A 56,091-nucleotide genomic window follows, 5' to 3' on the forward strand; every position below is an offset into this window, starting at 1 on the left:
TTTATTCTGTATGAGAACCAAAGTACTGAGTGTCTGAAGTTACACTTTGTTTCCTGAATCTACTGTAAAGCCCAGATAAGTGTTCTTGGTCTTTGAATGTGCTGGAGAAGATAGGAAGAATAGACTGGGGCCAGAGAACGTCACCTTGAATTTTTCTAAGCTGTAAGATGAAGGCATTTAACAAAATCAATAGAATAAAAATAATAAGGGCTCGGCAGCCAGAGGTTAGCTTCAACATCCACTTCCTGTGGTTTAATAAACCTTTCCCATTCTTGGGCTCTCGAATTTTTAGGCCGAGAAGATACAGTATATATGGTACTGTCTACAAACCAACGATTTATATTGAAGCTACAATCACAATCATTGTTATTGCTGCAAAACAGGTAATGCCTTGTTGCTGTTGAATGACAGTCCCTAAACTTGGGCTAACCAAACACTTTATACACAGTAGGCAAAATCTTCACACCCCAGACAGGCAACTTAGACTTATCTACAAAGAAAACTCGATGGAGTCTGACTTCAATTCTCAGAGCTTGTAGGTGAGGAAAAGAGAATTGCCTTCCTCAAATCAGGATTAACGTTAGGTGGTGTTGACACCACAATAGATTCTCTCTTACTCGAGACACGGTTGTCTCGGATGTCGGAGGAGGAGGAAGGTAATGGACTCAGAGAAAGATGTAAACTATAAAGCAGGGTTAAGAATGATGATGACAACTAGAATGCAGAGTACAACGTAGTGTTACCAAAGGAGATGGCACAACTATAATCCAGGAGACTCAGTTGTCTTTGGGGTGTAATTAGAAGGAAACTATTTGGACGAAGTCAGGGTAAAACCGTAGCCGGCAGGATTCGAACCTGCGCGGGGAAACCCCAATGGATTTCAAGTCCATCGCCTTAACCACTCGGCCACGACTACGCAACACCGAGAGAAGCCCCTTGGTTTAAGTTTTTCAAGATGTGAGCAGTGTGCCATTCTTGGGTAGTGTGCTAAATAGATACCACAGTAAAAGATGTTTTGGTGCCTGGTTACTAAGTCTAATAACAAAGAATTTTCTAGGTGCATTAAGAGCTTCCAGCTTTTAGATGAAGTAAGTCATCCATAGTGAATTGGAATTCACTTGAGAAAAGTGGAGTTCAAAGGAGCATTCCGAGACAACAGACTTGGATTTTCTCTCCCGCTAGAACTCCACTTGCTAGTCATGGTTGATGCACCTGTTCACAGGTATTTGTGAGAAACCAGCAGAAAGGGAGTTTGGAGCTGAGGGTCTGATCCTAGTAGCTTCACACCCTCAAATGACAATGGCACAGGAAACCTGCTAGAGGAAATTTGAAAGAATTATGACCTTGGAGTCATTTTCTTTTGCTTTCAGTATTGAATACTAAACCAGAAATATCTTCAACAGCTTTAAACTGCTTTGTCCTTTCTCTGGCTTAAAGAATTCGTTGAAACCCAATTTGAGCAGGGGTGCAGGATGAGAAGGGGCAGGGAAGACCTAGCCCTCGTGGACCCTCTGAAGAAAAAGTTGATGGGAAGGTCTCCATCCTCTCAGGAAAAGCTAACTCCTTTTCACCTTCCCCAGGAAGGGAAGCAGTCAGTCCCAGGAGCCAGGGGAACATGGAGAAGCTTAGATAACATGTTTTCCAAAATTTTCCAGCTTGAGAACATTCTCTGTCCCTCCTAACGTAAAAGAGCTTGTGAATGCCACATTAAATCTAGCTATATTAATACCTTTTTCCCCCCTAGGATTAAAGACTGTTGGTTCAGGGAAACACTACAGAACCAGGCTTTTATTGTTTATTCTTTAATGGGGAATCTCAGGGATTACAGCTTTGAGTTCTGGGAATTGAAATGCTTGGCCAAAGTGCCACCAAGTAGATTCAGACAGACTTTCAGATACAAACGGGAGAATCCCTTTTACATCTGAGACCTTCGAACTCTCTTGCAGATATAGTTTTCCCACATTCATTTTCGTTTAGGGCAGACAAAAAGACAGTTGCTCCTGAAGTGAACTACATTGTGTTGCCCAGAAAGATACGCTGAAATCCTAACCTGTGGTACCTGTGAGCGTGACCTATTTGAAAACAGTCTTTGCTGATTTAATCAAGTTAAGAGAAGGTCATGCTGGATTCAGGTAGGCTCTAAATCCAGTAATCGAGTGACTGCTGTCCTTATAGGAAATGGGAAATTTAGAGACACAGACATATCAGACATATAGTCACCAGTTCAAAAGCTATGTTGAGAGGGAAGCAGAGACTGGAGTGATGCAATTACAAACCAAGAATGCCAAGGATTTTCTTCAATCATCAGGAGCAAGGAAAGAGGTCTCAGATTCTCCCTCAGAGCATCTAGAAAACAACCAACCTGGCCAAAATCTTGATTTTAGATTTCTGGCTTCTAGAGCTATGAGAGAATAAATCTGTCTTTTTAAGTTACCCAGTTTATGGTAATTTGTTAGGGCAGTCTTAGGAAACTAATCAGCTCCCTTACCCATGTTCTTGGAACAAGATCCTTGCTGTTGCTGCCTTAGCACTTCTCCATTCCACCAGGAAGCTCGTGCAAATGGTGACTCACTTCTTTTTTTTTTTTTTTCCTTGAGATGGAGTCTTGCTCTGTCACCAGGCTTGGAGTGCAGTGGAAGGACCTTGGCTCACTGCAACCTCCAACTCCCTGGTTCAAGCGATTCTCCTGCCTCAGCCTCTTGAGTAGCTGGGATTACAGGTATGCACCATCATGTCCAGCTAATTTTTTTTTCTGTATTTTTAGTATTTTTAGTTTCACCATGTTGGCCAGATGGTCTTGAACTCCTGACCTCATGATCCGCCTGCCTCGGCCTCTCAAAGTGCTGGGATAACAGGCGTGAGCCACCGCGCCCAGCTGATTCACTTCATTTTGAAGAAATCTCACTTAGCGAAACAATCCAAACTAAAAGAAATCATTTATGTTCAAAGATACATGATATTTTGTTATAATAATGAAATAATTAAAATAACAAACATTTCCAGTAATGGGAGGGAAGATGATTATGTAATATAGGTTATATCTACCTGAAAAAATACTACAAAGCCAATAAAAATGATATTTTGCAACTCTTACTAGTGGATAGCAAAAATAAATAAATAAATAAACTAACAGTATTTTCGAAAAGATTGTGATAGTTCAGGCAAGAAGCATGTGATAAAATGTTAAATGAAAAGAGGAGAATTTTTAAAATGCATATATTGTATAACCTCATGTAAAATTTTTGCATTATACATATTTGGGAGGTGTGAGAGAATACACCAATGCATTACTAGCTGTGGGTTGTAGGATCATAGTGGGTTTTTTCTTTGTTTTTCTACGATGTGAAGCAAACATCATTATTCAGGTTTAAAAACGAAAGGGCAGAAATAGTATTTTATTGCTGGAACAGGGAAAAAGTAGTCCTTAGATACAAGCACTTTGAAGTTACTCAGTAGTCAAACATTTGGCTCAAGTGGTCACATTGTTCAAGGGGACTTCTGGTTAAAATGGTAGTGAAACCCAGGACTTTATTATTTTTGCTTTCTTAAGATGTCCATAAGTTGACAATAAAAGCAATTCAAAAATGTGTAAACCTACAATGATGAAGAGAGCATGAGAGCAAATAACAGACAGTAAAAAACATTGTTTGCTTCCCAAATTAAAGTAGCTTGATGCAATGGAAATTTATGTCTTTTTTTTTTTTTTTTTTTTTTTGAGACGGAGTTTCGCTCTTGTTGCCCAGGCTGGAGTGCAATGGCTCCATCTCGGCTCACCGCAACCTCCGCCTCCCGAGTTCTAGCGATTCTCCTGCCTCAGCCTCCAGAGTAGCTGGGATTACAGGCATGCACCACCACGCCCGGCTAATTTTTTGTAATTTTAGTAGAGACGGGGGTTTCTCCATGTTGGTCAGGCTGGTCTCAAACTCCCGACCTCAGGTGATCCGCCCGCCTCAGCCTGAGATTTATGTCTTACTCATGTAACAGTAGATTGCAGATTTTTGTGTCAGCAAAGAAAGAGGAACCTGTTTTTTGTCCTGTGGTGATTCAAGGTTCCAGACCCATTCCATCTTATGAATCCATTATCCCCTAAAGCTTGAGAAAGTGCACATTTCTTAAAGGCCTGGAGAAAAACATGCTACTTGCATTCATGATTTATTGATTATAACGAATCATATGGCCTCACTGAGGTGTAAGAAGACTTGGTAAGTACAGACTTTGGCTGGGTAGCTTATTCCCACAGACAACACTGTACTATGGAGGAGGAAACATTAATTTAGGTGGATACCACAGTTATCAACAAAATTTGGGAGACAGAAGGGAATTGGATAAATAGTAATTGAGTTAGAGTGGACAAAGCTGAAACCTGTTTGCAAGGTGGGAAGCCCACAATAATGAAGTTGATATCACAGATTCTTGGAAAGGCTTAAGATTTGGAAGAACTGGCCGGTCACGGTGGCTCATTCCTGTAATCCCAGCCCCTTGGGAGGCCGAGGTGGGTGAATCACGAGGTCGGGAGTTCGAGACCAGCCTGACCAACATGGTGAAACCCCGTCTCTACTAAAAATACAAACATTAGTCGGGCGTGGTGATGTGCGCTTGTGATCCCAGCTACTTGGGAGGCTGACGCACGAGAATCGCTTCAACCTGGGAGGCGGAGTTTGCAGTGAGCCGAGATCGTGCCATTGCACTCCAGCCTGGGGAACAGAGCAAGACTCCATCTCAAAGACAAACAAACAAACAAACAAAAAAGGAGTTGTTAGAATCATGTAACCTTAGGCTCATTAGTCTGTACTGCCCCTCCTTCATAGAGGGTTTATTTTGGGAAAACAAGCTCCAGAGATGCTCTTGACTTAAAGATACCAGGTATAATTGAAATTGGGAGTGAAGCGCATATTGAAAATTGGGAGATGAAATGAAAGTCTCTATAGGACACCTGAAGCTCCTTTTCTGTTTCAGAAAGTATGGACAGCTGAGCTTTCTCTACCTCTAGCCCTAAACATGCAGAAGATTGAAAGACTCTGCTCCCCGAGAAAATGGACCATCATAAGAAAACTGACCCGTAGATATGGACATATCAAGGGTCTGGATTGAAATGGCCTATCATACACAATCATTCTAGAATGAGGCCTATTTATTGGCATACCATGCCGATAGTACCAATTAGGTTTTGGGGTCTACCTCCTAATTATGACTGAACTGGTATGTGCCACCAGAAATTGGAGAAAAGATAGGTACCAAATGAAAGAAAGAGAGCCTGGTGGAAATAGAGGTAAATAGGTAACAGAAGCAAAAAACAAAAACATCCTCAGGGAAATAAGATAGCATTCTGTATATATGAGAATGATAAGATACTATTCTATTATTATTATTATCATTTCAAGACAGGGTCTCACTCTGTGGCCCAGGCTGGAGTGCAGTGCTGCTGTCATAGCTCACTAAGATGCTATGACTTTTTAAAGAGCATTAAGGGGAACAAGAACCCTTGAAAATAACAAATATGGGCAGGGGGCAGGAGTATGTCAGCCAAGAAAACTATGTAGTGTTAGGGAAGCTCTGAGAGTATGGCTGTGGAAGCATGCCACTGTGGTTTGAATCTACAGGGTATATTGATCACCCTGTCAATGCTGAAGGTATTAAACTGCAAATTGAAGGTGAAGGTGTAAAATCTCAATTCATTAAAAACAAAAATTTCCAGAAGGTATCTGACCAGAAAGGAACCCCCAAGTTGCTACAGGCAGAAGCTGAGACCACTAAGTTATTTCCAAGACTGTCAGCAGCCTTTTTCTCATGTTTCCGTCATTCCCCTCCTTGGCAATCTCCATGAAGATAACAACTGGATCTTTATCTCCAGGCCCGACTTCTCTCCTGAGTCCTCCTAGTGGACAGGTCCACTTGAATGTACTACAGTTACATCAAAGGGCAACATCTAAAGGAGCAAAAGAAATGTGCTTTTCCCTTTGGCCACCATTCTAATTTTTAAAAAAATCCTTCCTTTTAATCCTAAATAAATATCTCCAAAGAATAATATTAAAAAAAAAAAAAAAGGAAAAGAAGCCTGGGCCACATGGCAAAACCACATATCCACGAAAAATACCAAAAAATTAGCCAGGCGTGGTGGTGCACACCTGTAGTCCCAGCTACTTGAGGGGCTGAAGCAGGAGGATCGCTTGAGCCTGGGAGGCTGAGGCTACAGTGAGCTGAGATCACTCTGGCCTGGGTGACAAAATAAGACCCTATCTCATAAGAGAAAAGAAAATAACAAATATGATGATAGAAAAAAGTTTAACAGAAGGGTTAGAAGACAAAGTTGAGAACATTTCCCACAAAAAGGGACAAAAAAGAAAAATGGAAAAATAGAATAAAAGATAAGAAAATTAGAAGACAAGTCTAGAAGTTTCAACAACATGATTGAAAGTTTCATGGGAAGACAGCAAATAAAATAGATAGGGAAAACTATTAATGAATGCAATAAAATTTTCTTTTCTCTTTGTTTTTTGTTTTGTTTTTTGTTTTTGTTTTTGTTTTTTTGAGATGGAGTTTTGCTCTTGTTGTCCAGGCTGGAGTGCAATGGTGCGATGTTGGCTCACTGCAACCTCCAACTCCCGGATTCAAGCAATTCTTGTGCCTCATCCTTCCAAGTAGCTGGGATTACAGGCATACACTACCACACCTGGCTAATTTTGTATTTGTAGTAGAGACAGGGTTTCTCCATGTTGGTGAGGCTGGTCTCAAACTCCTGACCTCTGGTGATCCACCCACCTTGGCCTCCCAAAATGCTGGGATTACAGGTATGAGCTACCGCGCCTGGCCTTTTAAATTTTCTAAATCTAAAAAGGATCCAAAGGATCCACCTACTGCCCAGCACAAGGGACCAAAACAAACAAAAAACAAAAACAAAACAAAACAAAAAGAACACGAATTATCCAGAGCGTCTATTTTAGAATGGCATTTAAATTCATTACCACACTGATAACAAGAAGACAACAGAGTAATGCTCACAGAATTCTAAGATAAAATTATTTTCACACTAGAAATCCCTACCTGACCAAACTAAAATCACTTATGAAGTCTGAATAAATATATTTTCAGAAATGCATCATATTTTTTAGGTCATAAGCAGGAAACAGAGACCTCATGAAGACTTAAACTCCAGTGTCTTTCATGCAGGGAATTGGTTACAGAGGTGGTGGAAGATCAAAGAAGCCAATTGGGGAGGGAGGTAGAAATCTGAACCCAAAGAGTGGGATCTCCCTCTGGAGCAGGCAGGTATGGCAGGATCTGGAGCCATGGAGGAGACACAACTGCTGCCAGAAATGCTGCAAGAAACAAGGAGGGAAAGCAAGAAATATCCTGACTTCCTTCATCCCTCTATCTCTCAATATTCCTTCATTGTCTTCTATTGGCTGAACTCAGGCAGAAGTCAGCGGCCATTAGTGGAAATGCAGCGGCAGGGGCCAGCCACTGGCACTACAGAGCTGACCAAGGGAGTGGCTAGGAATGCACCTGAGCACAAACAGGCTTGAGATTGCCAAATGCAAAATCTCAAAAAATTTATCTTTTCTCAGAAAGCTGTTGGAGGATCTTCTCCACCAAAAATAGGGAGTAAACCAAGAGATTTGTGACTTAACAAAAAAACGATTCAACACAGGTGAGCGGTAAAGGGGCTGGCTCTTCGGCAGGTGGAGAAGCATCAGCATGATCTCTATAAAGCAGACCTAGAGATTAACCAGTTCGGATTGGACAAGTTTTTAAAAAAGGAACTGAAAAATGACCAAATTCAGAAGTATTTTGCAGCATTGGAAGAGAGTTGGGGGACAAATTAGTATTAGAAACACAGAAAGGAGGCAAACAAACAAAAGAGGCAGTATTCAAATCAGGAAAAACAAGAGAATGTAGTTATAGTATACAAGTGATCCTGCAGTGAACAATATTTCCATGGACATAATAAGGAAAACACTTAATATTATTTAGCCACAATACTATGATAGAAATACATTGAAAGATGAGGGTAGATAAGTGTATTTGTGTTTTAGGCTATATGGAAGAACTATATCTATTTTCTTTCAGAGTGGGAAGTCTTTAGATATCTGTATCAATCAGGACATGAGCAGGAAGTGGAATGTTTACTTGAACTAGAAAAGTTGAGGATAATTTATTTAAATTATTATTTACAAATAAATGGGCAGCATGTAGGGCAATAACAAGGGTTTTACGGATTACCGCACTACCCTTGAGCTTGATGGGCATAAGATGGAGCCAGGGACCTGCAGCTCTTTGGAGAGGGCTGTGTAGAGAGGCTTCCTGGCAGATGTTGGGACATTTCCTGGGGGATTCAGACTGCAGCCAACAGAACCAGACGATCAATATACCAGCCTCACTCTTCACCCTCCCTCTGGATCTCTCGTAGGTATTCTCTTGGCCAAACTCAAGCAGGAGTCAGAGGATAAAGAAGCCCATTGAAAATGTCCATACTGATCAGCACCAGGGCAGACAAGATGCAGAATGGGGCCAGCGTACCTGGATGATATGCAGCATGAGGTCTAAAATTGAGGAACCAAGAAATAGCAGGGCGGCCAGGTGTGGTGGCTCATGCCTGTAATCCCAGCACTTTAGGAGGCTGAGGTGGGTGAATCAGCTAAGGTCAGGAGTCTGAGACCACCCTGGCCAACATGGTGAAACCCCGTCTCTACCAAAAATACAAAATTAGCCAGGAGTGGTAGTGCGTGCCTGTAATCCCAGCTACTCTATAGGCTGAGGCAGGAGAAAGGCTTAGAATCCAGGAGGCAAAGGTTGCAGTGAGCCGAGATCACACCAGCCTGGGTGACACAGCGACACTCTGTCTTGAAAGAAAGAAAGAAAGAAAGAAAGAAAGAAAGAAAGAAAGAAAGAAAGAGAGAGAGAGAAAGAAAGAAAGAAAAAAGAAAGGAAGGAAGGAGGAAGGAAGGAAGGAAGAGAGAAAGAAAGAAAGAAAGAAAGAAAGAAAGAAAGAAAGAAAGAAAAAGAAAGAAGAAAGAAAGAAAGAAAGAAAGAAAGAAAGAAAGAAAGAAAGAAAGAAAGAAAGAAAGAAAGAAAGAGCGAGCAGGGCAACAATAACCACCACAGTCAGTTGTGCTTATGAAGTGTCAGGCACTGTTCAAAGTTCTCGCTGAATTCTCTCAATAACCCGTAAGTGTACTTCTTATTCCAGTTTTACAGTTGAGGAAACTAAAACACAAAGAGATGAAGTTCCTTGCCCAAGGTCATAGAACTAGGAGTGAAAAGCAACTGGACAGTTGCCACTAGGAAATCTAAATTCAGTTTAGAGAGTTTGGAACAGGAAAATGCTGTGCTTCTTTGTTTTTCTTATGATTGTATTTATACGAAAGATCCAGAATAGGTCAGGCCATTGAGAGCACGCAGACTGGGGTGGTTGCCAGGGGTTATGAGGGAGGGAGGAATGGGGAGAAACTGCTTAATGAGTAAGGGGTTTTACCCTGGAGGGATAGAAATGTTTTGGAACTAGATAAAGGTGGTGGTTACACAACACTGCGAATGTAGTGAAGGGTATTGAATTGTTCACTTTAAAATGATTAATTGTGAAAAAACAAACAAACAAAAAAAGGCTGTCTTCCTTAGCACTCCTGAACAAATGCAGTGTTAATCCACTGAGTACAAGTACTGAGGTGTCAGCCTAAATCAGTGGTTCCCAATCAGAGGTGATTTTGCTTCCCAGAGGACATCTGACAGTGTCTAGAGACATTTTTGATTGTCATAACAAGAGATGGGGAGAATACTACTGAGATCTAGTACATAGGGGCCAGGGATGCTACTGAACTTCCTACAATGCACAGAACAGCCCCCACCACAAAGAATGACCTGGTCTAACGTGCCAGTAGTGCCAAGGTTAAAAAACCCTGGAGTAGACGATCAGGGGCTGAGGGTGAGAGGGGAATAAGGGCACCGAGGTATAAACCGACTAAAAGAGTTCCCTTCTATCACCCAGGAAAGAGGTTGAGAGTGGAAAGGCAGGAGACTGTCTCTCCCTTTCTCTTTCAGAATAGCCCTGAAAATCAGTGCACCCTCGGACATCCATGGTTAAAAGTCAGACCCTGTTTTGGAAATGGCTGGGAAGGGCGGCTTTCTGTTCCTTCTCAAGCCGACAAAGTTGCTCTTCTTTCTTTGCTCAGACGCTTTCCTTCTGCAGACTGCCTTTCCTGACAAGAACAGACTCAGTCTATAGAGTGGTCCTCTGAAGCTGCAAAATAGTGTACAAAGCTGTCACGAGGTTTCCACTGCACAGCTCCAATGTTCCATTTGCTCTGGCGACAGATCTTTCGGTGACCTTCGAAAGCGGCATCGAGATTGACGATGTATAACAATCTGCCGTCAGAAAGCACTGCACGTTGCCCAAGACAGTCACAGACGTCGCAGTTGCCTGGTAGTCACGAAACTCTACTACCACGTTCTCGCTGCTCCATCGCGCCGCCATCTCCCACTCTCGGCCGCCGCGGCCCCAGGACGGCGCCCTCCCATCCACCAGACCCGGGTCCCCCGGCCCCCTGAGCCCTACACAGCCCGCGAGTCAGCCATGACACATCCAGTCCCCTGCTTCTTTGTGTTTTGATAGAAAAACAAACAAACAAAAAAACACCTTGCCAATCCAATCCATTTGGCTTATAAAATAATGTATTGTGCACATTTATTATAATGATAATAATTATATAAGAAATAATTTGAGAAAATGAGGTCCAAAATCAGCTATAGTCATATCCATTTGGCTTATAAAATAATGTGTTGGGCACATTTATTATAATGATAATAATTATATAAGAAATAATTTGGGAGAATGGGGTCCAAAATCAGCTATAGTCATGAGGGTTGCACCTGGAAGAGACTGCCTCTCTGATGTTCAAAGTTTGAGAATTAGTCCTTAATGAATAAGTGTATATAGTGCAATTTTGAAGTGTATACTTTCCTTATTTGAACAGGATAGAATCAGCACTAAACAGAAACCAGTACAATTCTCTATAACAAATTATCTCAGTAGAGGTCAAATTACCCTGTGATAAATATGCACCTGTTCTTCTCCACTGTCTGACCTACTTAGGTCTGCATCAAGTATCCCCAAACTGCTCTGTCAGGAATATATACCCCAGGAGCCCTCTTAGAACTGGTTTAACTAGTATTTTGGCTTGTTATGGGTGCACCTGTGACCTAATTTACAAGACCAAGATTAATTAAATGTTCATGCACAATTAAAAGACAATTTTAGTTCAGTAGTATGATGCTTAATTTCTGCTTATAAAATTCATTTTTTATTAGTTAAAAATTACGCTAGATGACATAGAGAGGAATATCAAGTGCAGAGGATTCTTAGCCTGAGATCCATGGACCTCAAGTGTTTCATGAACACCTTGAGATAGTTTTCAAAATGGTATATGTGTGTATCTAGGGGCATCTTTCTGAGAAAGGGGTTTCCTAGATTTTATTCAATATGATCTGGAGTCCAGAGCAAAAAAATATTGTACAAATCTTTACTAACTTCTTGACATTGGGAATTTGAGGGAGAGGAATTTTCCATCAGCATTTTATTTTTTGGGAAATAAATAAAATGAGTATGAGCAAACATGAAGACCAATTCCCAAACCAATTCCCAAAGACTGGTACCAGTAGCTCCTGGTGCAGAACCAACTTCAGCATGGCAGGGAACAAAGAAATTTTCGGTTATACTGAGGGCAAAAGGACAATGGGAATCTCGTAAGTTCCCCAAAGTCACTTCTGTTGCTCCCTGATGTTTACAGTTCAAAGCAGATACTTGGGCTCCTAAAACAAACAACTTTGAAGCCCTGGCCTGATCCATGGTCTCAGTCTATCCTTCCACTTTTTCTCAGCTCTTCTTTTACTTCCACTATGGTATGGCCGCCCAGACAACCAGTCCACAGACTACATCCCTGTCTTGTATCTCATAGTATGTGAAAAGGTTTGGGCCAACACTGTCTTCTAAATACCATCTTCAATCCCTGCCTAAACTCAACTATCCAGCTTATTTGAGCTTCTCAGTTTATCTAGGCTGTTAGTTTCCAGTCACCTGCAGTTTTCCCTAACTTTCTCTGTGTGGGTGTTACTTTATTCACAGTTTTTAGCCAATATCCCACCACTACAAACTGAAATTTCCACAGGCAGGGCCAATGCTTAGTGTCCTGCTCAATTCTGTGTCCACAGCACTAAGGGCAGCAGTGGGCATGGCACAAAAATTTGTCCTTCCTATTTTCAAGTCCGTATACTCTCAGGTCAGTTGTAGGCTGTGCAAGCTGTGTCACTAGGTCTGATAACGTGGCTCATTAAGCAAAAAGAGGAGAATTGCAATTGATGCACATTGCAAGCCAGAGTTCTGAATTCATTTTGAAGAAATAACTTCATTTGGTCACATTTTTGTTCTTATTCCCATGAGCAATAATTTCCATTTAATTGGGAAGATAGAAAGGAGAGTTCCCACATATGCCCATACTCAGTTTTCCTAATTATTGAAATCTTACATTGGTATGGTACATTTGTTACAAACAATTAACAAATATGTATACATTATTATTAACTAAAATGAATATGTTAGATTTCCTTCATTTTTACCTAATTTCCTTTCTCTGTTCCAGGATCCTATTCAGAATTCTATGTTATTTTTAGTCATCATGACTCCCTAAGCTCTCTTGGCTGTGGCAGTTCTTAGACTTTCCTTGATTTTGACGATCTTGACAGTTTTGAAGAGTATTGAGCAGGTATATTGTAGAATGTCCTTCAACTGGGATTTGTCTGATATTTTTCTAATCTATTATTAGATTGGAGTTAGGGGTTGAAGGGAGCAAGACCGCAGAGGTAAAGTGGAGGTTTTTTGTTTGTTTGTTTGTCTTGACACAAGGTCTCCCTCTGTCACTCAGCCTGGAATGCAGTGGCACCATCTCGGCTCTCTGCAACCTCCGCCTCCCAGGTTCGAGCGATTCTCCTGCCTCAGCCTCCTGAGCAGCTGGGACTACATGCATCGGCCACCACGCCTGGCTAATTTTTGTATTTTTAGTAGAGACACGGTTTCACCATGTTGGCCTGGCTGGTCTTGAACTCCTGGCCTCAAGTGATCCAGCTGCCTCGGCCTCCCAAAGTGCTGGGATTACAGGCATAAACCACCATGCTTGCCCTAAAGTGCCATTTTTATCACATTATATCAAGACTATATACTATCAACATGGCTTATCACTGCTGGTGTAGTGCTTTTGGGATTTATTCACTGGTTACTTTCCTACCCTTTTTCATACTGTATTCTGTAGAGCAATCACTATGCAGAGCCCACAATGAACGGGTGGAGTTATTTGGAATTCTGCTCAGGAGATTCCTTGAAAAACTGAGATTTGTTGCACATCAGGGAAGCTGTAGGGATTGGTTTGAGGTCTCGTATTTATTGTTGCTCAAATTGTTTCAGCTTTGACCATTACAGGCATATATTTTTAATATTTTTTTTCAGAGAGCACAGAACTTGGTGCAAGCCCTAGCCCTTAGAAATGCTCATCTTAAATTCGTTACATGGGCCTTCAGTCTTTCAAAAGCCTCCAGTGGGCTAGATTTTTATTGAAAATACTTAGGATCCTCATGCTTCTTGTTCCAGAGGCTGCTGGAAACTACTTTTAGTTATCCCGTTTGGTAAGAGGGTTTCATTCTGTCTTGCTTTCTGGTAGTGAGCGAATCAGAAAGTCACAGGGCTGGGAGAAGATGGATTGGATGAGATATGTACGGATATTCTCTTTGCCACTGTACAGCGGCCATTGCAGCTCATGCCGCAGAGCATACGGCCCTACGGGCGGGGCCAATTTTAACCTCGTAGTGACAGTGCCGCCTCATTTAAGCAGGAAGGATTTTTGTCCATGATACTAGACGTCTCTAGGCAATAAAGTCATTTTGGCAAATGCCGATACCTCTCATGTGATCTTGTTGGGAAGGTTCAGATCCTATCACCTGCGATTATTTACTCTGAAAGACCCTCTGCCTCCTTCCTCAGCCTTTCTGTTTGGCAATATAAGATCGCTTTTATCTCCTGCAATGAACAGTCCTAGACAAGTCACGTCCAGGTCTTGGCACCAGTAAATTTTTACTGCTGAGTATTTTGGGAGAGGCTCACAGTTAATCCCATTGAAAAAGACCAAGTCAAAGCTTTATCAGTGAGAAATCAATTACAAAATCCTGCTTTGCAAATATTCGAGCTTTTAACAGTGCTTTACCCTTTGGTATCCACGAGGTGGAGACTTCCCGGGAAACAGAAAGCGTCTTTTGGTGTCCTGTTTTTTGTTTTTTACCCTCGGCAACGCCCCAGCCAGGACTAGTTGACACTCCGCCTCAATTGAAGTCATCCATAATTTATATGTTACGAAATTGAACTTTCAAAAGTGTTCCTAGCGTTAGGAGCAAAGAACGCCGGACAAACGCTCGGGTGGCGGCGAGCATCGCGGTTCTTCCGACAATGCAATCTGTCAGCGCGGCTAGGTTGGTGCCCTCTCCCCCTGCGTCGGGGCAGCCGGGCTGAGGGCCGCCGAACCGAGGCTGGGGAGCCCCGCAGGCTGTTGCTAAGAGTCTAGGGGAGGCACGGACTTACCTTATCTGCCCCTGGAAACAGTTTCGCTCTCGGATCTTGCACGAAGAGCCCTGTGCGAAACGAAAAGGGAACTTGTGTGATAGCGGCAGATAAGGAACTTGAGGGTAGAAACTTAGGTTCTTAAAGGGAAGACAGCTTGAATTCAGAAATGAAGATATGTTCCTTCAGGAAGGAGGGTTAGAATGGGTAGCCATCGCGAGGTTCCATGGTGTAATGGTTAGCACTCTGGACTCTGAATCCAGCGATCCGAGTTCAAATCTCGGTGGAACCTGCGGATTTTTTTTCTCTTGCTTCCTCACTATTTTTTTCTTTCTAAAATAAATTTCCCTCTTAGATATGATTGGCAGGAATCTCCAGTTCATATGAACCCAAAGTATGACGCGGGCTCTGTACGGGGCCCACTGACTTTCTGCTCTATCTTCAGAGCAGGAAACCCTTCTTCATACCTCCTTCCTTTTACTACCCTCCTCATCACCACCTAACAGATATTCTAATGCCTAAAATAATTGGAGTTGAGTTAAACTTTTTATTTGATTTATTGCTTTATGAAATGCGGTTAATTCACTTCAGAGGACAAAAAGGACTCAACAGACTTGAGGGAGAGGAAAGATTCTTGTACGTATCTTTTTCCCAAGAGAAGGAGGCTTTATAATGCCTTTTAGGTGCAATCACTAGAATTTATAAGTGTTTCATTTGCCACTGAGAAACAAGGATTCATGAAAATAAATCTGTACTTTAAATAAAAATTGCTTAAACTCTCTTAGGTATTTGAACACTATTGGATCCTCACATGGTAACTTCAATCACTGTCAACATGGTAAGTAAATATCCAGATACACCTTCTAAGTGCTTCCGTGGTGCTCTGTTGGTCATTTCTATGACATTAACCCACTACACAGAATTGCTGAATATGTCAGTGCTGAATATGTCCCATAGAATGATAGAGCTTTAAAATTGTGTCCTAGGATGTCTCTGTGATTATTTTGTCTTCATAAAACTAAACGTCTCTTGTTGCAAGTTAGTTTATTTTCTGGTAAATGTTTGGATTTGCTACAACTTAAGGAAAGACAAAGAAGTTACTGGGTCTCTGAAGAAGTCAGGCCGAAGTGCTTTCCTTAGTTTGATCTTATCTATTAGTATTTATAAAATTGTGTATTTTAATTGCGGATACAGGGTATCAGGCTATATATTATAATCTTTTTCCATTTAATCTTGTATTGCTAAAAGTAGTCATCTCTTTTGTTGTATGTAGCTACCATTCATTCATTGATTTCATGTTAGCTGCTGTGTAATATGAACGTGCCACAGCTCATTCATTCATCTTTCCATTAATGGGAAACCTGGAGTTGTTTATAATATAAATTTGATTTTGAATTATGGCAGTTCTTGAGTCACAAAAATTAAAAATTATTTTACTGCAGAGGAAATTCCTGATTCTGCAACCATACATTTAATGGAGAATTTATAACTTTGAGTTGTCATTTTCATTTTCCAAATGCTTCCACACATAATGATTATTTGCCCTTTTATATTGTACTACCCATTCCTTCTGATTCCTCATGCATTTTCTAGTGTTAACTGCTAGCAGCATTATGTTCCCCAGCATGGAATGCCTTTGCTAGGACTTATGCCACCACTGCCTCTAAAAGCTTAACTATCTACCTGCACTTAGCAGATATCTATTCATTACCCTTACCAACGCAAATGTTGCAAGAAAATAGATGCTTACCTTTAATTTAGATGGACCTAATTTGTTTCTAAACATTTCTTCATAGACTTTATTATACTTGCATAAAGATTTATCATGATAAAATACATAATTTTGGAGTTTTTCTCCCTTGTTTATATACATGTTTCTTCTGAAAGAAGAAATACATCTGACTGGCAAAACTTAGGGCACATGCCTGCCATCCTAGCTACGTAGAAGCCTAGGAAATTGTTTTAGACAGTTTGGACTGCTATAACTATATAATGTCGGTTGACTTAAACAACAAACATTTATTTCTCACAATTCTGAAGGCTGGGAAACCCAAAATCAAGGTTCCAGCTGATTCAATGTCTGGTGAGCCCTCCCTTCTTCATTTGCAGCTTACTGTCCTCTTGCTCTATCCTCACATAGTGGGGGCAGAGACAGAGAGAGAAAGAGAGAGAGAAGGAAAGAGAGAGAGAGGCTTCCACATATGAATTTGAGGGGGACACAAACATTCAGTCCATAGCAGGAATTTAGTTATGACAGTACCATTGAGGATGCACAGTTCATTGGTAGAGAATTCTCCCTAGTCATATGAAGTCTTAGGCATATTAGACCACCATGTTCATCAATATGATTATCTATAATTTCTTTTCTTCCTAAACTTTTCTTTTTCCATCAATTTTCTCTTTCATTATGATTCAGCCACAGAATCTGTTAAAATAGGCCGTGCACAGTGTTTCATGCCTATAATTTCCAGTTTCAGAGGGTGAGGTGGGTGGGTCACTTAAGGCCAGGAGTTGGTGACCAGCCTGAGCAACATGGTGAGTCCCTGTCTCTACAAAACTAATATTTGTTAAATAATCTGTTAAAATATTAGTTAATAATTACTAAATTTTGAGATGTAGAAACAAAATGGAACTAAAATGATGAATAGCAGTAATACACAAAATGGGATGTTGTAATAAGGATCAAATTATACTGGAGAAATTTATCATAATAAAAGATAACTTTTAGAACTGTTTACTAAAGTTATAATTCATGCAAATGCTGAATGAATGACTATGAAATTCGTACTTGTCTGAGGTCATGGCCAAAGCTACATAGTAGTGCCCCTTTGCTGTGAATAAAATGCCAGGATGTAAAAATTTAAGAATTTTATTGAAAAACTAATTATTATTAGCATTATATTTAATGTATTATATTTTATATTAATATATTACTATAAGAATTGTATTATAATCAAAACTTTACTGGTCAAAATTTCAAAGGTTGATATCATTGTATATCAATATCATTTACTAGATTTTTCTTCAGTCACCCTACAGCACAGCTGGGCCAAAAAATAGATGCCCACTTTTAACTTAGATGGACTTCATTGCTTCTAAACATTTCCTCTTTTCTTCAAAGACTTTATTATACTTGCATAAACAAAGATTTATCATGATATAATACAAAATTTTGGAACGTTTCCCCCTTGTGAAAGTTTAATGTGACAAAATAGACATTTTGCTTTTAAATTATTTTGATGAAATGAAAAAAATTGTCAAATAGAACTTTTGTTTAAAGACTCAAGGCTGATACAGAAAATAGTTTTTGAAGGTATTTTTAAATATTCTAGAAATGAAGAATTAAGATATAATCACAACTTTATTATTCTTCATTTTATTCTAATGTGAATATTTATAATATTGGTTGAGAATAAAAGTATATGATGTTCTTCCTATACAGCAATCTAAAGAACTCCTATATTTGTATTAACTTCTTTATATTAATTTCAATTTTATTAATTCTTAATATTACATAAAATATAAAGTTTTTCACAAATTATTAATTATTGAAGCATTTTATCCCTAAAATAGTAAAAATCCATTCATATTTCAATGATTGACAGTATCTTAACAAATAAAGCTCACAAGGAGATTTTCACTCAATGCTTAATAGCTAAAATTCTTATTCTTGTACTAAACAATAACAGTACTAATAAATAAATAAATAAATAAAATAAGACAACTATACTATTCAGATAATAAAACTAAACCTGGCCTTTTCTACCTGTGGACGCTGCTGAGGAAGCACTGTTAAATGCCTTTCTTCCCACTGCCATCATATTCTAAGTCAGTGTCTCCTAAAGAGCCTGAACAGCTGCTGAAGCTTTTCATTGTCATTGGAGGGTTGAGTTTTGTGTTTTTTGTTTTTTGGTTTTTTTTTTTTTGAGACAGTCTCCTTCAGTCTCCAAGCTGGAGGAGTGCAGTGGTGCAATCTGGGATCGCTGCAACCTCCGCCTCTTGAGTTCAAGTGATTCTCCTGCCTCAGCCTCCCCAGTAGCTGAGACTACAGGAGGGCACCACCACGCCCGGCTAATTGTGTGTGTGTGTGTGTGTGTGTGTGTGTGTGTGTCTGTGTATAGTACAGACGGGGTTTCACTATGTTGGCCAGGCTGGCCTCCCAGAGTGCTAGGATTACAGGCAAGAGCCACTGCAGGGTTGAGGGTTGAGCTTTGAAACAACTGATGAGAGCCTGAGGAGCCATTTTGAGCAATAGGGAACGCTCACAGACTGTGTAGTAAAGAAAGATCCAAACACCAAGCACTCCAGGGGCTTTGGGTTTGTCACATATGCCACTATGGAAAAGGTGGATGCAGCCATGAATGCAAGGCCACACAAGGTGGATGGAAGATTTGTGGAATCAAAGAGAGCTGTTTCAAGAGAAGATTCTCAAAGACCAGGTGCCCACTTAACTGTGATAAAGATGTTAAAGAAGAACTGAAGAACATAAACTAAGAGATTGTATTGAACAGTATGGAAAAATTGAAGTGATTGAAATCATGACTGACCGAGGCAGTGGCAAGAATAGGGGCTTTGCCTTGTAACTTTTGATGACCATGACTCCATGGATAGGATTGTCATTCAGAAATACCATACTGTGAATGGCCACAACTGTGACTTTAGGAAAGCCCTGTCAAAGCAAAAGATGGTTAGTGCTTCATCCAGCCAAAGAGGTCCAAGTGGTTCTGGAAACTTTGGTGGTGGCGTTGGAGGTGGTTTTGGTGAGAATGACAACTTCGGTCATGGAGGAAACTTCAGTGGTTGTGCTGCCTTTTGTGGCAGATGTGGTGGTGGTAGATATGGTGGCAGTGGGAATGGCTATAATGGATTTGATAATGATGGAAGCAATTTTGGAGGTGGTGGAAGCTACAATGATTTTGGCAATTACAACGATCGGTCTTTAAATTTTGGACCCATAAAGGGAGGAAACTTTGGAGGCAGAAGCTCTGGTCCCTATGGTGGTGGAGGCCAATACTTTGCCAAACCATGAAACCAAGGTGGCTATGGCAGTTCCAGTAGCAGCAGTAGCTATGGCAGTGGTAGAAGATTTTAATTACTACCAGAAAACAAAGCTTACCAGGAAAGGAGAGTCAAAGAAGTGACTGGGAAGCTGCAGATTACAACCGATTTGTGAACTCAGCCAAGCCCAGTGGTGGAAGGGCCTAACTGCTACAAAGAAGACATGTATTAGACAAATGCTCATGTGTATGGGCAAAAAACTTGAAGACTGTATTTGTGACTAATTGTATAATAGGCTATTTTAGTTTCTGTTCTGAGGAAAGTATAAATCATTTCAACAAAGGGTTTTAATGTAGTGGTTTTTTTTTTTTTTTGCACCTATGCTGTTGGATGCCAAATGTAATAGTCTAATCATGACTCTGAATAAATGTGTCTCTTTTAAAAATGTGCTGTGTAAAGTTAGTCTACTCTGAAGCCATCTTGGTAAATTTCCCCAACAGTGTGAAGGGAATTCCTTCAGGGTGATGCCACATTGTATTTGGAATTTGTATACGACCTGCTTGGGTGGAGAAGCCATTATCTTCAGTAACCTTGGTGTAGTTTAACTGATAGTTAGTGTTGTGACTTGAAGTTCACCATTAAAAGAGTTCACCCAGCCCAGGCGCAGTGGCTCACATTTGTAATTCCAGCACTTTAGAAGGCTGAGGCAGGAGAATCGCTTGAACCCAGAAGGCAGAGGTTACAGTGAGAAGAGATCGTGTCATTGCACCCCAGCCTGGGCGACAGAGTGAGACTCCATCTCAAAAAAAAAAAAAAAAATTAGGCTCAAGGATTCCAGAAATAACATGGAAGTAGATATCTGGCTTTTGACTTTCATTCTGGACTGGGGGTAGGGGGTTCTTTACAGCCTGGGGCAATGAAAGTCTGAGCTCCCTATTCTGCTTTCTTCGAGAAGTGTGTGTGTGTGTGTGTGTGTGTGTGTGTGTGTGTGTGTGTGTGTGTTGGAGGTACAGGGAAAGCACCTTGTTACAGCTTGATGGAAGTCTAGATTCCCCACTTTGCCTTTGCTGTTGTGTGTGAAGGTTTGGACGACAGTTTTTTTTTTCCTCTTCCAGCTTCCCAAGAGCAGAAGTCCCTAGAAATGGAGTTTGTAACTCCACTGAATACGCAAAATTAGCTAAAAAAATCACAAGTCATAAAACAAAACAAAAATTTAAAAAATGTAAAACTTTTAGAAGTAGAGTCAGGCTTCGGCCGGGCGCGGTGGCTCACGCCTGTAATCCCAGCACTTTGGGAGGCCGAGGAGGGTGGATCACGAGGTTAGGAGATGGAGACCATCCTGTCTAACTCGGCTAACTCGGTGAAACCCCGTCTCTTCTAAAAATACAAAAAATTAACCGGGCGTGTTGGCGGGCGCCTGTAGTCCCGGCTACTCTGGAGGCTGAGGGAGGAGAATGGCGTGAGCCCGGGAGGCAGAGCTTGCAGTGAGCCAAGATCGCGCCACTGCACTCCAGCCTGGGCAACCGAGCGAGACACTGTCTCAAAAGAAAAAAGTAGAGTTAGGCTTTGGTCCAAGAACTCATTAAATTATTATTATTATTATTTTGACACGGAGTTTCGCTCTTGTTACCCAGGCTGGAGTGCAATGGCATGATCTCAGCTCACCGCAACCTCCGCCTCCTGGGTTGAAGCGATTTTCCTGTCTCAGCTTCCCGAGTAGCTGGGATTACAGGCATATGCCACCACGCTCGGCTAATTTGGTATTTTTAGTAGAGACAGGGTTTCTTCATGTTGATCAGGCTAGCCTCAAACTCCTGACCTCAGGTGATCCGCCCGCCTCGGCCTCCCAAAGTGCTGGGATTACAGGCCTGAGCCACTGCGCCCGGAAAGACTGTTATTGTTGTTATTATTATTATTATTATTAATATTATTATTATTATTTTGAGACGGAGTCTCTCTCTGTAACCCAGGCTGGAGTGCAGTGGTGCGATTTCGGCTCACTGCAAGCTCTGCCTCCCGGGTTCACGCCATTCTCCTGCCTCAGCCTCCCAAGTAGCTGGGACTACAGGCGCCCACCAACACGCCCGGCTAATTTTTTTGTATTTTTAGTAGAGACGGCATTTCACCGTGTTAGCCAGGATGATCTCCATCTCCTGACCTCGTGATCCGCCCGTCTCGGCCTCCCAAAGTGCTGGGATTGCAGGCATGAGCCACCGCGCCCGGCCTAAAAGATTATTTTACATTAGGGAAGTGTTCTCAGCCTCCCGTTCATTTGCCCTTGCTTATTTTGATTCTGTGTATTATGCAGCACAAACATTCACTGCCTTTTCTTTTCTTTTTTCTTTTTTTTTAGACAGAGACTCGCTCTGTCACCCAGGCTGGAGTGCAGTGGTACGATCTCGGCTCACTGCAACCTCCCCCTCCCAGGTTCAAGTGATTCTCCTGCCTCAGCCTCCGGAGTAGCTGGGATTACAGGCGCAGGACACCACACCCGGCTAATTTTAGTATTTTTAGTAGAGACAGGGTTTCACCATGTTGGTCAGGCTGGTCTTGAACTCCTGACCTCGTGATCCACCCATCTCGGCCTCTCATAGTGCTGGGGTTACAGGTGTGAGCCACCCCGCCTGGCCTGCCTTTTTTACCTTTAGGGACACTATGCTGTATTAACTATCTTCACGGCTCTGTAGGTTAAGCCCCCTCTGCTTAAATAGCCAGATAATCATTATTGTATGGATTGTCACCCATGTTTTCAACTTAAAAACACATGAATCATCACACAAACATTTTACAACGTCATCCGCACCATAGAGATTTTTAAAACATCTATCTCAAGAACTCATATAAGAACCAGAAATGTTTAGCAATCATATGTCACTTTGTTTCAGACACTCCTTGAGCACTCATACCACTCAAGCCAGGGGCCTCCTTGCCAGCTACTCAGTGAGTAATATAGTTGTCAAGTCACATTTTACCATCTGCTTTCACAGACCTCTTCTGATACCAGCTGTGAAAGTTTGGGATCTCTGGAAAGCAAACACTAAGATGCGTTAGAAGTGCGAAAGGTTATTGACAATAATGCCCATAACAATAAACAAAGAGGAGAAAGAAAGATGAATGCAGGAAGAGCTTTCAGACCATGATGTGGGTCTGGCATGGGCAAAATTAGAGAAGGAAGAAAGTAGGATTGAGTAGAAAAAGCCTGAGGTTTTGGCACAGCTCTGAGAAAGTCTTGGCCAGCTTTGGTATAATGATTGCCCATGGATGAGACCCCAGCCAAGCGGAAATGGCCGGGCTTCAGCGTACCCCCACTCTGCTCACCAAAAAGAAAATAACCTCAGTTTGAACACTGTAGAAGACGGTAAAAGTGCTATAGCTGAAGATGGTAAAAGTGCCTTGGAGGCTGTCAGCGGACAGCATTTCTTGCAACTGAAAACAAGTTCTTCCTTGAAGGAAGATCTGAGCAGCGCACCTCCATGGCCACAGAAATTTTACAATACACATTTAATGACATTTCAGTATAGATAAATATGATTTAAACAAATCTATTTACCTAAATGACAAATATAGAACACTACACTCAACTAAAAATATACATTATTTACTTATTAAAAGATACTGTATTGTGTATATTTGATGCTAACAACATGATGCTATGAAATATATGTAGATAGTAAAATGATTGTTCCAATCAGGCAAATTAGCATCTATCATCTCACATAGTTACATTTTTTTTGGACAAGAGCATCTAAACTCTACTCATTTAACAAAAATCCCTAATATAATACAATTCGATTCACTAGAGTCCTCATGTTGTACATTAGTTCTCTAGACTTGTTCATGCTACATATCTGCTACTTTGTATCCTTTAACTTATATTACCCTATTTCTTTTCTCCTCACCCACTCCTGGCAACCAATTTTTTATTCTCTCTGTATGTTTGACCTTTTTTTTAAATATATATATCCACATATAAGTAAGATCTCACAATATATTTCTTTCTATGTCTGGCTTATTTCACTGAGCATAATGTCCTCCAGGGTCATCCATGTTGTGGCAAATGGCAGGATCTCCTTTTTTAAGGCTGAGTAATATTACACACACACACACACACACACACACACACACAAACACACAGATTCTTTATCCATTAATCTATTGACAGACATAGGTTGTTTCCATATCTTGGCTATTGTGAATAGTGCTTCAGTGAATGTGGGAGTGCAGATGTCTTTATGAGGTAGTAATTGTATCTCCTTTGGGTTCATATCCAGGAGAGGAATTGCTGGGTCATATGGTAGTTCTATGTTTAATTTCTTTAGAAACATTCATGCTGTTTTCCATAATGACTGCACAAATCTACATTCTCACCAACAGTGTACTAGGGTTCCCTTTTCTCCACACCCTTGCCAACATTGGTTGTCTTTTGTCTTTTTGATAATAGCCATCGCAACAGGTGTGAAGTAATATCTTATAGTGGTTTAATATTGCATTTTCCTGATGATTAATGTTGAGCACCTTTCATATGCATATTGGCCCTTTTATGTCTTCTTTGACGAAATTGTCTGTTCAGATCCTTTGCCCATTTTTCATGAGACTGTAGTGCTGCCAGCTGTGCTCAGAAGGTAAGTCTCTTTGACCATTTTTTAATCAGATTATTTGTTTTTCTGCTATGGAGTTATAAGAGTATTTTATAAATTTTGAATATTAACTCCTTTTCCCCAGTCCATAAGTTGCCTTTATATTTTGTTGATTGTTTTCTTTGCTGTGCAGAAACTTTGTAGTTTGGTGTGGTCCCATTTATTTATTTTTGTTTTTGTATCCTGGACATTTGGCATGATATCCAAAAAATTATTGCCAAGGCCAATGACAAAGAGCTTTCCCCCTGTTTTCTTATGGAAGTTTTGTGTTCAGGTCTTATGTTTAGGTATTTTTTCCATTTTGAGTTGATTTTTGTGTATAGTATAAGAGTATAATTTCATTCTTTTGCATGTGGAAATCCAGTTTTCCAAGCATCATTTATTGGAGATTATTCTTTCCCCCATTGTGTCCTCTTGATGCCCTTGTCAAAAATTAGTTGACAGTATATGTTTGAGTTTTTTTCTGGGCTGTCTATTCTGTTGCATTGGTCTGTTTCTGTTTCTATGCAGAAATGATTATGCTGCTATCAGAACAATATGTCTTGATTATTTTAGCTTTATAATATAATTTTAAAGCAGCAAGTGTGCTGCCTCCAACTTTGTTTTTCTTTCTCAGTATTGCTATAGCTATTTGGGGTGTGTGTGTATGTGTGTGTGTGTGTGTGTGTGTGTGTGTGTGTGTGATTCCATAAGAATTTTAGGATTATTTTTTCTACTTCTGTGAAGAATGTCCCTTTGGAATTTTGATAAGGACTGTACTGAATTTGTATATTGCTTTGGATGGCCTGGACATTTTAACACTATTAATTATTCTAATTCATGAACATTGGATATCTTTCCATTTATTTATGTTGTCTTTAATTTCTTTCAACATTTTATAGTTTTCAGTGTAAAAATCTTTCATCTCCTAGGTCAAATTTATTCCTAAGTATTTTATTTTTTGATGCTATTATAAGTGAGATTGTTTTCTTAATTTGTTTTTCAGTTAGGTCATTATTTTTGTATAGAAATACTACTGATTATTTATATGTTGATTTACATATTATTTTTAAATATCCTTGGTGGGCCCTAATGCAAGTCTTTAAAAATGTACAAGGATTGAAATGACACGGAACCTATTCTGTGAGCCCAGCATAATAAAAATAAAATCAATATCAGAAATAAAATGGAAAACCCCAAAATGTTACTAAATGAAAACACACTCATTCAAAGCCATAGCTTAAAGAAATCACATTTAGTTAAAATGAATGATAACCAAAATAAGATATATAAAAATTTGTGTAATGCAGCTAAACTGTGCCCAAAGTCTAATTTACAGTTCTACTTGCATATATTAGAATAAAGATGTTTTAATATTTGATGTTAAAGCTTTTTTCTCAGTAATTTAGAGGAAAACAGCAAATTAAAATATTAGAAGCAAGATTATAAAAAGATAGAACACACACACACACAAAACAAACAGAGAGCATCAACAAAGCCATAAACAGGCATTTAGGGAGGATTGACAAAATTATTGTTCTAAATCAAGGATTGTTCAACAAAAGGAAAAGAAAACAGAAAATACTAATACCAGGAATAAATATAGAATAACATTACATTTTATATATGGACACCAATAATATACTAAGAATACAGTATGAACAATGTTTTGTAAATAGATTTGACAATTTAGGACAGATTCCTTTCAAGAGATGGTTTACCAAAACTGACAGAATAAGAAATTAAGACCTTGAGTTTACTCCTCATCTCTCTTTCTTCTACCCGGAAACCACACCGAGTAAATCTACTTTTTGTTTCCCAGAATCGTTTGTGAAGCTCAGATAAGCATTCAAGGGGCATTTAAATAAGTGGGAACTTAAAAAAGAAAAAAAAAGGTAGTAAAACTCTACCTTTGATTTGAGATGCAGTGGGAGTTGTTTACTGGAGGTCAAAGGGGGAGTTGTCAAGGGGAAAAGATGAAGTTTCTCAGAGGCAATACCAGGCTCTCAAACTGACAATAAGTGGATTTCTAGTGTATCCTCTTACTAAGTGTAGCCTCTTACTGGGCTACGACTGAAATACTAGTGTATTTCCTTTCAGTAAATAGAAGTGCATCTTACTCCTTTTATCAATTGCAGAATCTTCCATTATACGGATCTTCCAAAATTTATTTTAAAAGTCAAACATCGATGGCCGTTTGAGGTTGTTCAAATCATTGCTACAACTCAAAATTCTGCAGCAAATGTTAGAGCGTGTCGCAATTGTTGCGGGTGTCTCCTGGAAAACCATCAGAAGCGGACGGAGCAGGAAGCTTGGTCTCTGGGAATGCCTCCTGCGTAGTCTCCTTCCATCAAAACATCAGAATAAGGGGTCCTCCCAGGTCCGAGGATAAAGTGTTACTTGTCAGTTTGCCACAACAGCATGATAGTCATCTAACTGATGTCAAAAAATAAGAAACATTGACAGCGAATACACTTTTTGGCAGAAAATTTGACCTTTCCAAGGGAGCTAAAGTTCAGTACAGTGACTTATGCTAATGGACAAAGCATCCTTCACGTAGTCGTGGCCGAGTGGTTAAGGCGATGGACTAGAAATCCATTGGGGTTTCCCCGCGCAGGTTCGAATCCTGCCGATTACGGTCCCTTTCTTGTTGGAAAGGGAGTCTACTGACACCTTGCCGGGTTGAAAGTCCGTTATTGTCTCTCAGGAAGAAGCTTGCTTGTTCCAACCTATAGGCTTTTCCTCTTTATGGACCCACTAAAAACACTCCATGTCTCTGAAACAATGAGGAAATGTCATACAAAAAAAGAAAAAGTACTTCTATCACAGTCGTATTAATGTTTTCCTTTGCCTTAAGAAGAGCTCAGGATGATGTTTTTCTGTTTTCTGAAACAGATGCCCCATTTTGAAGACAGCTTTCCTTAGAGAAAAAAATTGCTAGGAGTGTTTGTGTCTCACAGAATTGTCCCCTTATTAGGGATCTTCTCCAGTCAAGCAAATGCCCTGGTTTAACGTAGAAAAGGTCCAGGAAATCCATGATCAAATGCAAGTGAAAGCGACTCACAGGCATGGTCACCAAGATGAGAATTTATGTTGGGCGTTTATAAGCAAACCACTACATAATAAAAGATAATTGAGTAAAGCAATTTTTTTCATAACCCAATAAAAAAAAAAATCAACGACGTCAAGTGGAGTGGCCTGTCCTGAGGTCCAGGAGAGTGGTGAAGCAAGAGTGACTAAAACCGCGGTGAGGTTGTGATTATATCCTGAGCACAGAAAGAGCCCCAGCTCAGATGCAGAATCTCATTGTGATGAACAATTATGGGTTAATGTATTGACCAAAAGAATGTTGACCACAACTGAGTACCTTCCTAGGAATTCCTAGGGGAATTCATGCATCACTGACTTGGCAGCTTAAGTGGAGCTTGTCCTCACCTCTCTTCTGCAAATCTTCAAAGAGTTGTGATTTATTTTACCTCATCCAAGAATGATTCTAATATTTTTTCATAAACAGAGTGCCGGCCCTGTTCATTGATAAAATACCAGATCTTTCTTCTTTTATGTGTCTCTTTAGAGCACTCCATTTCAAAATTAGTGGGGCAGCGACAGTAAACTGCCGCAAATCCTCTACTGAGCAGTGCAGGCAGGAAGAACAAGACTTGTCTCAGTGTACGGAGATTCAGGTTTCCAGAGGAGGAGCCTGATCAGTTCTCCTACCCTCTCCCACATCCGGCATGCAGGTTGCTTTGATTAGGAAAAACAATCTAATAGAATTCCAGAATGTGAAAGCTAATGAAATGCTAAAGCCCTTTTGTGGAAACAATTCCTAATAGTAGAGTTAAGTATTCCATCTGACATATATGTACAGAAATTGAAAATATAAATTTGTTCAAAAAGATATCTTAAATGGGTGGGCACAGTGGCTCACGCCTGTAATCTCAGCACTTTGAGAGACCGAGGCAGGCGGATCACCTGCAGTCAGGAGTTCAAGACCAGCCTGACCAACATGGTGAAACCTTGTCTCTACTAAAAACACAAAAATTAGCCGAGCGTGGTGGCATGCGCCTGTAATCTCAGCTACGCGGGAGGGTGAGGCAGAATCGCTTGAACCCCGGAGATGGAGGTTGCAGTAAGCTGAGATCGCGCCGCTGCACTCCAGCCTGGGGGACAAAGCGAGACTCTGCCTTAACAATGACAACAACAACAGAAACATATCTTAGAGAGGAGTGTTGGTAGCATAAATAGGAGCTTCTCTCCTTCTGGATGCTTTTTACTGGACAAGCCCATGCAGACTCAAGTTCAGGTTCCGGGGCTGGAGCAAGGATTGATCTCACAGAATTTTGCCTTGTAGAAGAACAGCATGTGATCTAGTTTCTGAATAACGCCATCGAGTTCTAGAAGGGTTTTGTTTTGTTTTGTTTCTCTTCCTACTACTAAGGAAGAGAAAAGGTGTCTTATAGACAAGAACGTAACATGGAAAACGAGACACACTGATGGACAGTGTCATGAAAACCAGGGTTACAGTCAGCGCAGAAAAATAAGGAAACACAGTCTGGTGCCTATAGTAAATAATACTGTAGTGTATATCTCTTTAAAAAAATTTCTTAATTGAAATAGAGATGAGGTCTCCCTGTGTTGCCCAGGCTGGTCTCAAACTTCTGGCCTCAAGTGATCCTCTCACCTTGGCCTCCCAAAGTGCTGTGATTACAGGCATGAGGCACCTTGCCCAGCCACATAGTGTATATTACAAAATAAACAGAAAAGAATGTTCTCACCACAAAGAAATGATAAGTGTTTGAGGAGATGTATATGCTAAATACCATGATTTGATCATTATACAATGTATAAATGTAACAAATCACACTGTACTCTGTAAATATGTATAATTACTGTGTCAATTAAAAACAAGATTAAAAATAAAAAACACAGTGAAACAACTGTTCCCTTCTGTGAATACTTGGCTACTAAAAAATTGTCAATAAATCATGAACATGTAAAATTAATACATAAATAAATAAAACAGATGCATGTCTACCTAAAGCAAATAACTTTCAAGGCCTTGCCTGACCCATGCTGCTAAGGGTATTGTCAAACTTATTTTTATTTTTTTCTTTCATATTATACTATATTTAGAGAACAAACAGTACCACTTTAGGGATCTAGTTCTATAAGCTGCCTTTTCATTGCTCCATCTTCAAAGCTCACAGAATAATGGAAGACATTCTGCGGTTTTATTTGTCTTCCACCTCAACTGTGGACTCCCTCACTGCTTGCTTGATTTTCACTGGAGGGGCTCATGAATCAGACCATGGCTTCGCATGTCATTTCCTCAACTGCCAGGTTGTTCCTGCCTTTTTTTCTTTTCTTTTTTTTGAGATGGAGTGTTGCTCTGTCGCCAGGCTGGAGTGCAGTGGCACAATCTCAGCTCACTGCAACCTCGGCCTCCCAGGTAAGCGATTCCCCTGCCTCAGGCTCCCTAGTAGCTGGGAATACAGGCGCGCACCACCATGCTCAGCTAATTTTTGTATTTTTAGTAGAGACGGGGATTCACCATGTTGGCCAGGATGGTCTCGATCTCTTGACCTCGTGATCCTCCCGCCTTGGCCTCCCAAAGTGCTGGGATTACAGTGTTCCTGCTTTTGAGTGTGATGATGTCAAGATAAGAGGACATCGCCCTTAAAGGGAAAGCATTAGAGAAAGAGCCATGGAAAACACAAGAGTTTAAAATACTTTTCTCATATTTCAGGTTTTATGGAGAGTTCTTTTCTAAAATAGTTTGAAACTTACTTGGGAACAGTGTTCTGTGATCTGAACTGCTAGGCAGCTCCTACAGGGTCCTTCCAAGCTCTGCTGCAAAAAAAAATTTCCTTGGTACCAAGAAGAATAGAAGATATACCAAGAACTGATCATTATTATACCATCAATGGCAAAGGAAAGGCAGGAGAGAGTAGCCATCCCAGATTATTAGCCTAAAGGGCAGTGGGGAGAAGCAAATGGCCTTTACTAGAGTAAAGAATCACAGGTCTCAGAATTTGACCCTACCCAGCTGGATTCCAGTGTATGCCATAGCCATGATGCAAAGATGATTTTATTGCATTGTAAATTTTCAACTGTTAAAGGAGGCAGTTACAAGTGTTCAACTGTCTGTGACTGCTTGGAAAAAAACTATGCTGCAAAAAGAACTTTGTATTCTGTGATTCGATGGATAGTGGTCACTGGTCTAACAGAAGAAAATGTCACTGTCTTCCCTCCCCTACCCCGCTTCTTGACCTTCACCCCCACACCCCAGGGAGAGTCCATACAACCCTTCAGAGCACCTTGGCCCACTTGCCCACTTGGAGGGAGACAGTAGAAAGAAGACGTTCTGGTAAGTGGGATTTTTTAAAAAGCTGATATTAAACAAAGGAGTTTAATCATTCTTACCCACAGTCTCAAAGAGGAAAACATATAAAGATCAATTTTAACATTAGTTTTAGGTTACAGTGAATTTTAAATTTAATTCTGACATACTTAAAACCATCACCTTCTATACAGGATAGGTTCTGGACTCTCTGCAATCAATATATAAATAGGTTTGATCTAGCAAATCAAGGAAACATTATTCTACATAAATACAGACCAAGAATGCAGAGAAGGAAAAGAATTTCTCCAATAGAAATTTAAAAACTAGAGCTTGCAACATGAGGAATACAATTTTCTCTCCTTCAGTAATTGAACCACCTCCTCAAACACAGTAATAGCTAGTGGCCCTGTGGGCAGCCACTTGACTGGCTTAGAGCTATTCTAACAGAGAATATAACTTAGAAGGAGGACAAAGAATGAGATGAGTAAGAATTTGGACTGAAACAATCAGCAGATTCAAGTAAGGCAATATACTAAACTAGGTTCTTACTGTGAACTAAACATTCAATTAGGAGCTCTGAGAAGGTCATTCTTTCTATAAATAGTAGAAAATAGGCTGGACGCAGTGGCTTATGCATGTAATCCCAGCACTTTGGGAGGCCGAGACAGGTGGATCACCTGAGGTCAGAAGTTCGAGAGCAGCCTGGCCGACATGGTGAAACTCTGTCTCTACTAAAAATATAAAAAATTAGCCAGGCGTGGTGGCTGGCACCTGTAATCCCAGCTACTCGGGAAGCTGAGGCAGGAGAATCGCTTGAACCCAGGAGATGGAGGTTGCAGTGAGCCCAGATCGCACCGTTGTACTCCAGTCTGGGCGACAAGGTGAAACTTTGTCACACACACACACACACACACACACACACACACAAAGTAGAAAATATTAAATTTTTGTGGTGGGCCAGATGTTGTGCTTACTGCTATATACACAAAGGTAAACAAAACACAAGCACAGTTGCTGACCTCATGGTGATTGGTGTCTATTAGGAGGAATATTCTACAAATATAAACAAGCTCACACAGGGAGAGTTTAAGGAAACTGCTTGTGGCCAGCAGCATAATGGCACAAAGAAGGTGGAATTCACAAATAAAAATGAAAACTGCAATTTCCAGGTGGATGAGCACTGGAAAGTTTGATTGGGGAAAAGTGTGAGTGTACCATTTCTCGGGTACAAGATTTATGCTTGTGGGCCTTGATCATTAAAGAAGAATGATTAATTCTGGAGGGCAACAACATGAAAGAAAAGGGAAAGATTAAGTCTGGCAATGAGATTAGCAGCATGGCTCAGATAAAGCCTGGAAAGTCATGTGCTTTAGGTATGCATGTGCCTGCATTGGTCTGTGAATATCAGAAATATACTTGGACCATGGCACTGAGCACAGCAATTTCCAATAACCCTTTTCACCTTGGTATAGTAGTGAGTATAGCTTTGCCACTGGGGAAACAGATGCTTGGCCTGTCTCAGAGAACTTTGTAACAATTAGAGACGTCTCTCATATATGTATTTTACGCATTTCCCAAAACAACAAAAAGCAGTTGGCAATTCTCTCTTCCATTTCATGGTCATGAAGTTATTAGGAAAGAGATTTTTAAATTCTTAAAAATTCCAAGGCACACCCAGATAAGGTACTACATGTCTCTATGTTTCCAGCTTCTTGGGAGGCTGAGGCAAGAAGATTACTTGAGCTCAGGAGTTGGAGGCCAGCCTGTGCAAAATACGGAGACTCCCACCTGTTTAAAAAGAAAAATAAAAAGTCCAAGCCAAATAGAATAAAAGGTATGAACTCTCTCACTTTACATGCCCTCGATACAAAACAATTGGAGAAATCATTATTAAGGAGTTCACAAAAACTGTGGAAGACCATGGATGCTGAGCAGGGAATCACCTGCCTTTTGAATTCCCTTCCATGTCAAATAATCACAATTAACTAAAAGGTTCAAAATCACCAAACATGATTGTAAGCATGAAGCTGCTTTAAAAATATTACCTTTGAGGCTGGGTGCAGTGGTTCATGCCTGTAATCCCAGCACTTTGGTTAGGCCGAGGCAGGTGGATCACATGATGTCAGGAGCTCAAGACCAGCCTGGCCAACATGGCGAAACTACACCTCTACTAAAAATACAAAAATTAGCCAGGCATGGTGGTGCGCATCTGTAATCCCAGCTACTTGGGAGGCTGACGCAGGAGAATTGCTTGAAACCAGGAGGCTGGAAGCTGGAGGTTGCAGTGAGCAGAGATTGTGCCACTGCACTCCAGCCTGGGCGACAGAGCAAGACTCCATCTCAAAAGAAAAAAAATTGAATAAAAAAAAAATCACCTTTGAACTGTGGCCATATGATTCATTAATCTCAGCCTTGTAAATTAGGAGGCCAAAATTACACACACACCCAAAGCTGAGATCCTAGTCAAACCAGTTCTTTGAGTTTCTCTCTCTTTTCTGAGAGAGCTTATGGGTGTTGGTTCCTCACATTACCCTTTGGGACATTAGAATGACACATATATAGATCCAGCAGAAGGGAATAAAACCTGGCTGGTTAAGGGATGATTAAAGCCTCTACTTAAATTCCTTTTCAACCCTTACTGAGAGACCTCCAATCAGAGGAAGCCCTCAATTTAGGATATTTTTCCTTTCTTGTTGAGAAAAGAAGCAAAAGGGAGACAAAAGCAAAGTAATGCTCTTTTTCTTAACACTTTATGAGTATTCTGAATTCTGTGTAATTTAAGCCCAGATTTTTTCACTGAGTGTTATCTTGTTTATTGTGCCACTTGAAGGTGATACTTGCAATTGCCAATTTATAAATATTTCATAAGTAGCATTTTATTTAGAATTTCTTGTTGCTTTGAAAAACAAAAAGATACAGGGAAACAATAAGCTCCTAAACTGTACGACGTAAAATTTAGGAACTCCTAAAATATATAAGGCAAAAAAAAAAAAAAAAAAAAAAAAAAAGGCCGGGTTCGGTGGCTCACGCCTGTAATCCCAACACTTAGGAAGGCCGAGGCGGGCGGATCACAAGGTCAGGAGATCGAGACCATCCTAATATGGTGGGCTAACACGGTGAAACCCTGTCTCTACTAAAAATACAAAAAATTAGCCAGGCGTGGTGGCGGGCGCCTGTAGTCCCAGCTACTCGGGAGGTTGAGGCAGGAGAATGGCCAGAACCCAGGAGACGGAGCTTGCAGCGAGCCAAGATCGCGCCACTGCCCTCCAGCCTGGGCGACAGAGCCAGAATGTCTCAAAAAAAAAAAAAAAAAAAAGAAAAGAAAAGAAAGAAAGAATCAGATAAAGCCGCAATCGTACTTAGAAATTTTAACACAGTATATATCATCCCTCAGAAACTAATTAAAAAGCAGAAGAGGGAAGGAAAAGAGTAAAGATGTAAAAGTTTTAAATAAAACTATTGAAGAGGGAAGGAAAACAGTAAAGACACAAAAGTTTTAAATAAAACTATTGAAGAGGGAAGGAAAACAGTAAAGATGTAAAAGTTTTAAACAAAACTATTCCTGAATTTTACCTAACTTACATATGAAGAACACTACACACTTCAACTTTTTTTTTTTTTTTTTAACTCTGTTGCCCAGGCTGGAATGTAGTGGTGGGATCACTGCTCACTGCAGCCTCGACCTCCCTGGGCTCAGTGATCCTCCCACCTCAGCCTCCAGAGTAGCTGGGAACACAGGAACCTGCCACCATACCCTGCTAATTTTTTCGTAGAGACGAGTTTTCGCTATGTTGCCCAAGCTGGTCTGAAACTCCTGGGCTCAAGTGATCCGCCCACTCCAGCCTCCTAAAGTGTTGGAATTACAGGGATGAGCCACCGCGCCCAGTGGTATCTCAACTTCCGAAGACGAATTTCTTTTTGAAGTATATCTGGAACTAAAAAAAAAAAAAAAAAAAAAAAAAAAATTTTGCCTTGCCGGTTTTAAAGTAAGTTTCCAAAATTCGAACAGTCTGAGAGATAAATACTAGGGTCTAGCCACAATACATTTTGCTAGACATCAATTAAAAATCTAAAATTGTGTTATGTTTAGAAGTTAAAAAGTGTGCGTATGGCCGGGCGCGGTGGCTCACGTCTGTAATCCCAGGACTTTGGGAGGCCAAGGCAGGCGGATCACCTGAGGTCGGGAGTTCGAGACCAGCCTGACCAACATGGAGGAACACTGTCTCTACTAAAAATACAAAATTAGCAGGGTGTGGTGGCCCAAGCCTGTAATCCCAGCTACTTGGGAGGCTGAGGCAGGAGAATCGCTTGAACTCGGGGGCAGAGGTTGCGGTGAGCCGAGATCATGCCATTGCACTCCAGCCTGGGCAAGAAGAGCAAAAGAGCGAAACTCCGTTTCAAAAAAAGAAAGAAAGAAAGAGAAAGAAAGAAAGAAAGAAAGAAAGAAAGAAAGAAAGAAAGAAAATGTGCGTATGGTTCCAAGAAGATATCTAAATGGTAATTAAAAATTATATTCAAAAGAATGACATTGAAAATAATACTTATGAAATACGTTTCATGCAGTCCAAAATGCACTTGGATGCTTAAACTCTTAAATACATAATTAATAATAAAATAAAATCTAAACATCAATAATCTGAGATCCATTGAAAAAAATTAGAAATTAGCAAATTTTACCCAAAGAAATCTTAGGGAAGGAAATGAAGAAGAAAATGGCTGATTTAATGCAATAAAATTGAAACACAAGATGGAGATAAGCAAAAAAAAAAAAAAAAGCCAAAATTTAGTTAGGAAAAAAAAAACTAATAACGTTGCAAAATGCTTGGATAAACTGAGTTTATCCAAGAAGGCACAAATGACTGATCTCTGATATAGAAAAAGGAGAATGGCAGGTCTAACAAATAAAAAGGAAGATGCAGCAAGGCAAGAAGTGAGGACGAGCTCCACCAAGCTTCCAAGGCAGTGATAGAATTCCCCTAGGAATTCCTTAAAAAGTACTCAACTGTGGCTAGCATTCCTTTTCGGCCAATGCATTATTTAACCATAGTTGTTAATCACACAATGTGATTCTGCACCTGAGCTGATTATCGTTCCGTGCTCTGAATATAGTAACACCCTCACTTTCTTTTCAGTCCCTCTTGCCTCATCATCGTCCTGGACACCTGGACAAGCCAGTCTGGCTTGACGTCGTCAGTTCGTTTTTGTATGAATTCAAGGAAAATTGCCTTACTTAATATATTTAATTGCTTAGTTGTTTGCTTAATAATGCCCAAGTTATTCCCATCTTGGCGACCATATCTGAGTCTTTGCTTTCACTTGTATTTGATCCTGGATTTCCTGGAATTTCCTTTTCTGTGTGAATGAGGTTGTTTACTTGACTGAAGTATATCCCTAACAAGGGAACAATTCTGTGAGACGCAAACACTCTTAGCAACATTTTTTAAGGAAAGCTGCCTTCAAAACAGGGCATCGATTGCAGGAAACATGATAGCATCACCTTGGCTTTTCTTGGGGATAAAACACCAGTAAGACTCTGGTGGAATTACCTTTTTTTTTTTTTCAAATAAGTACACATTTTCCTCGTTGTTTCAGGAAGGTGGCAGAGTATTTTTAGTGGGCATATAAAGAGAAAAAGTCTGATCAGGTTGGAACAGCCGGGCTTCTTCCGGGAAGACAAAGTCAGGATATCCCATCTGATAAGGTGTTACATCCCATTTGCAAAGGGAAACGTTATCGTAGTCGGCAGGATTCGAACCTGCGCGGGGAAACCCCAATGGATTTCTAGTCCATCGCCTTAACCACTCGGCCACGACTACATGAAGAATGCTTTGCCCATTAACATAAGTCACTGTACTGAACTTTAGCTCTCTTGGAAAGGTCAAATTTTCTGCCAGAAATTGTATTTGCTGTCAATGTTTCTTATTCTTTGGCATTAGTTAAATGATTATCATGCTGTTGTTTCAAACTGACAAGTAACACTTTATCCTTGGACCTGGGAGGACCCCTTATTCTGACATTCTGATAGAAAGAGACTAAGCAGGATGCATTCCCAGAGATCAAGCTTCCTGCCCCTTCAGGGGATGGGGATGCAGGAGACACCCGCAACAACTGGGACACGCTCTAACATTCGCTGCAAAGTTTTGAGTTATGGCGACGATTTGAACAACTTCAAATGGCCATCGATGTTTGACTTTTAAAATAAATTTTGGAAGATCCATAGAATGGAAGCTTCTGCAACTGATAAAAGGAATGAGGTGCACTTCTATAACGCTTATATGAAATGTACTCCAGGATATACTTTTAGCAAAATAATGTTAGTCACTAACATGTATATAAGACCTCACATTTTGCTAAATACCCTCATTTATATATTTGGCCTCATTTAGTCTTTACATCATAAATAAGGAAATGAGGGGCTGGGATAAATATGCAAACCTACACAGCACCTGAGAATTAGATTTAGATCAGTAACCTAGACATCTTAGATGATGTTCACTGCTCTTTGCTCATGGACTCTATTTGTGCCTCCAGCATTATTTCTAAGTGCTCTACAGAAGCAAAATCAACAAGATTTTAAACATGTTTCTCAGGTATCCATTTATGAAACTAAACCGGTAAGCAGTGTATGCCAACGGTAAGCCTTAAAAGGGCGAGGCAATTGTCATCATCCAATATTTGTCAGTAAGCCAAACTGTCATTTCTCTACGTACCAGGATGTTACCGTTTAAGGAAGAGTACTCCACAAATATGAAATATGCAACTGGGGGAAAATTAGCTGATCCTGGTGTTAACCATTTTGTAGTATCTGAAGCAAGACTCAACCTTATTAATTTAGCTAGATTTATCCTGACATTTATGTGTTTTCGTCTTTTTGCATTTTTCTGTGCTGGACTCTCCCTAAGATTTTTGGAAACCTGGGTTCTGAGTTCTTCCCTTTCCCTGGGCTAGAGTGGCTGGAGGCTTTGGCTCTTGGGAATGGTCTCGCGTCCTTCACCAGAACTTAAGGGAATCACATTTGGCTGAAGAGTCGGAGACCTCTCCAGAGTCATCCTTTCCAGTTAGGCTAGAAACAAGCCCCCTCCTCACCTCGCAAGCCCGCGCCAGTCCAGTTTTAGCCGTTCCTTTGGAAGAGCAAGTCAGTTGAACGCCATCAAAGAGGCTCCTGATTTAGAGTTTAACTGTACTTAAACGCAGATGACTCCCCACTCTCATGCCTTGCCTTATTTCCCGTTGCTTTTCCCATTGGCATTTACAGACTTGAGGTTGCTTGGACTCTCAGTCAATACTCCCTTTCTGCGGGTTCGTGAGAATTAGGGGTGAACGTGGTGTCCGCGGATATCAGCGACTAGTGGGCAAGCTCTAGCTCCCAGGAACTTTGAGTCGCTTGTCTAGGAGTCCGGTATTGAATTGCAACACTAAGTACAATATTCTGGTTGTTGATGTGTTCTGAAAGAGCTCTTTCACTCATGAGGAGAGACCTGGACGAGACTCTGAAGACCAACTGCTTCTCAGCGCTCCACGCATCCGTTTTGAGTTCACCGCAGGATTTTACCTGCAAAAATTTTGCGTAGATTATGTCACGCTTATTGCCTCCTACTTTTGTCAGTGAACATTATGTCACAAACATTTTCCCAGAACTATTACAGTCTTCCAGTATGTCGTTTCTAGTGGCTTGGTAATGATCTATTAGGCAGATGGGGCAATAATAATAATAAACAACTCCCATTTTAATATCTATTTTTCACTATCACAATTAGAAATAAAAATAAAGATTCCTGTGTAGTATATGTTTTCCTTTGGTTAAGCTTATTTCCTGGCTGGGTGCAGTGGCTCACACCTGTAATCCCAGAACTTTGGGAGGCGGAGATGGAAGAATGGCTTGAGACCAGGGGTTTGAACCAGGAGTTTAAGACCAGGCTGGTCAACATAGTGAGGCGCCGCATTTCTATTTATAAAATATAAAACAAACAAACGAACAAACAAACAAATAAAAAGATTATTTCTCTGGGAGAGCGGTTCTGAAACTTCAGTGGGCATCGGAACCACCAGGATGACTTTTTTTTTTTTTTTTTTTCTTGAGACGGAGGCTTGCTCTGTCTCCCAGGCTAGAGTGCGGTGGCACGATCTTGGCTCACTGTAACCTCCGCCTCCCAGGTTCAAGAGATTCTCCTACCTCAGCCTCCCTAGTAGCTGGGACTACAGGCTCGTGCCGCCATGCCCAGCTAATTTTTTGTATTTTTAGTAGAGACGGAGTTTCATCACGTTAGCCAGGATGGTCTCGATCTCCTGACCTCGTGATCCACCCGCCTCAGCCTCCCAGAGTGCTGGGATTACAGGCGTGAGCCTCCGCGACCGGCAAGATGGCTTGTTAAAACAGACTGGTAAACACCCTCCTCCTCCCCCCCGCCCCCCCCCCACACACACACACAAACACGAACCACACCACTCCAGTTTCTGATTCTGAGATCTGAGTTCAAGCCCAAGAATTTGCATTTCTCCTAAGTTCCCAGGTGGTGCACAAGCTGCTGGGCGAGGACAGCACTTTGCGAAGACTGCCCAGGAACAAAGAACTTGAAAATAAATTTACTGTGTCAAAGGTTACAAACCGTTTCCAAGCCTAAACTGAAGATATAGCAAGTGCCGCAGTAATAAGACCAAATAATATTTGCAAGAGTACAACGAACGGAACACCCTTCTTACTATTTTAGAGGGAAAAACAAATATGGGCGCGCTTTCACTGTCAGAGACATTGCCGGCCTCGGTCATGGAGGTCACTTTCCCTTTGTATCTGGGGGGCCGACTCACTTCCATTCCCAGAATTCGGAGACTTTCCCCCGACATTTGTCTAAAAAGGAATCTGATTCAAGTCTACCCCTTATTTTTCCACTCTGACAATACTGTAGTATCTGAAGCAAGAATCAACCTTACTAATTTAGCTAGGTTTATCCTGACATTTACTTGTTTCCATCTTTTTGCGTTTTTCTGTACTGGACTCTCCCCAGGATATTTGGAAACCTGTGTTCTGAGTTCTTCCTTTTCCCCGGGCTCGGGTGGCTGAAGGCTTTGGCTCTTGGGAATGGTCTCGCGTCCTTCACCAGAACTGACGGGAATTATATTTACCTGAAGAGTCAGAGACCTCTCCAGAGTCATGTTTTCCAGTTAGGACAGAAAAAAGCCCCCTCCTCAGCTCGCACGCCCGCTCCAGTCCGGTTTTAGCCGTTCCTTCGGAAGAGTAAGTCAGTTGAATGTCATCGAAGAAGCTCTTGATTTAGATTTTAACTGTAGGTAAACGCAGATGACCCCATCCTCTCGTGCCTTCCCTTAATTCCCATTGCTTCTCCCACTGGTATTCAGAGGCTTGAGATTGCTTGGACTCTCAATTCAATACTCCCTTTCTGTGGGTTTGTGAGAATTAGGTGTGAACGTGGTGTCCGCGGATTTCAGCGGCTAGTGGGCAAGCTCCAGCGCCCAGAAACTTTGAGTCGCTTGTCTAGGAGTCCTGTGTTGAATTGCAACACTATGTACTATGTTCTGGTTATTGATGTGCTCTGAATGAGCTCTTTCGTTGATGAGCAGAGGCCCTGACGAGACTGAAGACCAACTACTTCCGAGCGCTCCACTCATCCACTATAAGTTTACCCCAGCCTTCAGCTGTGCCGTAGGTAGGTAGTCGTGGCCGAGTGGTTAAGGCGATGGACTTGAAATCCATTGGGGTTTCCCCGCGCAGGTTCGAATCCTGCCGACTACGGTTTTATCAGGTACAGTTCCCTTAGGTTTCCTCAAACTAATCTAATCAAAACTTACCCAAATTCCTGTACTCCATTTGCTGCTCTCCTACACAATCCTCCCACTGAATATTCAGATAATATCCTCTTTACTCAGTAAATGGAGACTACCTTATGTTGCTGTTACTTCAAAACTGGTATAAATCCCTCTGATCACGGCCAGCAAGACTTCAGCCTCTCCTGCACTAAATAGCGCCTTGGTATCCTCATAACTACAGTCAACTCAAAAGAAGTCAGGATTCACAAAAAGCTTTACCACTGACAGGTAACTTTCATTAAATACTTAGTATGTTCCAAGATATGAGTTAAGCACCAACAGAATATTTTTACCTGCATTTCACAGATGAAGAAACTACCCAATGCTGCACAATGAAATGGTATTTTAACTAAGGACTTCCAGATGGGGTCGTGAATTCAAGTTTTGTGAATTCCACTGGAGGCACCCCCCAAATTATCAAGTTGTTAGCAGATTCAGGGGTAGATTTATTAGTACCCAAAAGGGATAAATAGCAGGTCCTATTTTTCAAGTACTTACTACACATCACCATCAAGGTTTTTACATGGCTTATAATTTGTAAATCCTCACAACATAGTCATTGTACAGACTGGAAGATCCACAGGCATATACATATGGTCAAGGTCTCACAGCAAGAGGGCAGTAAGTTGTAACTTGAATTCATCTCTTGATTTTGGCTCCAAGACCCCGGCACCCAACAGGCGTCTCTGTCTTCTACCTGTACTGGGAATTAACACCACCCACCTCTATCATTCAGAGTTGGTTCACTGTTCTGACTTCATCCTGTCTCTACTGGTAATGAGGCCACAAAGTGGTATGATTTAAGCCGCTGGGTTTAGCCTGGGGTGGGATATTGCTGCCCATGAGGTGTTTGACGCTTGAGTTATCTTTGATGCAGGGCATACCGCTCATCAGTCTACAGGAGTTTGTCTGTTTTTGAGTAGGGTGTTTCTTAACAGTTTATAAAGAGCTTGCCAACACATTAGACCATTTAAGCTACTGAACACTAGAGCCTGATAGCAAAAAATACTTTTTCAGCCAACAGGATTTGGATGCACAGTACAAGACTGATTTGACAGAAAGATAAAAGACTATCTTGGCCCCAGAGATGGAGAGAAATTGTACTTATGTTGCATATATTAGAAGTAAGTGAGGTAAAAACAACAATGACAAAAAAAAAAAAGAAAAGAAAAACAACTCTACAAAGCAAAGAATTACAAAGTTGCCCAAATTTTGCATTCGTAGTAATGAAAATCTCAGCTCTCCTGCATAAAGACCCAAGAGCAGATTCTTTTTATCAGCACTTCCTACTTCCTCCATCACGTTCAGAGGACAAAAATGTTTCCGTGGACTTCACAAATTATTGAAAGAAACAATCCCTTCAGGACAGGCGCGATGGCTCACGCCTGTAATCCCAGTACTTTGGGAGATGGAAGCAGAAGGATAGCCTGAGCCCAGGAGTTCGAGACCATCCTGGGCAAAATAGCGAAAACCCTGTCTCCCACCAAAAAACAAACAAAAATTTAGCTGGCTGTGATGGTGCGCACCTGTAGTCCCAGCTACCTGGGATCACCTGAGCCTGGGGAGGTCGAGGCTGTAGTAGTGAGCTGTGATCCCGGAAAGTGGATTCTATTCCGCCTCCTCACCCAGAGGCAGATATATTGGGACTTGCATAGCTTCTCGGCCGTTTGATTAAGATCAAGTGTAGTATAGGGAGTTGTAGGGATTCACGGAAGATATCAGGCTGAAAATTGATTTTCGTAATTTACGTAGAGAGTGTTTTCCCTGGGGAAAACAAAAGGTAGGGAAAAAAATGCATACGTACATACTTGAGCAGGTTCCACCGAGACTTGAACTCGGATCGCTGGATTCAGAGTCCAGAGTGCTAACCATTACACCATGGAACCCCTCTTGGTAGTCTTCACCCAATAATTGCTCCTGCTGAGTTATAGGCGTTCTACTAAATGCATTTAATTTATCAAAGCAAAAATCCTTAGTTTATGCCCACTCAGAACACCCTTTCAAAGAAAACCCTGGGGGATCTATTTATTTTTGCCGATTACATTGATCCATAAAGTCTCCCTTTCCCCTAACCCCCAATTAACTCAGAAACTTGGTGGTCCTGAGCCTTGCATTCTTCATTAAGAAAAATTGAGCGACTTTTATACGTACCTGAACTGGACCGAACTTATTCTATTCTTTCTGCAATTTAATGCTTAAAAGCTAGATTAAGTGGATGCTTCTAGTCCCCCATAAAAACGGGGAAATTAAGTCTTGGAGAACTCATGTCTTATCTGCAACTCTGCTCAATTTCAGACACGGGATATTTTTCTCCGCATAGGTGAGTTATCGGGTTTATTGCCTCCAGGAAAACAACCTTTAATATCTTGATTCCAGGGAATTCACAAAATTATTGAAGGTTCCGTGCGATCGACTGAGAATTATTTAAATTTGGCCTTCTCTCTATCATGTAAACTGGTTGTAACAATTAAGAAAAAAATTACTCAAGTGAAATTAAGCATAAAGCTGCTAAAAAAAATCTCTTTAAATTGAGGCTGCGTGAGTCACTAACCTCAATGTTGTAAATTGGAGGCAAATCTGCACCTACGCATGAAGCTATAATTCTAGTCAAACCAGTTCCCTGTGTCTCCCTCGTCTCGGAGAGGTTATGATGATACAATTTTGGGAGACTATAGACACAGCCATTTCTAGGTCCGGTGGAGTCAGCTAGGTTAAGAACGAGGCTCTTAGCCGGGCGTGTTGGTGGGCGCCTGTAGTCCCAGCTACTCGGAAGGCTGAGGCAGAAGAATGGCGTGAATCCAGGAGGCGGAGCTTGCAGTGAGCTGAGATCGCGCCACTGCACTCCAGCCTGGGCGACAGAGTGAGACTCACTCTCAAAAAAAAAAAAAAAAAAAAAAAAAAAGAACGAGGCTCATTTTAAAGCAGAGGTTGATTGGAACCTTTACTGCAGCTTCTACTCAGCATCATCCAGAGTTTCTCATAAGATAAATTGTATTTGAATTGTATTTTCATCATTTCTTTTGAGGAAATACAACATCGGGGAATATCTTTATGACTTTGACCCAAGGAAATATTTTCTAGACTTGATGCTAAAAGCGTTAGTCGTAAAGGGCAATCCTTCCCATCTAGATCTTCAAGTCCTTCAGTTCTGAGAATTTTTCTTACATTTCTTGATAAAATTATCTTCCATTTTTCCTTTGTCTTGCTGGAACTCCCAGTAATCAGATGATATTGAATCTCTGGAATGGGTTGTTCAATTTTCTTTCCACTACTATTTTCCATCTTTGATGTTTTCCTACTGTTTTTGAAGTAATTCTAAACTGTAACTTCCAAAATTTTCATTAAATGTTTTTCTTTTCCCCTGCTACTTTATTCTTTATTTCTAGGAGATCTTGTTTCATTATCATAAAAAGATAGTATCCCAAGTTCCTATTTCCAGGTGAGATGAAATGTGTTTTACATTTTTTCTCCTATCAAACACAACTATAAGTTATGGGCAGAGTGCATGAGATAACTATTTGAAGACTCTGATAATAAAAGAGTGTAAGGATGGAAAAAGAACACCAGAATTATCCTATGTGTTCTCCCCAAATTGAGTATAGATGTAATGCAATTGCTATCAAAATTCCAGTAGAATTTTTTGGAGATAGAGAAAAGCTGATTCTAAACTTTATATGGATAGACGAAAGAATTAGAATAGCTAAATCAATTTTGAAAAAATGCAGTGAATAATCACATTACCTGGTTTTAAGATTTAATATAAACTTCAGTAATCAAGATAATAAGGTATTGGCAGAAATATAAACATATAGATCAATTGATCAGAATAGAGATTCCAGAAATAAATTTACACAAATATGGGGAATTGATTTTTGACAACGGTGCAAATAAAATAAATGAATAAATTAAAATTGTTCAACAAATAATATTGGGACAATGGGCTATCCATATGCAAAGGAAAGAAGGAACGAAGAGAAAAGGAGAGAAAGAAAGGAAGGAAAAAAAAGTAAGGAAGGCGTGGAAGGGGGAAGAGGAAGGAAAAGTGGAAGGAAGAAAGAAAAGAAATCCTAACGTAAATCTCACAATTTATACAAAAATTAACTAAGAAGTTGATCATATATGCAAATGTAAACATAAAACTATAAAACTGTTAAAGAAAACATAACAGAATATCCACATAACCTTGAGTTGGGTGATGAGTTCTTAGATATGGCACTTTCCAAAAAAGAAAAAAAAATACCTTGGACTTAATCAACTTTTAACACATTTGCTCTGCAAAAGAAATTGTTAAGACACTGAAAAAAATAAAGACTGGCAGAAAATATTTGTAAGTCATGTATCTGATAGAGAAATTGTATCTAGAATATATAAAGAAACCTTAAAACTCAACAATAAGAAAACAACCCAATAAAAATTGGGTAAAGGCATAAACACTTTACCAAAGAGAGTATAAGGATGACAAATAAGCACACAAAAAGATGTTTAACATCATTAGTCATTATGAAATGCAACTTTTTTTCACAATTGCCCCAAAGTGGAAACAAATGTCACACAACACAAATGTCCTTCAATGAGTGGATAAACTGTGGTACATCCGTGCAATGGAATTCTATTCAAGAGCAAAAAGGAATGAAATTTTGATATTTGTAACAACTTGGGAAAATCTTTATTTATTTCTTTTTTTTGAGACGGAGTCTTGCTCTGTAGCCCAGGCTGGAGTGCAGTGGCGCGATCTAGACTCACTGCAAGCTCCGCCTCCCGGGTTCGCGCCATTTTCCTGGCTCAGCCTTCCGAGTAGCTGGGACTACAGGCGCCCGCCACCACGCCCGGCTAATTTTTTGTATTTTTAGTAGAGACAGGCTTTCACCGTGTTAGCCAGGATGGTCTCAATCTCCTGACCTCGTGATCCGCCCGCCTCGGCCTCCCAAAGTGCTGGGATTACAGGCGTGAGCCACCGCTCCCGGCCAACTTGGGTAAATCTTAAGGCATTATGCTAAGTAAAAGAAGCTGATCTCAAAAAGTTACATACTGTATGATTCCATTTCTACGACATTTTCCAAAAGGCCAAAATATACAAATGGAAAGAGTATTTATGATTGTCAGCTGCTATGTGTGGGATTAGGATGAAACTATAAAGGAACAGTGCTAGGGAGGCTTACAGATTGATAGAACTGATGTGTATCCTGACATGGTAATGGCTATGTGTATATACGTATAAGTGCTTTTTAAAAGTCAATTTTACTTAATACTTTTTAAAAATACAGATAGCTCCGATTTGTGGCATAGACTATATATACTCCATGGTTTCTGTGAGAAACACTTTCACCAAGCTCTTGAAAGAGCTAACTTTGAGCAGGGTTTGGAGGAGAGAAAACCCAGTGAGACCCTGGAGCAGTGCACGTTGCCAGTGAAGGAGGATTACTGAGGTTACTAGTTTATTTACTTCGGGCAGCTCAGCGACATTTTGACAGCAAACACATACACCGCCAGGGTAGAATTAGAGAGTGGATAACGATGATATAAGTGCTCCTGTCGTTCCGCCTTACATTAACCAGAGGGGCGAAAGATGATACAAGTGCTCCTGTATTTTCCATATTACATTAACCTGACCCCATTTTACGGTAAAATATTAAACGTAGTCAGCAGGATTCGAACCTGCGCGGGGAGACCCCAATGGATTTCTAGTCCATCGCCTTAACCACTCGGCCACGACTACAGACATGACAGCAGGGCCACAGACATAACAGAACTTTGGAAGCACTAAGATGAGTGTATCCACCACACAAGCATCTTTATTTTGAACAAACCGGGTCAATTCAACAACCAGCTCTCCTGGGGGCAAGTTTGGCTCCGTACTGGTTGCTGGAGTCATCGAAACTGAAAACAAATTTACTCACCACGGAGGTGGAGCCCGGCCTTAATCCTAGTTTTAAACCTGAGATCTTCTGCTAGACAATGAGACCTTCTGCTAGAACTTCCAGGAGACCAGCCTCCTCGCTGAATGACACCGTTGCTTAATGGATTTCAGAGAAGGAAATACTCCCTCAGCTTAACTGAGGGAGAGAAAAACGATACAGAAAACCTCTGGATCTTCTCACTTGGTGTCCTTAAGCCCCTAAATGTAAACCTAAAATATTTATCTCGTTGTGTTTGGGAAATTGTTTTGCAAATGACAATGTGCTTTCACTTTCCAGACGGATTAAGAAGAAATTTGCAAGTAAAGCCAGCCCGTGAGTTCTTTTCCTGGGAAATCCTAGATCCTAATAGATCCTAGTTACTTTCTAAAAAATTGACTATTTGGTCTAATTTTGTGAACAATCCAATGGTTGATCAAACCAAATTTAACCAATAAAGCACATTTCCAGTTCTCCTTTTTATGTTTGTAACTCACCAGTTCCTTTAGCAGAATGTCCAGATGCTCTATAGAAATGAAATGAAATTAAAAAAACAAAAACAAAAAAAAACAAAACTATAAATATGGATGCCAGATCCCAAGATGCATAGATGTACAGTTCCCACTTTATGGTCAGAAAAATGTTAATCGGCAAAATGAATTTGATGCATCTTGAGACAGCCAATTGTTTGGTTTTAATATATGATATTTAACCGGAAGTAACAAAGTGCCTTTTACATAGCATTCTATTTAATTCATATATCACTGAGAAAGTTTTTTTTCCAGAGAACTAAATCTTTTTCAAAATCAAATAATTTCCTTTTATCTGTACCTAGAGAAGGTTAATTATGTCATGACTGATAAATAGAATAAATGTGGTCATGGAAAGTAAGAATGCATCACACTTACTTTCTATATATAGATCTTTATATCGAACCAGAGCATTACTAATGTGTTTTTCTATTGGCCATCTTTGGAAAACGTCCAGTCATTTGCTTTAAAAGATTGTATAATGTATTTTAAATCTTTATTTTCAGCTGGGCGCGGTGGCTCACACCTGTAATCCCAGCACTTTGGGAGGCCAAGGCGGGTAGATCACCTGAGGTTAGGAGTTCCAGACCAGCCTGACCAATATGATGAAGCCCTGTCTCTACTAAAAATACAAAAATTAGCTGGGCGTGGTGGCGTACGCCTGTAATCCCAGCTACTCGGGAGGCTGAGACAGGAGAACTGCTTGAACTCGGGAGGGGGAGGTTGCAGTGAGCCGAGATTGCGCCATTGCACTCCAGCCTGGGCAACTTGAGTAAAACTCCATCTCAAAAATAAATAAATAAATATTTATTTATTTTCTGTCTGTCCCTTTAGGACTATTTTTGGAGCAGGCCTCTGTCATGAGGGTTTCTGAAAAATTATTTGAAAGTTGCAATCTTTTGTGATGAATAAAAAGTTTATAAGAATTTTTAATCAAAATATATATGCAAAATAATGTTTAAAGTTCGATTAAATAGTCTCAGATGAGAAGGACAAAGAAGGCTTCATGAATTCTACAAACCTCTAAGTGCTCATTAGAGGTAACATGCTCATTAGAGGAATTATTTCAGTAACAAATTCAAAAAGCATATGATTGTGAAGGTTACTGAACAAGACAGTTGATCAAACCAAGGACTACTTAAGGAAAACTTTCAACGACATCAAAGTCCTTGGATCTACATTTCGAGGATTCATCTTTCTTGTGTCAATATGTAAAATAAATATCGTTCTTTCTTTCTCTCTCTTTCTCTTTTCTTTCTTTTTTGAGACGGAATTTCGCTCTTGTTGCCCAGGCTGGAGTGCAATGGCATGATCTCGCCTCACTGCAACCTCCGTCTCCCGGGTTCAAGCTATTCTCCTGCCTCAGCCTCCCGAAGTAGCTGAGATTACAGCCATGCGCCACCACGCCCGCTAATTTTGTATTTTTAGTAGAAACAGGGTTTCTCTATGTTGGTCAGGCTGGTGGCGAACTCCCAACTTCATGTGATCCGCCCACCTGGGCCTCCCAAAGTGTTCGGATTAGAGGCGTGAGCCACCGCTCCTGGTCTTAATCTTAATTAATTAGAAAAACTTGCCGGGCGCGGAGGCTCACGCCTGTAATCCCACCATTTTGGGAGGCTGAGGCGGGTGAATCATCTGAGGACGGGAGTTCGAGACCAGCCTGACCAACAAGGAGAAACCCCATCTCTACTAAAAATACAAAAAAATTAGCTGGGCGTGGTAGCACATGCCTGTAATCCCAGCTACTCGGGAGGCTAAGGGAGGAGAATCGTTTGAACCTGCGAGGCAGAGGTTGCGGTGAGCCGAGATCGCGCCACTGCACTCCAGCCTGGGCAACAAGAGCGAAACTCCTAAAAAAAAAAAAAAAAGAAAGAAAGAAAAAGAAAAACTTGCGTAATGATAGCTAACTCACACTTGGGGGTGTGGAGGGGAGGAGAAAGAACACTCATAATCCCACCTCCCCAAAACCAGCAATAGTAGCACATTGGTCTCTTTTCCTCCTCTCCCCATATTTTGAAGTCATATAGAATACAAAGTGTGCCGACATCCTCCAGCCAAAAATATTCAGAAATACACCTGTAGTTAAACAAATTAGATTTATTATTCCTTACAGCAAGCAAGAACACACAACATAAAGAAGCGTAGGGCATCTCCGTAAGAGTATTATAAAGTATTAATACTTACAGGATCTACACATCTTGTGTTAGGTGATTTTAGGGGAAGTTTTAAAGAAGCAGAGATTGTTCTTGATTAGATGCTGTCTGAAAGCAGGGGGTAATTCTGTAATTAGATAGCTTAACAGATCTTATCTAGAAGGAGGAAAAACAGACCTAGACTAGCTTCTTGGAAAAACTGTTCTCTGGGACTGTGCGTTTTCTTTTGGCTCCTATGTCCTCCCTCCCTTGGAAAGAGATTTCTTTGGAACACTCATCCCTCCTTCACTAAGGAACAGAGAGTGAACTTCTTCTGAAGGGGAGACAGTCCCAGAATCCTTTTTCAGTTAGGCTCCTCTGGTCAGCTCTTTACAGACTCTGCCGGCTTTCCTGTTCGAATGCACTTTTGTTTTGGGGGTTTTTTTTTTTTTTGGTCTGTTTGTTTTTTGAGACGAAGTCTCACTCTGTCGCCCAGTCTGGAGTGTGCAGTGGCGCGATCTTGGCTCACTGCAACTTCCACCTCCCTGGTTCAAGTGTTTCTCGTGCCTCCGTAGCTCAAGCCCACCGCCTTTGTTTAGTAGAGGTCAATGGCTGGAATCCACAGGACGCCGCCCCACCACGGCCGCAGCCTAATGTTTTTGTATTTTTAGTAGAGATGGGGTTTCACCATATAAATGAGAAAAAAAAAACCAATGGGATTGGTTTAAACTCCTGATCCTAAATTGATCTTTTTTTTTTTTTTTTTTTTTTTTTTTTTCGATCCCTGCCAGCTGGATCCGCGTCGGCTCGCTCAAAGTGTTGGGATTACAGGCGTGAGCCACCACGCCGCCCGGCCTCAAATTTCATGTTAGTAAAAATTATGTCAAATGCCTCCCTTCTGCAGCGTAGAGACCACAGAGGGAAATTCTTTGATGTAATCTGTACCCTCCCTACCTCCTCCATCACTTTAGAGAATGAGAGCCTTTCTGTGGGCTTCATAAAAGACTCAGTAAAAAGAAAAAGAGATTCGGAGGCTTATTGGTTGGTTTTCAATTCTGAAGAAGGAAGGGTGGTTCCTCTCCAAGAACTAAGGGCTCCATGGGCAGTGTAGTCCGTGGAAGAAACCAAGTTCTGAGAAAGCAATGCCGGCAGGAAGGGAAGAGGGGAGTGGGAAGTGAGTGTGCCCCGAAACCCTTGATAAGTAACCTGGGCTTCGAGGCTCTAGGGATGCAAGAAGTTTTCCCCTCAGATCAATCTTCAGCTCCGGTTTAAAATTCCTTTCTGCGTTGCGTTTTTGCGAACAGTTCAGAGCTCGTATTTTGCTTTGTTTTGCTTCCTGCAAATTTCAGAATTAATTACAGCATTTTCTTTTCTGGATGCGATATAAAGTTGAGAGGTTATCGGGCCAGAGAAGTTCCTCACTGTCTATAGTTAACTAGTGTGTAGGGACGAATGAATGATCTTAAGGCTCTTAACCGTGGGATTCGATCTCGCCGTGGAGGCATGGATTCTAACCCTCCAGTGACGGTCGTATTTGTTTCTGTCACATTGCACCAAGCCATCTTTGGGTCGCGGATCACCTGAGATTTCTTCTCTTGCCTCCACGATTCTCCTCCCGTTTCTCAGACCACAAATGGTCCCCCGTTTCACGTCGCCAAACTTGGATTCTCCCGCGCTTGAGCGTCACTTTCAACGACTTCATTCCTTTCTGTCCAGGACGACAAGAAGCCACTTAATTCACCGCCCTAATGGAGCAAGTACCGCTGGGCCACACTGTCTCACTGAAAGGCGGAAAAGCAAAGAAAATGGCGTTTTTATATCTCAGTCCAAACAGCCGCTAAAAGAAACTTCCCAAGTTAGAAAACCTGGGAGCGTTCTAAAGCCACCTGGACGCAGTAAATTTGTGCCACAATGTCATCGTTTGCTCTGTGAGCTTGTTGACAAAACGCACGAAACTCGTTCTTAAACACAAACAAAAAACACAGATGTGAACAAGAACGAACAAGAAGGGCCTATCTTTCAAGAGAAAACTCTAGACTGGAGCTAAAGGAAAGGGACTTACGGGGCTCGGCTATGTATTAAAAGTACCATCCAATGTCAAATGTTGGAAGTTCCTCAAATTCCATTCTGTGAAATCAACTTTCCCAAGCATGGATTTGGAGAGGCCAGATTAAATGAGATATGAATTTTGACCCTTGGTCAAATTATTCTTTTTCCCCCCACATGTATACATTTAATAACATGAAAGCTATGAAAGATGCAAAAACACAAAATGAACTTAATATCCCTTTTACACCCAATATTAGTGGGGGCAATGAACACACAACTAAAGCAATAAAATATCTTTGGAAAACAGGAAGGGAAGGGCCCAAGCTTGATCAGAGAAACCCAACAATTGCTAAAATATCAGTGCAGCGTTTAGTGAAGTTCCTTCTGCCAGTGGCTCCCATATGTCCATATCTTGGAATGCTTTTGGCTGGTGCTTCAAGAACAGATCACGGACCTGGCCTCCTAGCTTCCCCAAAGGAATTCCTGCAGAAGACTATGGGAAAAGCTTCTTTGTGATCTTCTTGGTTTGGAATGATGGAAAACATGAGAAGTGAAAGGTATCCTCTCATCCCCAGAACACCACCATGATAGCGAGGATAATGATTCAATTGAATTTCTTTTTTTAATTGTATTTTTATGTTTTTCTAATAACCTTAACATGTACATTTTTTGTCTAATAACCTTAAGATGGAAGTTTGAAATTTGCATAATGCTTTATACTTTTTCAAAGCATTTTCACGTTATTTTATTTTATTTATTTGTTTGAGATGGAGTCTGGCTCTGTCGCCCAAGCTGGAGTGCAGTGGCGCCATCTCCGCTCACTGCAACCTCCGCCTCCCAGGTTCAAGCGATTCTCCTGCCTCAGCCTCCCAAGTAGTTGGAACTATAGGCATGTGCCACCATGCCCGGCTTATTTTTGTATTTTTAAGTAGAGATTGGGTTTCACCATGTTGGCCAGGCTGGTCTCGAATTCCTGACCTAGGGTGATTCGCTCACCTCAGCCTCCCAAAGTGCTGGGATTACAGGCATGAGCCACAGCGCCCGGCCTCATGTATGGTATTTTAATCAGCCCATGCAATAGCCTTTTGACTTACAACAAAGAAAGCAGAAACCATAAGGAACTTGCCTTAGATCATACAGCCAGGTAGTGGAGGACAATGGGGCAAGCAGCCACAGTGCATGGTTGGCCCAGCATTTCCAGCCCATCACTAAATAGCTCTCTATCCTGTTATCACCTTCTTGGACTTCTCACTCTCCATATCCAAGCTGCTTGTCAGTTCACAATGCAATCTAACTATAGATATAGTTTTCAAAAGGAGAAAAATACAAATCCTTCTTTGACAAGTACATAAAGATGCAAAAATAATTGTGGCACTCTTCCTTATTGCTTGTTTATGGATGTCTTTCCCAGATAAAAACACCTTGCTGGGGAATAATCCTGCTGGAATAATTCCCCAGTCCTGCTGGGGAATAATCCATTGAACTGTTATTTCTTTGTACACAGAATATTCCTCAGTAATAGCAGGACCCTCACAACAGGAAATTATTTGCTAAATATTTCCCACTGTCTCACAGCGTGATCTGTCAATTTTTCCCAGACATAAAGCATCTGGGCTGGTATGATAAAACACAGTAAATTAAAAAAGATATTCCCCAGATGTAGAAGAGGACACCTGTCCTCAGGAGTCTGTCACGGGGCCAGCTGGGGACATTCGTATTTCCCAAGGCCCTTTTCCAGCTGCATCTCGCCATAGCTTTTATATGACCGGATAGCTGCATAAATCGCTAAAAAGATAGCCATGGAGAAGTAGTGGTGACTCCATGCTATGTGGTCACGTGATGATTTTCAAGGCCTGCTCATAGAAAAATGTGGTGGGATGATCCACTTCCCAGTGTTTTCACTCAGGTGAAGGACTTCACAGGACTTCACACTTCTTCAGTGTAGGACTCATTCTCTTCTCCAGTGTGGCAGACACACCACTGAGTCCTCAGATTTAGGGAAAAAAAATCTGTAGAAATCCTGCTTATACCAGTTCTGTCTTGCAAAGAGTTACTGGCCCCAAATGTTTATTTGGGGAGGTAACTGGGAGAAAAGCTCATTCCATGCCAGGTTTAGAAAAATATGGGTAAATACTCTGTAGTCATGCAAACTTACAAGTGAAAATGATGAGTGTTAAGCAGCAAACGACCAGAGACAACAACAGCAAAATCCCAACTCTGCGTTTCTTTTTCTTTTTTCTTTCTTTCTTTTCTTTTTTTTTTTTTTTTTTTTTTTTTTTTTTTTGAGACAGAGTCTCACTCTGTCACCCAGGCTGGGGGTGCAGTGGTGCAGCCTCGGCTCACTGCAACCTCTGCCTCCCTGGTTCAAGCGAATCTCCTGCCTCAGCCTCCTGAGTGGCTGGATCTACAGGCACGCACCACCATGCCCGGCTAATTTTTGTATTTTCAGTAGAGATGGAGTTTCACCATGTTGGCCAGGCTGGTCTCGAACTCCTGGCCTCGTGGCCTCCCAAAGTGCTGGGATTACAGGCGTGAGCCACCGCGCCCGGCTCCAGCTTTGTATTTCTTAAAATTCTCTACGGTGTTTAGGGCATCCTGTCACTCTCAGGATCACCTTGAACTTAGGTTTCTCTGCCCTTCTGGTGCCTGCAGAGTGCACTTGTATGACCACGGGTTGCTGCTGGTAGTGTTTTGGATCTTCAGGGAATAGGATCTTTTACTGGGACCCCAGAAGAGCCATTTTGGCCCTTCTGATAATAGCGCTGTCCTCTGAGGCGCAGATCTTCCTGGGGTGCCTCCACCCTCTCTTCACCGCCCTCCAATAGCTTGACCCCGGAGACCATGTAGGGGACCTCCGGTTCCCAGGGGACGGTGCAGGGCAAGTCCACATCCTCAGAGCAAGCCACCTGCACCTCCCATGTTGCGGGCGCCAGGCTATAGGGTTTACTGGTTTATTATAAAGGATATCGCAAAGGATACAAATGAAGAGGCACGCAGGGCAAGGTATGGGAGAAGGGCTGCCGAGCTTCCAAGCACTCTCTGGGCCTGCCAGCCTCCAGAAACCTCCACGTGTTCAGCTGTCCGGAAGCTCTCCAATAATTCTGGAGAGGGAGTCTCGCTTTTTTTTTTTTTTTTTTTTTTTTTTTTTTTTTTGAGACGGAGTCTCGCTAAATTATTCTTTATCTCATGGCCCAAGTGAAAATAGTTATTGAAAGGCTCAGTAACTCCTCCGTGTCAGGGATTGCGTATCCCTTGTGTTGTCTCATTTTTGTGTTTATTGAACTTTCACGGTGGCTGGAGCAGAATGTTTTCAGGAAACTTATTACATGAATAGCCAAATTAATTAGGAACCTCAGGATGAAAGGTGGAGCGCAAGCAGGCTCTGTGGCGCAATGGATAGCGCATTGGACTTCTAGCCCTAAATCAAGAGATTCAAAGGTTGCGGGTTCGAGTCCCGCCAGAGTCACACGTTGTATTTTGTGATTTGAGTGGATACCTGCGCCAGTAATTTCTCCTTATATTAATTAATTGGACGTTTTATCCAGTCAGCGAATCCCATTTTCCTGTAATTTATTTTCTGCTTGTAGTGTTAACATCTGAGGAGCTTCTTCAGAAACATTGCCATGTATAGACGTCTACAGTCGCTAGATGACCAAATCAAAGGGAAAATAATAAAAGTTGGATATTAAAATGAACACCAGTAACTGTTTCTTCCTTATGAAAAACAACTTTCTGGGGCAGATAAACTTATCGTTATCCCAGCCTCTGCTTGAGAATTGCTGGCAGATGTTCTAAACTGTGCCTGTAAGAATTCTGCAGCTTCCATTTGGAAACACGTCAGTTTTCTAGCTGGTAAAAACTCAAGACTCAAGTCTGCTCTTCATCTCATCCTTAACCTCAATAAGTGATCGTTGGTAGTGCAAATATTTCAGCTCTAAGAAATTAATTAAAATTAAATTCGCTTTTAAATGAAATATTGTGGGTGAGGATGTCTAGCACTGATTTTGATCCAAAACAAAGACCGGTAAAAGTCCTCCCTCCACCCAATTGTACAAATAGAGCTGGAAAATGTCTCCTTTTCATCCTAGAACACTAATTCCTTAATTCCCTCCACTGGTGCCTAGTTTCAAGTATCCTGTGTGTCTTCCCAGAAATTTTATATGTATGTTAACATTAATAATATGTAATATATTTCTGGGAAGATGCATATATATGCATATATGTATACACACATTATATATACACATACAGATGTATATCTCCACTCATCTTTGACTGTAGTGATATCATTTAACATATGTAGTGTTATTTCATTCTTTATATGAATTACATAATATTCCATAGTATGGATTGTATCATTATATTACAAACACGTCGCACCTTAAATCCAGATTGCCTGCCATCAGGTGGTCTGGCCCACTGTCACTGAAAGGTCTTGAAAAGGCTCTTTTGTTTGTGGAGGGTGAGAAATAGAGGAAAGATACCTTCTTGCCAACCACAGACCTGCTGTATTTCCAGCAATGCCTGTGCCTGGCATGCTTCCATGTGGAATAAAGAGAGAATTGATCAACCTCTGCCTTTGCTTGCTTAACAAAATAAATCCCCCAATAAAGCCTTTTTTAAAAACCATGCCAAGCCGGGCGCGGCGGCTTACGCCTGTAATCCCAACACTTTGGGAGGCCAAGGCGGGTGGATGACGAGGTCAGGAGATCGAGACCATCCTGGCTAACAAGGTGAAATCCCGTCTCTACTAAAAATACATTAAAAAAAAAAACTAGCTGGGCCTGGTAGCAGGGGCCTGTAGTCCCAGCTACTCCGGAGGCTGAGGCAGGAGAATGGCGTGAACTCGGGAGGCGGAGCTTGCAGTGAGCCGAGTTCGCACCACTACACTCCAGCCTGGGTGACAGAGGGAGACTCTGTCTCAAAAACAAACAAACAAAACAAACAAACAAAAAAATATGCCATTTGACATGGTGGATTTTCCCCTCACCTTGCACAACAATTTGGAAATGATGTGCCCTTTCACTAAGATCAGCTAATGTCATGACTCACCATATGTAGAATATTTATTATCCACTACATACTCCTCTTCTTATGATATAAATTACATCTAGTCA

General features: G+C 41.0%; 8 non-coding genes and 2 pseudogenes across 8 annotated transcripts; 5 read left to right on the forward strand and 5 right to left on the reverse strand.

Annotated features, from left to right (window-relative positions):
- Nucleotides 1–834: 834 nt before the first annotated feature.
- TRNAS-UGA lies at nucleotides 835–916 on the reverse strand. Its single transcript has one exon. It is a non-coding gene; the product is annotated as a tRNA-Ser (tRNA).
- Nucleotides 917–14,810: 13,894 nt separating this feature from the next.
- TRNAQ-CUG lies at nucleotides 14,811–14,882 on the forward strand. The gene has a single exon. It is a non-coding gene; the product is annotated as a tRNA-Gln (tRNA).
- Nucleotides 14,883–18,386: 3,504 nt separating this feature from the next.
- LOC100589643 lies at nucleotides 18,387–19,682 on the forward strand (annotated as a pseudogene).
- Nucleotides 19,683–26,760: 7,078 nt separating this feature from the next.
- Nucleotides 26,761–26,842, forward strand: TRNAS-AGA. Its single transcript has one exon. It is a non-coding gene; the product is annotated as a tRNA-Ser (tRNA).
- Nucleotides 26,843–36,281: 9,439 nt separating this feature from the next.
- TRNAS-AGA lies at nucleotides 36,282–36,363 on the reverse strand. Its single transcript has one exon. It is a non-coding gene; the product is annotated as a tRNA-Ser (tRNA).
- Nucleotides 36,364–40,213: 3,850 nt separating this feature from the next.
- TRNAS-UGA lies at nucleotides 40,214–40,295 on the forward strand. Its single transcript has one exon. It is a non-coding gene; the product is annotated as a tRNA-Ser (tRNA).
- Nucleotides 40,296–42,183: 1,888 nt separating this feature from the next.
- On the reverse strand, nucleotides 42,184–42,255 carry TRNAQ-CUG. Its single transcript has one exon. It is a non-coding gene; the product is annotated as a tRNA-Gln (tRNA).
- Nucleotides 42,256–46,003: 3,748 nt separating this feature from the next.
- TRNAS-AGA lies at nucleotides 46,004–46,085 on the reverse strand. Its single transcript has one exon. It is a non-coding gene; the product is annotated as a tRNA-Ser (tRNA).
- Nucleotides 46,086–52,998: 6,913 nt separating this feature from the next.
- On the reverse strand, nucleotides 52,999–55,511 carry LOC100589984 (annotated as a pseudogene).
- Nucleotides 54,353–54,440, forward strand: TRNAR-UCU. The gene is given in 2 exon segments: nucleotides 54,353–54,389; nucleotides 54,405–54,440. It is a non-coding gene; the product is annotated as a tRNA-Arg (tRNA).
- Nucleotides 55,512–56,091: the final 580 nt, after the last annotated feature.

Source organism: Nomascus leucogenys, chromosome 22a, assembly GCF_006542625.1.
Source record: "Nomascus leucogenys isolate Asia chromosome 22a, Asia_NLE_v1, whole genome shotgun sequence".
NCBI classification, from domain to species: Eukaryota; Metazoa; Chordata; class Mammalia; order Primates; family Hylobatidae; genus Nomascus; species Nomascus leucogenys.